General features: G+C 37.1%; 2 protein-coding genes across 15 annotated transcripts in view; both read right to left on the minus strand.

The window, feature by feature from the left end:
* Positions 1-6,292: 6,292 nt before the first annotated feature.
* On the minus strand, positions 6,293-43,919 carry MYRFL (myelin regulatory factor like). Of its 2 annotated transcripts, none has more exons than XM_023932029.2 (25): positions 43,781-43,919; positions 37,283-37,373; positions 34,292-34,359; positions 33,939-34,197; positions 33,078-33,169; positions 31,131-31,278; positions 27,801-27,996; positions 27,253-27,329; positions 25,892-26,002; positions 25,231-25,321; positions 22,204-22,404; positions 21,699-21,807; positions 21,129-21,238; positions 17,581-17,744; positions 16,934-16,997; positions 16,106-16,191; positions 15,248-15,319; positions 15,079-15,122; positions 14,809-14,973; positions 12,406-12,480; positions 10,175-10,262; positions 9,882-9,956; positions 8,826-8,934; positions 6,657-6,731; positions 6,293-6,562 (listed from the first exon to the last, which is right to left on the minus strand). In XM_023932029.2, the coding sequence occupies exons 1-25, from the start codon at positions 43,824-43,826 to the stop codon at positions 6,476-6,478; spliced, it is 2,703 nt and encodes a 900-aa protein (XP_023787797.2). In that variant the 5' UTR covers positions 43,827-43,919; the 3' UTR covers positions 6,293-6,475. The 2 variants fall into 2 exon arrangements, with proteins under 2 accessions (XP_023787797.2, XP_023787791.2); XM_023932023.2 differs by having other exon boundaries at positions 15,079-15,125.
* Positions 43,920-46,416: 2,497 nt separating this feature from the next.
* RAB3IP (RAB3A interacting protein) overlaps positions 46,417-72,089 on the minus strand; it is a 32,590-nt gene continuing 6,917 nt past the window's right edge. For 3 of the 13 annotated variants that reach the window (XR_015285522.1, XR_015285526.1, XR_015285524.1), the window contains exons 2-12: positions 70,625-70,897; positions 70,155-70,416; positions 63,358-63,453; positions 60,817-60,894; positions 60,245-60,448; positions 55,502-55,630; positions 53,173-53,285; positions 49,652-49,751; positions 49,475-49,544; positions 48,300-48,404; positions 46,417-46,779 (exon numbers count right to left, since the gene is read on the minus strand). Coding sequence is in view for 6 of the 13 variants with exons in the window: in XM_086884430.1 (XP_086740556.1) it covers positions 46,697-46,779; positions 49,475-49,544; positions 49,652-49,751; positions 53,173-53,285; positions 55,502-55,630; positions 60,245-60,448; positions 60,817-60,894; positions 63,358-63,453; positions 70,155-70,416; positions 70,625-70,872 (1,383 nt within the window). In the remaining 7 variants the exon portion in view is untranslated. Of the gene's footprint in view, positions 46,780-48,052; positions 48,210-48,299; positions 48,405-49,474; positions 49,545-49,651; positions 49,752-53,172; positions 53,286-55,501; positions 55,631-60,244; positions 60,449-60,816; positions 60,895-63,357; positions 63,454-70,154; positions 70,417-70,624; positions 70,898-72,089 lie in introns of all 13 variants that reach the window. The other 10 variants (XM_086884430.1, XM_086884429.1, XM_023932057.2 and 7 more) reach the window with 4 other exon arrangements.

The raw sequence follows: 72,089 nt of genomic DNA on the forward strand, positions 1-72,089 counted from the left end.
CCTTTAAAATAATGAGTTTCGTTTCAAATCCTGTTCAGAGAAGTCACTTTCCACCCGTTACTAAGAAGATGACCTATTTTAGATCTCATCCTTTAAAAGTAATGTGATAAGTTCATTTTCTGGAGGGAGTAAAGCAGGACATAGGATGGCTGGAAAAAAAATAGTGAGGGATGAGGAGAGGAAGCCTGCTTTAAACCCAGGAGCAGGAAGATGCAGGCTTATCCAATAGAGGGGCATGCAGCCAAAGGATGGGAAGGATGGGACTTCTGGTGTGCAGAGGAACAGCTTTGGGTGCCTGGGAGAAGGTGCCTCCTCCAGGACACAGATTCAGAGAGGCATCAGACACTGCAGTCTGACCAGCTCCTGACCAGCAGATGTAGGCTGCTGCCAGCTGCTGTGGGCTAGAGAGAGAAGAGGGGAAACAAGCTGGCTGGACCCTGGCCAAGGAGCAACAAAAGGCTTGTGTGCCATCCCCACATTGTCCTGCCCCGCCAGCCACCCAGCCCACAGAACACCATAGCAACTAGAGTTAAAATTGGGTCAGGATTGCCAGTGCAAAACCTGTTATTTTGAATATAGGGTTTGCACTGAAAATGCTGGTTCATGTGCTGTTTTGACAGAAAACATGCTGTTCAGTGAAGCTGAAGAGGGGACAGGAAACTATGCTTCTGAGGAAAGCAGTGCCCAAAGTGCTGTGAGTGCATGAATTTTAATTTTTTTACTGGCATTGTACCTGGACAAGACACACTAGGACTAACTAAAGTGCCATTACACATCTTGAATCTCCCTGAGGTAGCCACTGGACAAATACAGGACTGGGAAGCACTTATGCCTTGGCCTTTCCTGAGAAAGCACAGTTCTTTCAGCTAAATGCATGACTCATAGCCAACAACTGCCACTCAGGTATTATGTGATGGTTTGCAGATGTTAATTAAAATTACTCTGTCCATACTAGAAGAATTCAACAAATACTATGCATGCATAAGTGAGGGTGTGTGGAAGTGTAACAGTGAGAAGAGTTTCTTCCAATTACTCAATCCCCACTGTACAGAAAAAAAATTCATACTTTTTCTGGAGAAATATTTCTGTAGCTTGAGAAGGATATTGAGTTAACATGTCAGAATCAAAATCTATATCTAGACCTAGTATGCTCCTCACTGGGCCGGATTTTTCTAAAGTGCTGAGCACACTGTTTTACTAGAACAGGACCTGATTAGTCCCAGACATATATAATCCTGATACATCTGAGCATCTCAGTGTGTCTAATTCATTTACCCTTAAAACACTGACCCACTTCCAAATCCTCTTCCCCTCCACGAAGTAAAAACACAATTAGCAAAGTTTTATTAGTGAGCAATGGAGGCATGAAGGCTTCATCAGTGGTCCCAGGTCTACAGAGGAGCGGGACTGCATCCCAGCCTCCTTGTGTCACAGATGTTATCCAAAGATTTTAGTTACAAACTAAAACTTCCCAAATATCCTGTTTCAAAAAGAAGCATCTCCCTTAAGAAACCTGAGAAACATTACTCACTATTCTTTTGTCTGGAATGAACTAAAGTCCTGGCTTTTAACCCAACATCAAATCCACAAGCCAGCTTCACTGTTCTGCTTACAAATAATTTTAAGGTGTTGACCAATTACAATCAAATTCAATGGAGGTTCAACCAAATTATGTTTTTTCAACATGCAAGAAAATCTGAAGCCAGGAAGTTGAAAAATACGAAACTTTTGCCCACAGAAATAAACAGATAGGAACAATTTAATATTTCCAAAGGCAAGTAAGAAATCCCTGTGTGAGGGAGCAGCCAGTTATACCCCATCGATATGAGAAAAGCTCAGATCAAAGCCAGTCCAAGATGAAGGCAAGATCAGTAAATGATTCCTCCTCATAAGTTTCCATCAGTAGTTCAATGTTTCCAAGTGTACTATAATATCACATATAAAAGCCATGTCTTCATATAGAGCAACATGTCAAATAAAAGCCTTACAGCACTGCAATTAAAAAATTATGATTATTTTTCTGTCTATTTTGAAGGTAGTTTCTGTACCTAAAATGAACTGACTTATTTGAAAGACACTGTAGCACTCAGATCAATTGAAAGAGTAAACATGATATAAATCAGGTTTCCATTTTGCAGATGGATTGGCTCAGGTTCTATGCAACAGATTTGTAGTTTAAAAAGTCAGTGATTCCTGATTGAGGAACTCCTTGTACTGTGAACAGAATTTAACCCAATAGAAAATCTTAATGGAAGTATTTTCCTGACTTTATAAAGCAAGCAAAAATTCTAGAAAAATGTAGATAATCAGGATTTAATCTAAAGCTCACCCTCAGGTCTCCCTTCAGACCTGTGCTATGCAGGACTACAAACTCTGTTTTAGGATTGCTAACTTCTCAGGATAGGCTCACATCATGCCACCAAGACAGCCTCCTCACTATCTACCAAGCATCTTCTGAACTAGAGAGTCACTTGAACTGAGCTGTAGCAAGAGACCAAAATGCCTTTCTGCTCACAGCTGTCTAGAGCTGTGCCAAGGGCTATCAGCAATTCCAGCTGCAGACTCACACCTCAGAAACGCTCATTCTGCTCTTCTGCTTCATCCTTGGTTTCCATAAAGTGGCCATGCAAGATTTTCAGCCTTTACAGCCTCTTGGCTTAGTGCACTGGGCTTTGAAGTGATCACTGGCTCTTATTTCAAATGCTGCTGACACTGCTAGATCAGACTTAGTGAAAGCACAGTGAAGTAATTTGTGTTACAGTCAAGTAAAAACATGAATTTCCACGTCATGTTCTTGGTATGCACAGCATGGCTTGAAACCCAGATCAGATGGTACAAGATCACCCCATTCTAGCCCTTCATTTGCCTTCTGCAACTTTTAGCTGTGACTTTCACACAGCCTGGCAGTTTGCTTTGCCTCAGCTCCCTCTTAAATTAGGCAGAAATACTCCAGTGATGGATGTCTAAAGGTCTCTTACAACCACATTGTGGTAAAAATAGATAAGGGAAAGAGGATTTCCTGTTCCAAGTGGAATTTACGTAAACCATTAATAATTCATTATTCAGTATTCACAAAAATTCTTTCAGCTTAGAATGACCACTACTAAAAAATGTTGTAACTTCATTACTGAGGACACAGAAATGGAAAAAAAAAATAAAACCAAAAAAAAAACCACCACAACAACAAAAAAAACGGACATGCTTAAAATTTTTCTAACCTTTTCATTTGGAAAGGTCACTCCATACTTCCTTTGGCTGTACAGGATGGAAAATGCTGCTTGCCATGTTTTCCCTGTGGTATTCTTCTCTGGTAATTCTAATTCAATGCCATACAAGGGAGAAGGACAGCAGGAGGCCAAGAATGTCACCAGTCCAGTGCTGTCAAGATGAGTTCCACGTCCCCAGACATAGCAAAGTGAAGGCTTGGCTGTTAGGGAGAATAATTCCTAGAGCTGCAGTGTTTCCAGTCCAAAATGGATCAAAATCTGGTCATGTAGGTTAGTCACTCACTGGGTTTCTGATGGGGCTGGTTTCTGGTGTCACAGTTTACCTCAGAAAGCAGCTAAACATGACCCAGTGTTCTTCTAACATCAATATTTAATTTCTGCTAGGTCTTCCCTAGCTTTTGCCAAGACTGATATTTGTTATCTCAGACATGGTAGAACACAGCCTTCATACAGCCACATGTCACCTTAAACCTGGATGAAATCTTCAACAGTATCTTGCTTCAAACATATGACAGGACTAGAGAACCAGTTGAAAATTCTTAAATGGGAAAACTGATGTGTAATGAAATCAGCACAAGCATTTTAAGAAAGAAAATGGTTGCTATCCCATGTGCACCTCACCCTAGACTCTAATTACATAAAGCCTTTTGATGACAGGAAAGAGAGTTTATTCTTCTGCTGCAGTGCTCTGTGCTACTGGGAAGGGTGTTACAATCCAGAACAGCATGGTGAAAACCAGCTGGGGCGAAAAAGGTAGAATTTTTGTTCAAAATCAAAAGATGCGTTACCATCTGTGACTGGTTTACCCTCAAGTACAGACTACAGAAAATGAAAGGCACAAATTTCTGATTAATTTGTATCCAACTTTCTGACACCAGTAGTCTCTGGAATATTATAGAAAAGTGGTTTGTACCACAAATACCTCCCAGGAAAAAAAACTCCACACGACTAAAAAAAACACTTAAACACATAAGGTCAAACAAATGAGTCAAATGGAAAAAAGCCAGACATTGAAACTGACCCCAACAAAGCACATGCATCAAAAAAAAAAGAAAAATAAAAAAAATCAGTGAGAAGGAGATCCTTAAAGGAAATCCCAAAATAATGACAAAAGAAATGCCAAATCAAGGCACAGAAACAAATTAAACTCTCCCATCACACTGTCAGGCAATAAATATACAATTAAGGCACAGTGGTGTTTACAAAGACAGTGGCAAGGTCTTCTTAGACATTCATTTTTCTTCCTAATGTTTCCCTTCCACTGCTAAATAATTTCATTCAGTGGACAGTTGTTCAAATGTAGCCTTCACATCATAAATCTTTAAAGGCCTACAGTCTCTCTATTATATTTACTTTCTCCTCTCTACACAAAAAAAGGATTGATCTAGACATACCCTACAACACCATTTACACTTTAATTTACTATTATATTTGATTTCTTTCTGACCAATTAATGTAAAATTTCATTTGAATAGCTTTTCCTTAAAAATGTATTTCCTAAATATAAACAGAGAGAATTTTCCCATGCAGGTATGTATCCATATGCAACTTAGAAAGCCATAAAGGCAAGACCTTCTTCTTCTTGATATTTCTATTCTTTTATCATACTAACACAAATCACAAACACCAAGAAAAAATATAACCTGAATTTAGGAGTATATAGTTCATTCCTGGTGTACAGTTTCAGAGGGAAAAAAAAGGTAACTAAAATATAACTCGTTGAAATAGCAGTAGCGTTGTTAAATCATGCAGCTGTGGTGGTGGCAGTGATGGGACTGCTTTCTGAAAAGGAAAACATAGAGACAACTGAATTGACCTGTTGTTCCCTAATTTACACTTATTTTAGAGGGCATTTGCAGAGTGCTACATTTCTTTTAGAGTTTTGGTTGGTTTGGGTTCTGTTAGCAAAAAAAAAAATAGATGGGTTTATATCTAAAAAAGGGCAGCAGATACTAAAAGAAGGCATACGCCTGTAGTAAAGAAGCAGGTCTCCTTATTGCAAACAACATTTAATCATCTTCCCATTTTCTGAAAACTAAAGGGTATCCCAGCTCAGCAGTGCTCCTACCCGTTTGCTCTTGTCTGCTATACATACAATATCGTATAACTCGACAATGACCCATACCATCATCTTATTTACATATCTGTAGCAGGATGCTCTGTCTGGCATGCAGTAAAAACTTGAGCAATGCAAATTTTGCAAAGCTATCACTGGTGAACTGAGAGGAGGTGTCATGCTGCTTTTCTGGTGTTGAATTATGGAAAACCAAACCTGACTCTTCAACCCCAAAATTAAACATCCTGAGAGTGAGGTGAAGGTGTGGCAGATACTGTAAAGTATCCTCATCTAAAGATGCTGAGCTGATGCAGCTGACCTGGAGACATATGACTGACAGTGAACCACTTTATACCACAGAAGTACCACTTTATATATAAATATATATATACTATAAAAGTGCCACTTTCAAATGGCAGGGATTTCTAGTGTACTCCTTCTTGGAGCATGTGTGGAGATTCCTCCCTTGGGTGGGGACGCCTCTTAAGGTGAACTAAAGATGTTTGCTCACAACAATTGGTATGGGTGTGTAACACTGATCTTTACTCAATAATTGTTTCTTTTTGATATCTTTAATATCATTGCTTTGATATAGTACATTATCATATACTATACTAGCTGTGTTAGCTTCTATACCACGTAGTAAGTAATTCTGACTAAGATCTTTTTATCTAACCATTTATCATAATAAATCATTCATTTTCATGTATTTGGCTTGCCAGCCTTAATTCTGCATGATAAAATTGTACAAAGGTTCAGTCACACGTGTATAATTCCTTAGACTTAAACCATTGACCAAGTCTAGGGCTATCCCCTCGGCTTGTGGTAAATCCAACCACACCTAGACTCCTCTCTGAGGAGTTTAGAAAGCCAGAGGTCGTTCTGCACCTTGTGACTCAAAATAGGAAGGTTTCTCTAATAAACTTTGAGGCTCCCACTCCACCCATAACAACATCATATACTCCATTACCTCATGTCGTTTTAGAAACAGTTCCTGGAAATGCAGAGCTATGTTTTTTGTCAAACACTTTATTTTTCTACTTTTTTTTTAATTCAAAAGTGAAAAAAACCAAGAAAGTCCCATACAACCCAGAAAGAGGTTTAAAAAATATCCAGGGTTATTTGCAAGTCTCTTTTTCATATTAAGTGTTTTCTCATCTTTTCCGTAAAGAACAGAATATTTGGCAACACTTTAGTTACACTGCCGATAAAAGTAGAAGTAGTAATCAGTAAAGAATATTCCAGCAAAGTAACGGTCTGTTGAGCAGCTAGCAAAACCCTGCAAAAGAAGAATAAAAGGAGATTCATATAGGAACTTCTTTCAGTTCAAATGCTAACTGTCTTTTGCCATGCTGTCATTTGAAAAGGCTTACCGGCACAGCTACGCGGAACGAGTACGCGCTGTCATACAACTTAGCCACGGGGAGAGCCCAAATGTGCTGGCGTCCCTAGGTGATAAATGAGAGACAGGTTAGATAACCTCATTTCATGGGAAACTGGAGAGAAGGATAGACTCTGGAAATATTTAATTGACAAATGCAGTGCAAGGTAATTAGGATACCAAGCCTTGATAGCTACAGTCAAAGTATTTAAAGACCAAGTGCTGACTTTAAACCCTGCAAATGTGGGTTTACTCTGATCATCTCCACATGGGAACTGGCAGGCATCTGACTCCCAGTGACACTCAGCTGGTTCTGAATAACTGGATTCCCTCACTCCTTTTCTAAGCAAATCCCCCAATAAATAGGGATTGTTCCTGATGTGGCAGGTGGCCTGAGAGCTTTAATTTGTAATACTAGCAAATGGCAGCTCTGCTGAATTTGGGACAGCAAGTTTAGTTGTTCTCAGAAGACAGAAAATTTCCTCCATCTATTCTAAAAGTATGGGTAGTGTTTTCAATCAGTATTTCAAAAACAGATACCTGCAAGATTTCATGTTATTTTTTTATTATAGTGTTCCACCGTGCAAAAGTGAAACAACATATTTTGTACCTGAAATGTTTATGCTACAATGAATAAAACAAAATTCAATCCTCACCTCTCTTTTACCTAATGATCCACAGTAACTTTCATTTCTAGCATCTCAACTCCATCTTTCTCTCCTCACTTCACTTTCTAACACATCCTCTCTTCTGGAGACGATATGCTCACATGACAAAACCTAGGTGGGACTGGTGACTCCAAATGATTGCGGTTCTGCCTTTTGGTAGGAATAAACTTTTCCATCCCTAGAAAATTCCTCTTGAAAGAAATCTCTTCAGCTAGGCAGCATGTCTATTCTGAGTCACATCAAATCTGAAAGCTCACTGCTGCTGGAGGCTAGTTAGCTTTAGTCTTTTGATGTGGATTTCAGGTTGACACAGGAAATCTATTTGACCAGTTTTGTCAGTAAGCTTCAAGGACAATTCCGCATTGTGAAACTCCCTATGTCTGACTTAATTTCAATTCCGCTGAAATTACAGACAGGTCAAAACTTGGAAAATTTGGGCTTTCAGAGGACTTTACCACTGTTACAGTGAAGCCTGAAACTTTTGCAAAGACATTTGAAACGTTGAATAAAAAGTCAGCTTAAAGACTGAAGGTATCTCAAGTGCTGTAATTTGACTAAGAACAACAAAACCAAAAACAAAAAAACCAACCCCTCCCCCCCCCCCCCAAAAAAACCCCACCATGTTATGTATGGGAGTATAGATCAGAATTCTGAAGAAGACTCTGAAATTATTTCCAAATTCAGGGATGTTTCTCCTACAATGTGTTCAGAAATGCTATTATCATTACTTCTGCCTTTCCTACTGTTCTAGCCAGAACAAATATTTCCAATCAATCATTGACAAATGGGGGCCTCAAAGGAGTTCTGTATGCCCAGCAAACTTTAAGAGAGTTTAAAACCTTCATCAGTTTACTGGAGGTGTTTAAAGATTTGCAAGACTTGGTCACTAAATATTTTTTTATTGGGAAAAGCTAATGTGTTTTACCAGCTTTTATCCTGATTGAGGCAATCCAGAGAATGACACACATACAACTTTTGCTTTTAAAATGAAGAATTTTCCCTAAAGGGATTTATTAGTAAACTCCTGTTTACACAGAAATAAAGCAGAATACTACCATTGTTACCAGCAAACTCTAGACTTTGAAACTGGAATTCATTACTCATAAGATAATAATGGAAACCATAGAGTAGAGGAGAGTTTGGAGGACTCTCCTAAAGCTCTGAGTGATAAGTTATTCCCATTTCTTATCTCTGGGGTTATAATGAATTGTAATGGGGACTTCGGCTGAAGCAGAATCAAAACTGTCCTTGCAGAGAATCACTGAATAGATTTTTATAAAAGTCAGCAGAAAGCTGACTCCAACAAAAAGATTGCATCTCATTATGGTCATGCCAAAGCCAGCCATGACCAGCCATTGACAGACTCAAAGTACCAGCATCAGGATTTCTAGCACTTCAGGAAAGATCAGAATTTTGCGGCCATTAGTTTTATACAAACGATTCCCAAAAGCCAGGGTACTGCTACAAAAGTGCTACAGAAGTGCTAAACTTACCTGTGTAGTTTCTTGGAAATCCTTTCTACCATTTGGGCTTGAAGAATAATGAGGGCAATAATTTCCAAATGCAACTTTGCAGAGAAATATAATTAATGGTTCTGTGGTGCTTCAAGAAACAGAGAAAAATAAGGAGAAATGACTTTATTAAAAATAAAATCAGTTGCTCCCAAACCACAAACCAATATTCAAAATAAAGTCATACTCAGTGAAACTCTGAATATGACGTATTAATTCCTGCATGTGAGGGCTGTACTATTGGATTATAATGGCATACATTTAAAAGACAAATTTTCAGTGGCTGTAGAAAACAAGCAGACACTTCAGGAGTACTGTTGTATTTCATCTTATCTGAAAAAGGCAGATGTTTACAGGGATAACACTGAAGCTCAAAAGACTGGATGAGTCCTTTTTTGCAGAGACAGGAGTCATAAACTGTTGTCAAGAAGATCATTTGGCAGCTGTTCTGGTTATTGCTGGCCTTTCTCAGAATAAAACTCCAAAAGAAAAGGACATGGTAGAGGTGAGCTTTTGAGGAGAAAATACTTGCTGAAAGGAATAAGTCTGCTGCTTTTCCCTGCTGTAAGTCACAATTTTATGTAATACCAGTAGTTTCTGCACAAGAATCCCCCTTTTACAGGGCTTGGCACAACAGGCCCAAAGAAGGTACTCTCTGTAGTCACCCATGTTATGTTCCTAATTATGTTCCTCTACAACGAAAGAAAAATCAGATCCCTAGGCCAGAGACCACAATCCTGCCGACACACACATACATGTCTGCTCAAATGATTCTTAGGATAGAAGCTTAAGGCTTCTGGATTTCAATACCTGCAACATTGGGTGAAACTGTCCTTGAGCTGAGAATGGTATTGGGCCCACGCAACAGCAAAGAATCTACCCAAAAGGTTTACATTAACAATTTAGTTGTGCATAATTTTTTTCCCACTCCTCTGAATAGGACAAATTTGTGTAACAATAGACATCAGCCAAGAATTATCAAATAAAGAACCACGGCTGTCTTTTGTATGTATTTGTATTCATTTTAATTGTACTTACTTCATTTCCAGTGAGATTTCTACATCCGTGGGCATATATTTGTTAAGAGGAATAACGTAGCTGTAGTTTCCAGAGCTGAAAAAGGTTGCATTAATACACATGGCATTTTGAGACAGACAGTATCTTCACCAAAACATGGAAATTGCATTTAAATTTAAACAGAAGAAAATATAAAAAGGTATCAAAGACTACTGCATGCTAGAGGAAACAACTGTGAGCAGGAGCCAGTCAGGCAGCCAGGCCACATAAATGGTGTTTTATTCCACCATAGCATAATAAAACAATTCACCTACCTGCACTGCAGATTTTTACTACAATAGCGATTGTCAATCCTTTGCTGAGTTTCCAAAATCTGTATGGAATTGATTGTTGTATCGATCCCTAAGAATATTAAGAATAATGGTTTATTCTTGATTATTTCAGAAATTTTAGATACGAGCATAATAAAACTGCAGTTAGTCTACTGCCTTGATTGCCACTACAGGACTTGCTGCAGGTCTAAATCAGCACTCATTTAAAAGAAGCCTCTGGTTGATTACCTTCAGTCTGCCATTGGAGATAAGATCTTTGTTCAGTTTGCAAGAACAAATATCCTAGGAACCTAACATTGCACCATTTTCTTTTGCACAAACATTGAAGGCTACTTTGATGGCAGCTCAAGTAAAACTCAAATGTGTCAATACTCATTTTAATATATTAGAAGCCATTTTCATTCAAGTAACCACTAACTTGAAAAACCTTTCCTTTGTTGAAAGGAATAACACGGAATACAACAAAACTTGTTTCAAATTCTCTGTGGAAGAAAACTACCCAACTTAAATGAAAATTAAAATTTCTTCTTACAATGTTGCCTTGAACTTCCAAGAACTTTCGTTTTTGCAAGAGTTCGGTAATCTACAGATAGATGATGACTATAGCCATGATAACATCACTTTTCCCTTAGGCAGTACCACGTGTCTGAGAGCACTGTCCAAATCCTTCCTGAACTCTGGCAGCCTTGGTGTCATGACCGCTTCTCTGGGGAGCCTGTTCCAGTGCCTGACCAACCTCAGGATGCAGAATCTTTTCCTCATATCCAGCCTAAACCTCCCCTGACACAACTTCATGCTGTTCCCTTGGTCCTGTCATTGATCACCAGAGCAAAGAGTTCAGTGCTGCCCCTTTGCTCCCCTCACGAGGAAGCTGTGGGCCACCAGGAGGTCTCCCCTCAGCGTCCTCTTCTCTAGGCTGAACAAACCAAGAGATCTCAGCTGCTCCTCATACAGCTCCCTCTGCAGACCCTTCACCTGGTCTTACAACGTGGTGCAGAAAGCAAAAGGAGGACTTGGTTCAGCAAGCCCAAGCCCCTCACATCTGTGCACATTGGGTTTGTGTTTCTGTTCCTCTGGTCTACAGCAACCATTTCCTGCTCTGCGGTTGGTGAGCATAGGGTGACCCGTTCTCTGAGTATGAAATCTCTGTGTGGTAGCATATGCTTAATTTTCAGGACATAAATATCTACAAGAGACAGAAGGAAATTGAGCATGTTCCACTCAGAGAAGTAGCACAGGAGAACATTCCCCTATGACGCAGCAACTCATTGCAACATGTAACATAGTGATGCCTCACAGGATCTTGTCTGAGATGTGTGCACCCTTGCAAAAAAAGTCAGAAGGTGAATGATCTTTTTTCCCAGCTCATCCCACTGGGGCAGATCCAGGCAACCTGTGTTCTACTCCTCACCTGCTTTAAGTGCACAGTCTAGATGTCTAAGTCTAGATGTTCTATCATCCACATATTGTCTAGTCTTTAATCAAATATTTATTTTTAAAAAAACAAGCCTTAAAACAGAGGATCCACATAAACTGAAAACAAGGCATAATCCTGCTCATACTGAATGAATGCCAGAGCATGCTGCTATAACATATGTAGTCAGCAGATACTCATTTTTACATAAAAGAATCAATATTTGTAGCCCAGGCTGGCTCTGACAGCAGTGCACAGTCACTAAAAGGGGAACCCAAAATCAAGCAAAACTTCCTGTGTCAAGGAACTTCATTTCACCTCTGAAGGGTCAGGATCTAAAGGTAAAGATGGCCCCTTTGAGAAGCTGACATTTTAATCCCTTAGGTGAGATGAGGTAAACCCCAAACACATCCTTCACACTATATCATGAGTTTCCTGCACAGAAATATCACACTCATATCCTTAAGCACAAGATTTTAGCCCCTGTCAAGGAAAATACCACTTGTCATTTTATTGTATCTGAAGCCAAGGCTAAAGACTCTCTAGAGAGGGCAGTGAGAATGTCTATAAAAAGCTAATGAAGATGTAAGAATAAACTGAAAATTATAGTGAATCACAGGTTTCTTGTGGTCCACAGGAATTAGACTCACATGTGCTAATTCTCAATAGTGATGTATTATAAGTGAAACATCTCTAAATTCCAGAAGCAGAATTCCAAGCCTGAAAGTAGAACTTGAAAGCTATACAAGTAAAATTTTTTTTAATTTTTTTTTTTTTTTCATTTAAATATAGTACTTACAGTCATTTCCAAGATCAGGTCTTCCACCAGGTTTTTTGACTAGATCTCGTTTGGGTAACATGTCACTTTTGTTTCCTGTGAAAGGATGAATGCACAAACATCGCCTAAATTAGCCTTGCACAATTGTAACAGCAAAGTATGAATACAAAACAAGAAGATATTTTGTTAATTATCTCTTGAATAAAGACATGCATAACCATGAGAAATAGCTTTAAAATACAAAGCACCTCCATTCAGAAAAAGATATACATAGTTAAAATAAGTTTGCAGATAACAAGAAACAAGTGTTTGAAATCTACAGAATATCGAAAACATTCCCAAAACGTAGCCTAATAGAAAAGACTTCATCACACACAGAGAACATCACCAATTTCTATAACAGAGAGCCAAGCTGAAAGTAAATATGCAGCCAGGCACTTCAGCACAAACCTGAACATAAAGCCACATCTTTCTTATTAGTGAGAAAATGCAATGAGCAATAAAGCCATGGAAGCAGGGAGAAGAAAAGACCCAAATGCTGAAGGGTATTCACATTCCTCAATTCCACAGAAATCAGTGGAATTTCAAAAGCCTAAATCCTCTAGAGAAATCAGTTAAAAGGAAGTGTGAGGAAAAAAAGTCACATTAAGCTAGATGATAAAAAGATATGTTGAATCTTTGTTTAAAAAATTTTCTCTTGCTTATGAATGCTTGTGTTTCTACTTGAAGTTTCTGCACAGCCTTTTCATGAATAAATCTGGGATGCAAAGGATTAGGAGCTACAATGAATGCACTCTGTAGTAGTCTGCACCCACTGAATTCAGGTATCACATTATGGAGCAGAAAAAGGTCTGTAACAACTCCTAAATTAGTATTTAATTTAACTGCAATTTTAAACAGTTCTACCTCGCCATGAATCAGACTAACCAGCTGATTCTAATCCACTTTTTATCTTGATAATTCTTCATGTTTAAGCTTTTTGTTCTGAAAACATTTTCCTTTTCATTTATCTTGGCTACAGCTACAGTAAACAGCTTGTTGGTTTTTCTCCTGTTTGGATTTCATATTGACATTGTTACCTTCCATCTGGGTATTCATTATATTCAGGTTCATTAAACTTGTGCAGAACTGAAATCTATCAGTAGCTTGTGTACTGTGCTGATTTTTCACTCTTGGATCCACTCTTAATGCTATTTGGGGCATAAGACCTAGAGAAGGTAATGCTTTGTGTTTATTCTTATCTTCTTTTTCCACCTAATATCAGAAGCAGCCAGCTGAGGATAGAAGGTTTTCACGTTTCATTTTTACCCATCTACAATTCCTTCCTTTATAAATGAGATTCATGTCTTCTTAATTAATCAACACTCTTTCAGGCTTCAGAGCAGTACAAATTACTCAGGTATGACTTCTACTGAGCTCTATCTGCCACAGGGCTTACTGCAGCGCTGATCACAAGAATCACGAGGAACACTCACATACAGCTTGTCTGCAGGGTAAAGAATGGCCAGTGGGTGAGTCCCACTGAAACAGTTCGTGCTGAGAGTGTCACAGCAATTGGTAATGCCTGCCCTGGCAGACATTTGTACTTCAGAGGCTGAACTGGATCCATCCCCAGTTTCACTTCACTCTGTCAATTGTGCTGCGAGAATTGTTCCCAAGGCCAAGATAGGAAGAGTGTGAATGCTGGTTTAGTAACCTTAATATTTACTTCCAGACACTGCAAGTGTTAAGGACTGGCAAAGAGGAATACAGATTCCCACAACTTATGCATACCTTTAAGCATTAACCCTTTCTTACAAATATTATAAAATTTGTAAACAATGCATCTTCTCATACACTACACATATAACATCTGGCAGACAATGTCAGGAATTCATTCCAGTTAAAATATTTTATTTTATGTCTTCAAATAATACTACTCAAACCCCCTTGAAGAAAAAAAGTACTCTTAAATCAGAGATTTAAGTGTAAGTTTTATGTTTTCAGGCAGTTGCTATTCTGTCTCTGCCTATGGAGAAGATACAGTACCACCACATTGTGACACAATTCAGTTTTTTGGGGTTTTTTACATCTTTTAATTCATTCTCTACTACCCCTAATCAACTCCCATTCAACTGTAGCCAAAAGTTAATTAAAGTGATTAGTGACTTTCCAAATCCACATCAAATAATTTACCAATAATGGCCAGGAAGAAAAGTGACACCACACAAAACATCTTAGGGCCCTAAATTCTTAAGGGTAACCAGGCCGGATTTTTCAAAAACATATTGACTGTAGTGAGGATTAGTTATATCAAGATTTTTTAAATCCTCTGGACTAAGGCCTTTTGTAGAAAGCTAACTGCCTTTAAAGATTCTTGTCCCTTCCCCCACACTTTCCATACAATCTGTGCTCAAATTATAAATAATTTAATTTTCAACTTACGTTTTTCCTTTACATTGTTTCTTTCATAACTTAGAGATTTGACTTTTGGCTGATGAATTGGGCAACAATAGACCTTGTCACAAGGCAAAATGTCACAGAAATTCACTTCAGGGATCCTGCTGATGGGCTGTGTGCTCTGAGAAACTGTGCTTTCCCTCTGCAGTGCTAAAGAAAAAAAAAAAATTCTTAAAAATGCTATGTACTGGCATTTTATAATAGCCATATTATATACACATATAATGTGTATGCAGACCAGCAGAGACACAGTACCTGCTGTGGTGGTAGAGGGAGAGACTAGAACAGAACTTGTGGTACTGCTGATGAAGAAAAACAATTCATTAAGAAATGGACATTAGAGTTGAGGACCAAAACAAATTGATCCACAGTCTATTACTGATTCTACCAATTTGAATTCACTAATGGTACTTTAACTACTTGCCTGTAAACTGGATGTTTTTCAAAATGGCTCTCATGAATGTTAAGTAAATACAGGCTCCATATTGTCAAAGCACTGTAGAAAGAGAATTGTTCTGTATATTTACATCCATCTTTTGTGCAACACAATATGAATAATACCTTGACAGTGTTGTGTTGAAATGCAGTCATGCAAGTGTTAACTATCTGATCACTTTTCCCTTTAGTGGTAAAAATTTCAGTTGAATTTAATGGGGTTAAGATCAGATATATATATATATATATATATATATATATATATATACACATATATATATATACAGTGTTGTGTTCATATACTTGTATTCAACACAAAATACAGCCAGTTTCCAACCTAAATAGAATCACACCACCAGTTCAAAGTACTCAGGACACAAAGAGATTGTAAGCCACAGGTTTTTGGAGACAGAAAATGGCAATCTCAGAAGTCCAGAGCATACTTTCCACAAATCTAATGTCACAAGTTAAACTTTTAGTCACATAATTGCCCACCAAGTGGGAACAACTTCAGCTTCATTTCACACAACAGAATCACCCTGTACATTGGAAATTGTCTTAGACACAGAATGATTGGATAAAACATGCAGAATCTAGTTTTGCACCTGTAGTGCACTAAGGTGCACCCTATGTTGTGACATGGAGAGAGATCAGCTGTGTGTCCATCACAAGAGTACCTTACTTTTATACAATGGTTTCAACTTTACAACATTGCCAGGAATATTAATTGTTCATTTTAATACATTGGGTTCTTCATGTAGGAAGGGAAAAGAAGAAGAAAAAGTGCTATATTCTTTCAGATAAGTAGAAAGGGGAAGGGAGAAGTCAAATTGTTGTTAATTGTTACCATAGTGCCATAATAGCAATCAAAGCTATTATAGTCACCCAGAAAATCTTCACAGAGCAAGAGTCTTTGGTCTTTGACAAACACACCTAGGGTAAAAAAAAAGTTTGTTAGTTAGTTCAAGGTTGGTTCAAGTGTCACATATCTAAGCAACTACTAGTAGATTAAGAAATACTACAGTAGGTTGACTTTACCTCACCTTTGTTTCGTTCATAGTCACCCTTATATAGGGGCCAACATCTACACATTAAAACTTCAGTAATTAAAAGGTCCCTAAGACTGTGAGTGCACTGTGCATTGTTGATAGCGTGGGGGCACCAACATTACAGAAGAAGAAAGGATAGATAAAAATAACAGTTCCTTGTCCTTTCTTCCTGCTGTTTTTTCATACTTTTGAAGTATTTCAAAATCAAATTAAAAACTCAGTAAGTGTCCAGAACTAAATGCTCAGCAGCTTTCAGTATGTGCACAGACCATGTTAAAGCAGGACTGCTATAAATACAGAAGAAAGGCACTTTCCAAACAAGTAAGATAATCTTAGATGATGGAGCAATTTGACTGTCATTATGGTACAAAGTACATTTGACCTATTATTTTCTCTTGCTCTTTGGCACTGGCAAAAGCAAGGTAGGCAAATGAGCATTGGTTCATCTTAAAGAACAGAGCTTGGCAGCCTAGGAAGACAGTCTTGAAAAAGGTCAATATATGCATTTCCTCACTCATATGATCCCCTTTGAAAAGGGGTATCCACTTCCTAAACCACAATACAGGCCAGAGAAAGTGAAAGCAAATCACAGTGAAGGACTCAGACAAGGATTTAATTTCACTCACCTTCCTGGATTTTTGTGAGACTGATTTTATTGATGGCAAGAGACTATTAGCTTGACTATACCTGCTGTAAGAGACAAGGTTTCTTTAGCATTCAAATGCTTCAGCAACTAATTAATGAAGAAAAGACATTTTTAATGCCACTTGCTTTAGCAATTTTAACATTTACAAAAGGAAAGGCAGAAGTGTCAGATTCATTTCAAGGACAAAGGTCTCCAGTAAACTCATTCAGGAGAATGTTCTTAAATGCTACATTTTATTTTGAAGAAAACTTGGGGAAATTGCTTAGAAACGGGAAACGCTCATCACTTCACTGAAGCACTAGTAAAGATTCTTTCTTGCAGAAGAAGCTCTGCAGATTTGCCTTAGAAGCAATTTCCAAGTCCCAGAGCTGTAACAGAACATAATCTACCATTTACTTTATGCCATAGAAGCAATTACAAAAATCACTATAATTTATCAGCCATTTCAAACATTAATTTTGTCAGTGACTAAAAAAAAATATGAGAAATTTGGGGTCTTTTGCACAACTTAAATACTGGAAAATAGGTTGTCAATATTGTCAAGCAAAATCAATTTTCACTTCTATCACAGAGGTCACTTTAACAATTTGTGGGGCAACTATTAGAGAACATCCCAGCCAGAGGTACCTGACTTTGCTCTCTTCACTGACTGTTGACTTTAAACTGTTCATCCGTTTCAGCCTGGCCAGTTTCCTATTCCACTGTTCCAATTCTTCTATTCTGACTTCAAGATTGTTAGTTAGTTTACAAAGCTGCTTTACAGCACCAACATTCTCCATAAAGATCTGATCCTGAGAAGAAAACAATGACAAAATTATACACACAGTACATCGATCAAGCAGATGTAACAAGCAGAAGTAAGTGCAGAATTCACCTATATAAACACAAGTTATCTCACTGTAGATATATGTCATTCATGTATGACCATAAAACCCTTTTGCTAGACATTAATTTTCAGTAAATTGAAAATGAGGACTTGCAGAAAAATTTGAAGAAGCTAAAAGGCTTTTTGCACCAAGAATTTAAACTGTATTTTACCTTCATACTGTTTTGAAACCTTAACACTGTTTCAACAGGCCTCTACTACTTGATTTTTAATGCTGCAGCTGAACATTTTAGAATCCCTTAGCAAAATGTACATCCAACCATCTCCCTAGAGGCATTAGATAGGCTCAGACAAACCAGAGATTCTATCCCTGTTGTACACAAAGTTAATCACACAGAGATAAGTGAGACAGATTAAAAACCAAACCAGATATCAAGCTGTGATTGCATAATATTTTGCTCTCCTCTTCAGCCTCTCCAGTCTCTTACAGGATTCTTGTAGGTTCTAATAATATGATCACCTCTGCATCTAAAATAGTTCAGACACCCTCCATTTACTCCTTCTGGATATTTTACCCAGGAAAAGCCTCCTATTCTCCTACCCCTGCTTATCATCTATGTATCAGTCTGCTGCTGGAAAAGCCCTCAGTATAACCATCCAGGCAGTATTTTATCCATTTCTGAGTAAAAAATAGTTACTGATCCACTGGAGGAACACAGTGGAAGAGTACTTTGTTTGCTATGTTTGAAAGAATGGCTTTCTCATACTAATGTACAGACTGATGTCATTGGATGAAGCTATTACTGCAGTTAATGTTGCTAAGTGTTCCAGTCTAGTCAAGTTACCAGAAGTAAGGTAAAAGCAGTTTTGTCTTTCATCATGTAAAAGCCATGCATACCTTTCTTTTAAAGGCGACTGCATTCCACAAAACCAGACAGCATTTAATGGAATCAGAATCAGAGCACAGTTTCAGTGGCAAGTCACAAGCTTCCCTACTGCCAGAATACCAACAGCCCATTTAAATAAAAAGTGACTTCAAAATGCTCTCTCGTACCTAGAACTGTGAAATCACTTACATGGACACTTGTCACATGAATGACATGTAGCAGCTTCCCTTTCCATTGTCTTAAAATCAAGCATGAATTGCTTCTAGGTGGCTTCAACTAGCTGACAAAATTGCTCTTCTCACAAAATGAAGGAATACTCTATTTGAGGGGAAGAAAATTGATCAGAGTTTTACTGCCCCTCTAGTGACAAAGTACTGAACACAGTGTGACTGAGAAGAAGATTCTAACTCAAACAAATTGCACATAGCTGAGACATTTCTCTAGAAAGTATCAGAGCCAAGTTCAAACGTGTAATGCAATCAATTAATTCAACAGCTCCAAACTGACAGAGACACAGCACCAGCCAACACCCTGCTTATCTGGAAATAAACTTGGAATATGAGGTAACAAAGTTCAAGGTCTCGTCACTTGCTAAACTGAATGAAAAAAATTTACTGGCCTTTTACTATTCAAGCTGCTGAGCTATTCTGGAGCTGGGAGCTCCAGAAACTTAAAGCAGATGTTCCACCTGAATAAGACATGTTCCAAATCTCTGAATTCAACATACATCTTAAACTGTTAGACACAGATCTCTCCTGATCCTGTCACCCCAAAGGTCGTGGAATTGACATTCGTATGCTCTGTCACAAGCGTTAGGAGAAAGAGGACAAAGCACAGATTTATCTGACTATATTAAAACACCAAAGTGCCTGTGAAGTAATCCCAGATCCAGGTCTAGACAAGTAGTCAAGAAAACGCTAAGCAGCAAAAAAGCCATTGCTGTGACAGCCCATTCCTGCTTGGGCCACATACACAGCAGAATCACACCCTGCAGGGATGAGTAGAAGGAAGGCATTCTCCATTTGTATGTTACATCCCTGGAAGACATCCTGGCAAGCACCCTCCAGGGACCCAAGGTACAGAGAAGAAAGGGAACATGATGGGCCCAAACAGCAGTGCTGTGAGGCACTGTCAGAGATGGCATTTTGTGTGATATTTCAGCAAGGAAAACATATGAATAAAAAGCTCAATTCTCCAACCTAAACTTCTGCCAGACAAAAAACTGAACTATGCCAAAGAAATTTTGGAGGCATTCAGAAATGCAAATGATGCTACAGCTGTCGTACTATATAATAGGAAGGCCCAAAGGGCAAAACTAACCTGGAGTCACCTACCACTACTGCTCTTCTACTAGCATCTAGAAATCAGCTACAGGCTGGAACACTGACCAAATACAGCAAATTTTCTAAAAGTCACCTTTTCAACAGTATCTCCAGAAGTGCTCCTTCCATAGCTTTATTTGAGGTATTTAATTCATACTTCTTTTATATAGAATACAACCTAGAAGATTTAACCTATGAATTATAAATTATTTATAGCCTATCAAAAGATGACAAGTGAAATAAAATATTTTTATAGACATTTTCTCCAAGTTTGGTGCTGTAACCTTGTGTTTTCTATAGAATAATGAAAGAATGCATTATGATAATGAATGCAGGATTGTGTTCATGACATCACCCAGACAAGATAAGGTCCCCTTTCTCTAAAACCTCCCTCTTTTCATTATCAGCTGCAAGTGGGAAAAAGCTGGGAAGTGGTCTTTGGCATGCAGTGAACCAGCACTCAGCAGAGGGGCTGCTTTGAGACAAGTGATGTGTGCAGCCTTGTGTGACTGGACTCTGTGACTGACAGTCCCTGGCACCTGTATTTCTACAGGAAAAGGAGGAGAAGAGAACACAGGGTAATATCTCAGGAGTGTTCCCAACCTCTGTGTGCCATTTCAGAGCAGATGATTTTGAACCTATAAAATGCATTTTGGATTGCCAAAAACAAAACTCCATACACACAGAGCTAGCACTTGGATTTGGTATGTAGAGGTAATACCAGGATTAAAGTAAGGAAGTTTTTATTTAACAAATTGAAGGCCATCACCGCTCAATTCACTTGTGGAATCACTTAGTTAACTGAAACACTTAAACACAAAAGAATGCTTTAAAGTACGACTTGTTGAACCAATGCTATGAAATCACTATCCACTTTTATTCAGAAAAGATAGGGTTTTTTCTTATTAACTGTACGTTTATATAGTACTGTAATCAGTTTTAATATAGCCACCTCTTGTTGTTAAAAGATTCAGCCCTTTACTAACAGCTGGCAGTTCAGTTTTTCTCAATTTGCTGAACACCATTTCTGTAACACACGTGGGGGCTACAGCTTTTTATGGGGCACAGCATGTGCTCATAGCTCCCCACATGAAAGAACAGTCTAAACACACATCCCCGCTTTCTCCCTCAAGACCATACCTTGTCAACCATGAGGAAGTTTTCTATCTTTTCTCCATCATTACAAGCAACATCTCCAACTTCTCTAACCGCTTCAGGTAAAAGCCTCTTCACTTCCTGAGCTATTATTCCTGTTCAGGAAGTAACAAAAATGTCAGGAAACACACTGGCATACCTGCTGACCATTCTAAAAACTACAGGCAAAGCAAAAAAAATTATCTAGAATTTCTCAGTGGTAGGAAAATACAGAATTTCAGTGGGTTTTTTTTTCTCCATTACACAAAAAAAACCCAGAAACCTTTAGAATTCTCATTTCTCTGCAGAAAGAACAAAGTTGTTTGTAAGCACATACTTCATTCTCATTAAACTTCTGGAAAATAAATTTTCCATCTTTAAAAATTGAAACAGAGGCTGTAAAATTACAAGCAATACCTAATTTTTGCATTCTTATACCGCAAGAGGTACACAGCAAAGTGTGCGATTACGGTAATCTAAAAAATGAGGATGAAATAGCAGGATATTAAAAGACACTATGGCACAATAAATATCAGTAGATGTTAATGAAAAATGGGAACAGAACTGACTTTATACCTGTTTCATGGGTATCTTTTATTCCCATAACAGATGCAAATTCAGGCTTGTAGTCATATTCCACCAGCCTCATTTGTGTTATTCTTCTTAACTGCTCATTTGTATCGACCTAGTTGGAAAAACACCAAGATTTACATGTTGAAGCACTAAGCAATCTATGACTACGGCATCTAGGGCACCACTGAGAGAGCAACTAGCCTGACACAGTTATTTGGCCAATCATCACATTGAAAAATACAGACAACCTTCCCATTCCCCACCACCAGAATGCTATTTGTAATTTTAGTGCCAGCTCCCCTTCTGTTTGACAACTCCCAGCTTCTGCAGAGAGCCTTCTCCAAAGTCTAGCTGATGGTTCTACAGGGCACAATGGTATATGCCCATGGTTTCTTTAAGCCAGCATTTCAGCACAGCCAAGATATAGGAGCTGCTTCCCGTGCCAGAACAATGATCCACACGTGCTGTGGTGCAAACAGAAGTGCCCCAAACACTGCAAGGCCCTCACCTCCCGGATATTCTGTTTTGCTCGGCTGTCAGATGGGTGCATGACTCTGCCCATAACTTTGGCGTTTCCGCAGACAACCAGCGCTTCATCTGGTGCATCTGTGTTAATTCCTACTCGACCATGATAGGCTATTGTCTCTGGAATGTGTCCTCGCTGCCACAGTACATCACTGTCATTCTCAAACTGCCCTGGGTTAGATGCCTGGAACAAAATTTTTTGCTTAAAGATACAGTATAGCATAGATACACTGTTGTTTATTCTATTAGAAATGTGGAGATAATGAAAAGCCAAATCTTAAATATTGAAATTGTATTCAAGAGTATTTTAACACACTAACAGAAAAAAACAGAGTGGAGTTACTTCTAAGTGTTTCTGCTCACAGAGCACTGGCTTCATGCTTTTTTCCCTTGAATTCTACTTTATTAGCACCTTAAGCTAAATTGACAATGTCCAAAGCTTTCCAAATTTTGACATTATACCACATAACCATTCTTTACCTACCACTAAATTTTAGCTGAGACTGGAAATCAGAAAAGAGAAAGCAAGGCAGAGATTAAACACACGTGATTCATAAAATCCTCTGTTATGTTTTAAATTAACTCATACTAAAAATTTCATGTCAAGGAAACAGGGTCTTTTAAAGAACACCAATAAAACAACAGAATGTGTAAAACAAGAAAAGACATTTGATTTCAATAGATAATTTTGGGTTGTTTATTGTTTTGGGGTGTTTTTTGTTTTTTGTTTTAACTTTGAATTCAGGCCAAAGCAGAATCACGATAAAAAGAAGCCAGGCTTTCACAAGGCTTTGCCAGCTACAAGGCCTGGCACTGTGTACTCACCACTGTTTGTCACAATTGGAGCATGATCTGATATGTCTGACAAGCACAGCTCAGCTGGTAGCTTTGTTGTGTTGGAGTGTATAAAGGGCCCGAAGATGAGCTGCTTTTTCTCGCAGTGCATTTGCATGGCTTTGCCACTTTAAGGTAGCCAGAGGCTGACTCTCTCTGCCACTGAAGCCCTGTTAGACAGCTAGAAAATGACTTTTTTTTTCCCCTTCTATCTCTCCTGTTGATATTTTCACCACTTCAGAGCCTCTTGATCTTTCTGCCTTACTGCCTTCTTTTTCCTTTGTCTGAAACAGTTGCTAGGCTTGAAAAATCTCATTCCGTGAATTCCTGTTCAAAAACTGTCTCACATACTTTGAAGGAGCCCTCTTCCCTTGAAATTTCAAAAGAATCTAATATTAAAAATAGTGGGGAAATGTAAATTTTTAAATCTTTCATAAAAATATATGTATCCTGTAAAGTAACAAGTATGAGACAAATGTGAAAATTCAACAGATTCCCCAAAATGTAATATCTGTAACACTGTCAGATCCAGAAAGAGAAATTCAGATGAAGACAAGATTATGGAAATTAATGGACAAATAAAGGAAAATAACTATAAAATGTATGTAGGAATGATGCAAACACTGCTTCAGCATTCTGAAGCAAAAAAAAACACAGCAGCAGCCAGGATGATAAAACTTCTCAGCAGGGCAGAAAACTGCTGAACTCCACACATTTCTTTCAAAGCCTTTTCACAGCTCCACCCAGAAATGAGCTCTGGGCCAAAATGCCCCCCAGAAACCTATCTTTAAGTACAGAAAGAGGGTTTATGGCACAAGAGGATGCTCAGATGAAAAAGGAGGCAGGACTGAAACCATCTGAAAGCCCCCATCTTCCTTTGGAAACCCCTGAGCAACACCCCACAGGCTGGAGATTTGCTCTTTTGCTCTCTCCAAACCCAAATGCCAAACCAGACCATAGCTGTAAAGCCTAGGCAAATGATGGGCTGCCAAAAAGGATGCAAGAAACAGCCTGCAAAAAAACAATGCCAGGACTAAAAGCTTTGACAGTCCTCAACTTTTTTGAGTAGCCTCCTCCCAGCTCCACTTAATGCACCAGAACTTTTGGTCTTGCTTGACTCCAAGCCAAAATGCTAAGCCTATTCCTCTCCATAAACCAAGGGCTAGAAAGAGTCCATGCAAACACAAAGCAGCTCTTCAACTGATCCACATGAAAAAGTTCAGTGGACTGCAGTCTACCAGACACCCTCTCCATCTTTTGCAGCCCTGCCACATATTTCCCACCTTACATACTCCTATCTTTCTAAGCCCTATACATAGTATTCACCCTAGAAATAACTGTAACTCCAGACTATGCCCAGTTCAAACATCAGCAACCACCCACCCACCACAAGAAAAAGGGCCCAGGACTGAAAACTTTCAGCAGCCCTCACCTTCCTTTGGCAGTCTCCTTGCAATCCCACTCATTCTGGGGCTCTGTGTTTTCTCTCTCTCCTAACCCTAATTCTGCATAGCTCTGGTTACACTACAGATCTGGGTTTTTCCTCTTTTCTGAGTCTAACTGCAGGCTAAAGCTGAGTACTAAAAGAAAAACATTCTGTGAACCAGGCAACTGAAAAATAACAGTTAAGAGGAAAAGAGATTATTCTTCCTTTTGTTAATTTGAAACCTGTATTACTTATATAATCTCATCAGAGATTATCTCATGAGCTAATCTCATCAAATTGAGAGGTGGGGCACTCTGGAAACACACAGGAAAAGCAAAGCTATGGGTCTTAAACTTCCTTGAGCTACTTGACCTTCTCTCCTTACTTTTTTTTCCTTCTCATCCTCCTTGGAAAACACAGACTCTAGCTAATGAAAGATTTTACAAAATTCCTGGCCAGTGAAGTAAATTGTTTCACCACAAATAAAAAAATAGTCTGGAAAGATAAGTATATTTTTGTATTGGAACTCATAACAAGCTTTCTTTTAAAGCTCTTCCATAGCTTTACTTATTTTTTAATTTCTGGTAATTAAAAGATAACATACTCATATAATGTGCAACTGTAGGTTTTTTCCTCAATCTTTTTGACTCAGTGGTAATTTTTATCCCCAAGAATCATGACCCCTCAATCTCCTGTGAATATCAAAACAGTAAATACTTTTACATGAAAGTAATACAAATTTATACCTACCCTCACAATGATCTTTTCAGAGACATTTGCAGATAGTAAGTAGAACTGGTCCTGAGAGACAGCATACAGTCCAACTACCAGCATGAAGTATCTAATTTGAAATTGATTTAATCAAGACAATAATTAAAGTAATTCTTTCTCACAGAAACAAAGAGTTTTAAATACAGCTGTTATTATTGATACATAAAACAATAGACAATGTTTGTTAAATGTATTTCTTACAATACGAAAGAAAAAGTATTTCCTTAACTCTTAAGAAATATGCTTTTACAAACCCCATAATCACTGCAAATTAGAAAACAATACAGTATTTTTTGTTAATTTAAATAATGAAGCCTCAAAGATGAAAACCTTTCCTGCTTCAGAAGAAAATTATCATTTTTTGGTTTTTTTTAGCTTCCCAATTTTGTCAGCCATTATTCTGGCTATGACTTCCTGAAACTATCTCTAACTATGAGGATGAAGTTTGAGTTTTATTCTCATATCATGCTGTGACTGCAGCAAAAGAAGCTTTTAAGCACACACCAAGTGCTTAAAAGCATGACAGAATTTGAAAAAAAACCCACAGATTTGGTAGCAGTGATTTTTAACAAACATTGGCTCCATTCTAAAGTAGACACTCTCTTTTCTGCTTCTACAGGCCAGCTAGCTGTAGCAATACCTCTGATCAGGATTAGGTTTCCCCTTTTTTCTCATATTATTTGCTGTTGTTTCACTGAAATGCAGCCGTGCCAGCGTTACTTTAGTTATCTGGTCCCCTGGCAGATCAACTCTAAAACAGAAAAGGAAACAAGATCAGGGAAGTAAGTATTTGGAGAGCTATCTGCTCAAACCAGGTCTCTGCAAACTCATTAAAACAGTTCTGAGAAAAACTGACAAATGGATAAAACAGAGGAACCCCAGTAAAAATGCAGTAACCCTGGTTTCTAAAAATGTATTAACAACAGTGACTGCATCAAGGAGATAAACAGGATAAAACACCAGCAGTAGGAAACTGTTCTTAGTAATAAGAGTCTTATGTTTCTTGGTCTGTTTGTACTCAGTCCTGAATATAATAAAACTGTATGTGTTCAATCGGATGGCTATTTGCTTCTTGACAGGATTAATAACTGCTTGCTTATTATTGGGCCTGAATTTCCACAGTAAAACTAAGAGATCTTACTGCTTGTCCTTTTCATCTGCACCTAATTGACATGTCTGGAAGCACACAGTAGACACCTATGTCTCAAATACATAGTGGTAGTCATCTAGTAAGGGATAAATAATACAAATGAAGGGTCTGTATAGATAAAATTACGGTTCACCAAACAGTCACACAAAAAATAATTTACATATACAGAAAATCTATTTGTTAGTACACAAAAGGAAGAAAAATGTCATGAGAGAGGTAATTTAATGAAAATCAAGCTCTTCTTCCAAGCTCAAAGTTCAGTTTCGGTGATAATATAGTGCAGCCATTATCCCAGCACTGCCCTAACTTGACACTGTCTTCTCTCTTTGTATTATAAAGTTCATTTAATTATTTATAGAGAACAGAGCAGCTCCAACATAAGAAACTTATGCCAGAAGAATAAACATTGATTCTGCCAGTGAGTTAAATGCTCAGGAATGGCAGAGCTCCAGATAGATGCTGCACCTGTGTTTCTAGCAGAGTCACTCCCCCTTAAAAAGCACTGTAAATGTATCTCATGCCTACATAGGACAGGAACATTCTGACATTTTTTAAGATTGGAAATGCATCTGCCATACAGCTCTAAGAAGTGTAAAAGAGTGTTTCTAGTTGAATCTAAATATTTTGAACATACATACTTAACACATCTGAAAAGCTGTTGAAAATTTTCCTTATTGAAGTGTGATCAGGTATTTATTACTACTGTGATTCTATCTGTGCAACCTCAATGAAATCTGGATAAAAATCAGAAAACTGGTTCAGAGCTACTGTGAGGTTCCAACAACTGCTTCATATTTCAAACAAATCATACATATTGGAACAAGATGGAATAATTTTCTCAGAAATCTTACTTAACAGGATGAAAAGGTTTTTTGCTTCGATCTGATTGAGATTGTTCAATAAGAATTGTTTGATTTGGAGCTTCCACCTATAAAACAAAAATAATCTTCAAAAATTACAAGAATATTAAATTTTAGAACTCATAAAAATTGAAATAGACATTAATAGGCAAATTGTTCCTAATACAGTGAAAATGCACTCATTTATAGTGGAATGACATAGAAATTAATAGAGGAACTGACTCCTGATCAATTGATAATTGACATCTAATCTGAAGACCCAAGTCCTTCTGCAGATGTAATTTGAGAGAGAAAAAAAACAAAACAAAGTGCATTAATTTACAAAAGAAAAAAATGCTTTTTGAATCCAGACTGTTATTGACTCATTCCGTGCCCAAGCATAAATGCAGATGAGAACAGAATTCAACATGAGAACAGAACCTACATAAGATAGCTACATGTTCTTGGTCAAAAATTACTAAGAAAAGAGTTCACTTCAATTATTTACCTCATTACATGGACAATTAAAAGTAATAATCTCAAAGAGAAGACACACTTGCCTTAATTCCATAAGCTTTCAAGTAAAACGTTTCTATTGGTTTCCTCCCCTGCTGACTTTTGACATATTTTGGATGTCCAATGATTCTAATATGAACTGTGATTTGGAAATGATTCTTCTTTTGGCACACAAAGGCATCATCTGCTGTTGAAAAGTTAAATCCTTTGTCTGTGACAATGTGATATCCTACAGCAGGTCTACAAAAACAAGGAGAAGGAATAGCAACTTTAAGTACCAACATACTTGAGTGACATCTTGAGCTCCTTTTTTTTTAATGTGGTCCAAAATCCATCTGATTTTTAGTGACAAAACTGGACTAAAAGACATTGTTATAATCACCAGTTCTACCAGGATTTTCTTCTTAGACTGTCAAAGCTGTAAAAATAAAAACACATATAAAATGTCCTCTAATTTTAGTCTGAACACAAAATATTTGGAAACCAGAGGCTGAGAGGCTTACATAACCATCACTTACAAATCAGATATAAAGGAACTGTGTGCACCTAGGACCACAAATCAACCTTTTAATGTATTCAGTCATTCATTATAACACTGCTACAAACAGCAGTCTGCAGACAACGAGCTAATGAGCCAACAAGACTCCCCACTTTGTTCACAAGTTCCCACAGCAAGTGCTTCTGCAGAAGCTGCTGGGATTCCAATAGGGCTTTACTTAAGCTAAAAGAAAAGCTATCGGTATCAACCCTCTGGCCTGAGTATAAGTTGTCCATCCTATTCTGGCTAAAGCAGCTGTATTTTATTTCTTCAAAGGGCAATTCGTCACCCAAAGAGCAAGAGTATTCTGTCTCTGTAATTCACAGTAAACAAGGGAAGGTACCAAAAGATCTTTCTATTAGAGACAGTGAATTCACCATCCCAACAATGTTTCCAGTCCCCTGATTTAAGCAGTGGATAATTCTGAAATAACAGAACTACGTAGCAAGGTTCTCTTATATAGACATTGACTTTTCTTGTTAATGGAAGTTTGATAATGATAATCTTGTATGATGCTACTGAGAACCTCTCATTAACACAATTACTGAATATGGATTTCATTACTCTTCCAGTAATAGTTGGAAAAATCAAAATGTACAGATTTCATAAGAAATATACAGACTTTATTATTATTTTATGAATTATGAACAGAAGCCCCCTTTCAAACAACTATTGATTACCTGGGATGGGGAATAAAGAGAAAATTACTTTGTAACTACTTCAAAATTACTAAATCGTGTGTTACTTCATATTCAAAATTATAATGAAGGTTCTACCATCTCAAACCCTCATTATAAAAGAAGTAAAACTTCCTCATTTTTTTTCTAAAATGGGTAATTCTTTTTTATTTATATATGAAATGAATATATTTCATAGTAGGGAATGAAGTAGTTTTTCATATTTAGGTGTCAGCAAGTTCATTAGCTGATATTCTTAATGCAATTTCAGACTATTTGCCTACACACAGGCAAGCAGCTTGAGAAGCAAAATTACAAATGTCCAGATCTCCAAGCTGCAGTGTTTGGAACAATGGCTCTCAAAGAGCAATTTCATATTATAATTTTCTGAGTATGTAATTTATAGTAAATAGGAGTAAACATATATTTCGTTCTCAGTGCAAAAAGAATGATGAGTCTTACCAAGCAGTACAGCCAAATTTGGAATATCTTTTAGGCAGCAACAGATATCCCTGTCACACAAGCATCCCTAGTAGAAATATGCTTCAAATTCCTCTTTCTATTCAAAATTTAAGTCTTCAGACATCTTTGGGACAGAGTCCCACCACAAGGGCCAAGAATGTGCTGAGCAGACACAATGAAGGGCAGAATTAAAGGTAACCTTTTCTAATGAATCTACCTCAGCTAACAGCATTTTTGTTGTGAAAATGAAATAACTAAGACATTCAAGTACTGTATGAAAAAAATGGAAAATAATAATTAACCTGAGAAATACCCCTCAAATGGGGCAGTGATTTGAAGGCATGGGATCAATCCATCTACACTAAGCAATGAGAAGCATGTGAGTGTTTTGAGGCCGACAGAATACAGGATCACTCCTCAGAAAATCTGTGCAATGTGCTGTAATTACAGTGCATCCTGGAACAACAGCACTGCCATTGACCTCACTTAAAAGCAATACTGACTTCCTCTGTAAATAACACCTCAATCCCCTCCCACAGTAATGGCAACAGAGCGTGTATTGGGATGCTTTATTGTTCAGCATCACATAGACTCTGTTCACAAAGAAATGCATCTGGAACCTCAATTTTAGGTGTATGGGAAGCAACAAGTAGCTGGGTAGTGGCAGGAGAGCCATCTCCTGCCATCAGCACACAGCCTTCATGTAGTCATTGACTAAAAGTGCAACAGGAACTGGAAGCCACTTCCATTTAGAGTGAATAATCATATCACAAACTCAGCTGGAGGTTTCTGGGCCCATCCAGCTCCCAAGGAGTGTAAAGGTCTGCTCTCTTGCTGTGTCAATCAATACCTGAGGAGAAGGGTTGTGTGGGACATAGTAAGATGTGTAATGCCCCTACCCCCCGGGTGCAAACAGGGAACATCAGTGTCCAGGGATGACACTGGGATGTACCCAGCTCCCATGAGATATTTTGGCAGGTTGGGCGAGAGGAGCATTAAAATTTACTGTGCTGTGTTAGTCCTGTATAGGCAGTGACAAATTTTTTGCACCAATCCTGAAAAACTAGGCAGATGTTTTAGAAAAGGGTGAATTTGTTAAAAGGGTTCATATGCTAAATATTAGAATGGAGAAAATCAGGGATGTAAAGTGAACTTGGAATGATCTTTTCCAGATCATGTGGCCAAAAAAAATTATTTACAGTTTGATTAACACAGGAAAACTCTAAATCTTTGACTAAACAGTTGCACATCACACACACATCTATAATTATTAAGAATTAAGTTGCATGAGCCCAGAAGTAATACTGGTAACTTCTAATGTTCTCCTGTAATGCTTTATACCACTAAAGGTAAAGGTGCCATATGCTTAGTAATTACTTGCCCCAATGCATTTGACAAAATAAACAAAAGTTACCAGGTATCTTGCTTTTCTTTTGCCCCTAAATCCCTGAAGGGAAATCAGAAAACCTGACATTAATTTTAACCAGCGTTTCTAGTTCAGCTTATCTGATACACCTGCAAGTTCATATTTCATCATACTTTTTATACTTCCTTGTCTGTTCTTATTTCCAAGAAGGACAAGGGACGCCAAATGTATCATTTATTCCTACAAAACTACAACAACAGATAAAAAAGGGGGGGGGAAAAAAAACCCAGAAGAAAACAATCTTTTTTCAAGTGCAAACATCAGTTCTTACAGTTTTTCGTAATTAGAGTCAAATAAGCTGTTCCACTGAGAAATTTGATACGGCTGCCATGTAAGAGCTTGACAGCATTTTTCCAAAGCTGCATTTTGTCCATCACTGTCATATTCTTGCACATCAGCAGCACAGTCCTTTAGTGTTGCTGTAGAGAGATAGTGATAATTCAGTTATTTCTTTTGGGACTAGCCAAAAATCCTGCATAGACATTTTTATAAATATATTTACATAAATGCACATACATGTAAATCACAAATGCACTGCATATATATTTAGATTATCCTTTGCAGTTATTCCACAAGACTGTGTTATATTCTCTTGCTCTAGAAAATAAAATTTTCAGCTTTCTTGATTTGCAAAATAGTACACAAGTAGCACTTCCTATTTTTTATTCTCTCCAAAAGGATGAATAGTTTCCTTTTGTGGGGGTGGAGGGGGAGAAGAAGGAAAGCTAAGAATTGAACTGTACATCTGCAATACTGCAAGAAGCAATTGAGCAAAATAATTACATTTGTTTCCCATTCCCTCTACTACAGATTTGAATTGAAGGATATACTACAGGGGGCACAGTTTTCCAATAGCAAGCACATTCACCACTACGTCTGGCTGATCTCCTTGCTGCTTTCTGCCTATACATTAGAGAATTCTTTGACAGACAGGGCCAACCCCAGCTCTCTGAGATATTATACATTTTATGAAGACAGAGGAGAATGTGATAAGAGAGACAGAGTGCAGGAAGGACAGGAGAAAATATGTCATTGAGCATGTAACTAAGATCAATCCACAGCCAGTGGCAGCACAGTAAGGCAGAGCCTTCAGAATCACTTCAGGCCCAAGCTTCATTTGCAAGACCCCTCAGTTCTTACCTACAGCAGAGTAAAGATAGATAGATTAGATAGATATAAAAACACCACAGTAAAGAAATTCACACCTCACTTCTAAATTACCCCCATGCCATTTTCACCCATGTCTCTGTTCTTTTTCCAATGCAGGAGCCAGTGAGATTTTATTAAGAATGACACCCAAAGAGAGCTTGTTTCAAAGCTGTATCTTTCAGTACTAAAAACAGCAATAGCAATTTTAGATACGGAAGTGTCTGCTTGTCTTGTCTTTTCAGCAGTGGTTGACTCAGAGGACTAGCCACAATCAATAAAACACTGATTAAACAAAAGATATCAAAGGAAAAGCAACCTACTAAATTGAGTTGCTACTCATTAAAAGTGTTCTAAAAAGATTGATTTGATGCTGACAAATAACTTACTCCGAAGAAATAACAAGCAACTTGGATTTTTCACTAACAGACATGGGTAAAATTCCTCAAGTAAATTGGTTGTTACAAACTGTTCATTCAGAGAAAGCCTCACACTTCACAGATGCTGATTCATTTCTGTACATGCCTGATAAGGTTTTTGTGTTAATTGATATAAGCTTATTTTCTTTTCTTGATAAATAATGAACCAAACCAATATGGGGAAGGGGCGAGAAAAAACATACCGTTTTTACCAAGCTTGCTTATGCATACACTTTGTAGAAAAAAAACAGAGTGGAGGAGATAATGGAAATTGGCAATCTCTTTGTTCATCCACACCATTAATTCCCTGTTCAGCTGACCCAAAATGGTTTCTTTGCCCAGTCAAGTTAGTGCCAAGCAAAGTAAGCAAAACATTATCATCTCTATAGCAGAGGTTCACATATGAAAAAGGGCAGAATATTCTATCCAGAAAAGCCTTCGGAAACATGAACCTCTAAGAAGAGCTCTTCTCTCTTTGCCAAAGATAAATAAATCCTGGTATTCAAAAAAGGTGAATTCCTCCAAACCAGGTAGTGGAGAACAGATATTAATAAATACAATTACCTTTTCTGAGCCAGAAGGAGCTGTGCTCCTCAAGTATTCACTTGTTTATGGTGTAAAATATTAAATTTCCTCTTCACACATTTGCTCACCTTGTCTGGAATCCTGAGACTGCACTGGAGAATCAATCCCATCTCCTAGTAATTGGGAGAGCTTCCTTTTTTTGCTTGATGCTGCAGAAATACTTTTATAAAAACACATGTTGCATTAGTCATTTATAAGTTTAAATCTAGATACTACAGAATCATAACAAAAGAACACACAGGTACCTCTCATCTAATTTTAACTGCACTGTCATCCAAATTATGATTTGCTGAGGAAGGAGACTGCTGGTGGGTATTTAAAACTGAATTATCCAATTTTTTTCTTCCAAAACTTTTTTTTTCTTTTTAATTTCATGAATAAAGAAGTTGATGTCATTAAAAAATTTCCACAGTGCATAAGTGGCAGGTGTTTAGTTTCCTGACATTGGCATTAAAATCACAGCTTTTATCTTGAATAATTTTACTTTTTCCCAGTTAATATTAAAATACCACAACATTTTAAATAATAGAGCATCCAGAACACTTGGTGGGTTAATATGTCAGATAGTATATGATTACTGCTTCACTTGCTTACATAGATATGACAACTTATTTTCTCTTGTGTCATTTGCTAGAACACTTACAAGATCCTCATGCACAAATTTCTACAACAGGTATTGCAAAACACCTCAATATTTTTATAATCGAGTTATGAAAAATCTGTTGATTTCTTCTGTTGATTTTAAAATTGAAATGCATTCCTACTTCAAATCTAAACCCTAATCAAGATGTTTCAAAGAAACCTCAAAAATGTCTAAACACTGCCATCCTGTGGAAAATTCGACACCCACAGGGATTTACAACCAGTCTTAAATCAGTTCTACCGTTTTTGGCATGTCCCACCCTTTGCATAAAAGCTTTATCATTTACCCAGAAATCTGAGTTGCATTAGGCTGGAAGTATGAATAATTAAAACCCAAACAGCTGGGGGATGTAGAATGATTCCATGGAGTCACAGCATTTTCTGTCTTCAGGCAGCAGCCTTGGGAGAAGCTGCAAGGATAGCCCATGGCACTGTGGTCAGAGTAAGTCTCCATGAACCTGCAGGGAAGCTTGCTGGGTGCCCCAACAGATGGGCAGGGGAGCGGAGGCTGAAGCCCACTGGGCCACACGGCACCATACCGTGGGGCTGGAGGAAATAAACAGATAAGAAAGTAAGAACAAGGAAGAGGAGCTGAAGATCTTCCTACAAGCTTGGGAGAGGCCAAATTCATGTCACCTACTTTGTAGCTGTGGTGGGGAACATGGTTCTGATCCAGAGTCTGGCGGGGAGTCTGGCAATTGGCTTTGCCTAGGGATGAAAAAGAGATTTTAATTTCTACTGCAACAAGACATGGAGGACAACAACAACTAATGCTGAAAGCAAGTGAAGGGGGGACCACCAGGCTACTGACAAGGGTCTTCAGGAAGCATTGCTCAACATGTTTGCTGCCCTTCTCACAGGAGCAATGTCATCTACACTTCATCAGCCCATCTCTTGTGGTCCTGTGCTTTCTGCCAGGCAGGAAAGCCTGATCCCCCATCCCTTGTCACCCAAATTCTCCCTTCACAACCTGCTGACTTTCATACTCCTTCTCATGACTGGTTCTTCAGTTACCTCCAGTCACACCAGTGACTCTCAACATATAGTGCTCACAAAGGATTTAAGCCCCATTCTCTCTAGACTAAAGGTTAAAAATTTTTGGCATCTTCATGTCTCTTAAGGAAGAGAAAATCCTATGCCATCTTGCTGCCATTTATGGCAGCTACAGAGGGTTCTTCTGTTACATTTGGAATAGGTGGAGGTTCAAGAAATAGGTATATCAGTCCTTTCAGGTATTTCTATGAATTGTCAGCTCAAACACTGCTCTGAAGCCTAATCTGAAGCACAAGTCTCAAGATGCATGTTATGCTAAAAATGCTGCAGCAGAGGAAGGATGACAGAAATCTAATGAGACACACCTCCTTTACCAAAGCTGAGTTTTCTAACAGAAGCCTAATAAAATAAAATTCCTTAAAGAGACACATAATCATAATAAAGACACGTTCACACACACAGTGCAAATATTTTCAAGCATCAATGGTAAAATTTTCTCTATTGTTTCCCCTTCAGATTTTGTACTTCTGAGTTTGGATAGTGTAAAGACAGCAGTTTCATTTTTGGTTACAGACTATTACTTTTGACATGTGCTTCTGCATTTCTTAATTGTATTGCTTCTTGGTCTTCTAACATCCACAACCCTGCATTTTGGGTTAGCTTCAACCACACAGCTCCTCTTTAAAAATTAATTTAAAAACTCCACATTAGAATATTCTTTAATTTCCTTCAAAATAGATGCTTTCCTTCTCTGATGCTTTTAAATACCATGACTACACTCTAAGCCTTGTTTTCAACTTTGAATAGTTAGGAAATATTTATTTTTTTTTCCCAGTGGGATACATGATCCATATATACTGAATTCCAATTGAGCTTTGTAAAATTTGAAAAGATACATACATAAAAGTCTAAACCTTCCCTTCAGCACAATCAGTTCATATTCTGGCTTCAAATGTTGCCTTGGGTACTTGATTTCTGCTTTAACATAGATTATTTCAGTAAAATAGAGACACACTTTCTAGGAGAAAGTATTTATGAAGAGGTAGTAGGGGTATATTCCATATATATCTCTTTACTGAAACTGATACTGTGCTTTTTGAAGGAAAATAATCTGTAGTTTAAATTATTCTACACTACAAACATAGTATATCAATGAAATGCCTACTTAGCAAAGGACATGGCAACCCCTTTTCTCCTTTCACTAATAACATGGAAGATATTATTGTGAGAAAAGATGAGGCAATCACATGGTGCTTCACTTGTGATGTAAGAGAAGAATAAATGCAATGCTGATGGCCTTTCTGATGCAATGATGATGATCTTTAATGGAAATTTCAAGGTACACCCAAGACCTTGGTGGCAGCAGCACCCTTCTCATTGCAGATGACATTATGGGATTCTGCATTTTTTATGTATATATGGAGGCTTTTAATAGTTTTCTCCTTTGACATATTTTGACATGTTCTTTTATGAGATTTTATTCTATTTATGCACACATTTTCTGCACTACAGACAAATGGTTAATAATGTGACCTGTATAGATCTAATGATTCTTAAATATTCTTAATTCTATAAATAATGAAATAGGACTGTAGTATTAGTGCAAAATCCTGTTCAGCCTCCAAATCCATAACAGTTTTACAGATGGTTTTCTTGCATGTAAGTACTTTGTAGCACTGTAACTATAATATCTAACATACTTAAGCTAAATAATAGCATATATATTCACATTTACATTTTTGCTATATTTTGTGTATAAAAGCAAAGTAATAACATTTTAAAGTTGTCATACGGGAGTTCAATAATGTTAACCTAAAACACATTTAATCACTCTAAAAATAAAGGATATTTATATACAACCTCTTCTTCATTCTTCTTTATTTTTATAGTGTGGGCAAAGAGAATCAATTCATTATTCATGATTTAGAGCAGGAAGGAGCCTGTTTGGCCCACTTTAAGTAAACATGTGCTGTTGAGTCTGTCTAGAATGAAAACTTCCATGTTTAATTATTTTTAAAACATCCCTTCTTGCCATGCTTCTTGGCAAGTGCCTATTAATAGTATTTTGCCTTGAAGCAATCATCTGACAGTTGTCTAGATGAAAGATTTGGGGGTTAGGTCTTCAATAGATCGATACTACATAATTTTCCACCCTTGACCATAAGCCTTTGCACTATCTATCCTTTGATAGTTTTAAAGCTAATCTCAAAAGAGACTGATGGACAGTTTCTGCTCTGAACCAAGTATTAGCTCTACTACCTTCAAATGGAAAACTTCCATTGTCTTCTCAATTTATTATACAGCAGTCTCAGTTTTATCACTTACTCTGTATACAAACAGTAAATTAGCACTTACAGGAACGTTAAAGTAACAGCTCTGCATTTAATGTCACAATTAGCTCAACAGCAGTGAATCAACACAGACTTCATTATCATTCATTCTGTAGAGCAAGAAGACAACCGTGTTTCCATTACTGAAATCACTTAGTCCATTTTTTCTAAGTCTTCCTGTGCAGCTTCAAGAAACAATGCCAAGTGAGCCACAATCCTCTTGAAACTCAGATTTTATCACGGCACTAATTAAAACAATTGAAGAGCTGTGGCTAAGGACAGGAAGTACATGTTGCTATAATACTTACAAAGTTCCAAACTCTATGTCACTACCAATGAATTCTTCCAACAGGCTTGTATCCACCATGGGGTTTTCCAAGGCTCCATGGACATCTTGCCCTAAGGTTAAAAGTAAAAAAAGACAGAAATTCAGAGGGAATTGTCAGTGTTTCTGAATAAGTGATGCTGCCAATGGTCCTGCACAAAGGAAAACCAAATCTGTCCTGTCTCATGTGAAACAAAAGCATTATGCTTCTGGTTTAGTCAGTCTGGGAAAAAGGATGATGAGGAATGCAGAGTACTTAACAACGTGCAGGGGCATTGCAGATGACAGTGCAGCACTGGACAAACACCACTGAATGCATGGCATTAAGGCTTCAGGGAATTACTCCAGCAGGAGGAACAAGTACCCTAGTCTACAACTGAGAAAAAGGGTTCTGAAGATAATTTCCAACTCTTTTACACTGAGGTCTAAACAGTTTGTTGAGTTGAAGCTCAGACATTGTGTTACATAGATCCACTTGGTGCATTACTACTCACAAGTACTGCAAGTGAGTTTCTGATTTAAAACTCCATTTAAAAATCCACTGTCTGAGTTTAAATAAAGCCCAAATAAAGCTTTAAAAATGTTTGATTTGTGCCTTCCTTTTATTCTGCCTAAAAAACCAGCCCACTAATATGTTAAATGTACTTTGTCCTTTGTTGCTTAGTAACTGAAGGCTACAAACAGATTTTATGATGATAAAGTTTCCGGAATTCATGACAACTTTTGCAGACTGTCAACGGGCACTCATTAAAAAACCCAGCCAAGCAGCCCTGCTCTGCAGGCTCCCCACCTCTGCAGCAAGCCTTCCATAAATACAGGTGTGGCCAGTCAGAATGCAAACAAGATAAGGACCTTGACATTCATGCTCAAGCTGCAAGTGCCTCTGTCCCACTTGACACATGATAAAATAGACAAGCCTACACATCAAGAGCTGTGAGGCTCAGTCCTAGAGTCTGACACCAACCATGTCCCCTCAGTTTGACAGCAGCACGTGAGAACACAAAAGGTTAATTGCTTCCGCTGAACCGAGGAGCAGTCACTGCCTTTGGTGCATTTGCTGTCTTCTCACTGTACTACCGTGCATAGGACACTTACCCTAATACAGCTTCAGTTCCTTTTCTGATGCCTTTGTATGATACTGTTCCCTCTTGATCCAGTGTTTAGAAAGGACATTCATGCAAGCAGAATCTAAAAATCCACCACCTTGCACAGGATTTGCTCATTTGTCTGTCTTAATCCACATAAATCCATATTGCTAATAAACATTTGCCAAATTGCTTTGTCATCATAGATTAATCTAGGTATTGTTTACTTGTTGGTGCTGCAGGTTTAATTTTGACTGCCTTTCACTGGGGGATAGCAATTTGGAGGTGTGCTACTGATAGATCCTCGCACCTCAACGTATTGATGTTGTATCCAAACCTGTCCCATGCACACCAGAGAACAGATTCAATAGGTGCAGCCCACTAGCTTATCTCAGCAGAATTGGAACACACAAATTGTGGAAGCAGAACAGATTACTTTGCAAAACCAGCTAGAGACTGTAAAAGGGCCTGGCTTTCCTTAGCAACCTTCCTCAAACGTGTCGGATTCTCATATTTTCATTCTTCATGTCTGAATGTAGGGTCCCCCTACCTTGAATTACAAACCCTTCTCCTTTTACTAATTTAGTCCACAGGAAAATTATTCAATCACCTTCTTTTACCCCACCTGTTCTTCCTGTTCAAACCACCAAACCCTCATGTAGATTGATATAATTTCATTGCTAACTTGAGGCCAGAAGTCAAATTCAAAATGTTTGTCCTGTACCACACAAGCAAAAATTCTTTATTTTGACCAAGATCAGAGACAGGCTCTTTTGAATCAAAGAATACAGCTCTAAATCAAACATGGACAAGGCCTTTCAAATGGACATCCCACAGTCCAGAGATCAGCTCTGTTGCTAAGTAATGATAACAGAAATAGCTATCATTTCTTCTTAATGTCTCAACTTTGCATGAACAGCTAAATGGAGAGGAGGAGAATGAAAGAATAAGCAGAGCTGGGAGAGGAAGGAAGCACACCAGGAAGACAGGGCACCACTAATGAGTGTCTGTGACGCAGGTACATGGAACAGTGGGTACATTTTGCTGCCCTGTAGAGCTTTCTTAATGTACTTGCCAAGCCAGTGGTATCAATCACATGCTTGCACTGGCACCTGTTTCAGCAGAGGAGGACTTGTTGGATCATACATAAATTTTTTTTAAATGGTGGCATCCATTTCACAGGCATTTGATCACAGTAAGTACTTAACAGATATGGGCAGTATGCATGACAGTCCCTCACCTGGATGTAACGTGCTTTTCCTGAGGCTATGTGGCAGGACAAGCCCTGCGGTGTGGCCTCTGTGGACACAGCTTCCTGCACAGAACCATGTGCCTGGCCAAGAGCTGCTGGAGGGTATGTGGAGTCAGCAGCCTCAGTCATCAGCTTGCACTCAGCTTGCAGTTCACGCTGCAGTGTGCCCAGACATCTCTGGGAGAGTCTGCACTGAGTGACACATTCAACTTCGGTGTCACTGTGCAGTGGACTACTCAACAAATGCAAAGAAGGTGAAAGAACAAGGCAGTGCCATGGCAGGGGGCTCACACACAGATGTTTGCAGAACACACACTGTAGGCACAGGCTGCAAATAACTATGTATTTTTCTCATTTCTTTGTCAGCTTGATACTTCTGTTGCTTGATCTCCAAGTCTAAAACCTGTCAGTTCTTCCACTGTCTTCTGTTTCCCCTGTCAGTTCTCGCCTAGCCTGTCCCTAATACCCAGACGCAGGCCCCCAAGGAGAAGTATGAACTCCAGCCTCTTAGTTTGGCATGTACTCTTTGGCAGAAATCCCCTTCTTTCCTCCAGACATGAGGCTCTCGTCACCTGGCTCCTCAGCTTGACTCTATGGTGTTGTGACCACATCTCAATCCCTGAAAAACCTACCTTGATCAATTCTCCCAACATTTTCATGTAGCCTTATGTATATCTGCATTTAAATTGGCTGCCTCGTTTTCAGTGATATCTAAATGGAGAGTGAAGAATGGGGGACAGTGAAATAGTATTGACTAAAAATAAATACTAAACTAATAATTTCCTGACATTAGAAGAGGATGCCAGGAAGCTTCCAGCAAAGTCCAGCCATCTGTAGTAAGATCAGTGTTAAAATATGTTACTTTACACAGGAAACAATCCTTCTATACAGCTCAAGACGTAAAAACAGCACAGAGAACAGGGTCAGGGTTCAGTAACGCTTGCTGAACACACAAATACATGTTTGCTACAAAGCCTTGCAACTTGAGGGATATGTTTCTGCTTCAGAACTAATAACTGGTTTCCATCTACAGACACTTCAGCACTTTATGAGCTCCACCATATACGCTCAATGGGAAGTCCAGCTGCACCTCATTGACTGACACTGATGTAAGTTATTACTTACAGGCCCTTATTTCATGATAAAGGACTCCAAGAACTGGTTGCCATTTAAATTGTGCACAAAAGTCCAACTCATTTCGACTGGAACAGACCTGTTGTCATTGACACAAGCTGCAGAGTTACAGGGTTCTAAGTATAAATGAGCTGCAGCCAGCCAGGAGGTATTGCAGCCTAGGTTACTCAACTTCAGGAAGATCTGTTACTCCAAATTGTAAGGAGCGAGTTTGTGTTAAAATATACTTTTTTTTTCCCCCCAAAGTAACATTTTCTATAGAAACAAATCTTACCATCAATATTTTATATTTTTCACTTCATTTTTTATTCCTGTTTCAAACTCTCATCCTTAAAATGGTATGTAGCACCTCTGGGGTTTAAGTGTTATATTTTTAAGGGTATTATTTTAATGTTTCTTCAGTGGCTTCATTATTTACCACAAATTCTAATCAATATTCCATGTCACCCATGCAGAAGCTTGAGTATATAGAGATGACTGCAGTAAGGAAGAGATTTCTTTAGGTGACAGCCAGCACAGTCAAAGCACATGCATTTCAGACATGTCAAAGTACCTTACAACAGGAAAGACCAAGTTCAATAGCATAACTAGGCTGGCCTTCTACCAGGTCTCTCAAACTATTGATAACATCAGCAAGAACAGGTTGTTCTGCCACACACAGACGAAAGAGCTAGCCAGGAGCTTTGACCTTCCCTTTCCCTTGACAAATAGGAACTTACTGACTCTAAAATGCAAAATGTTTTAATTATAAATACTATTTTATTAATTATAAATACTCAATAAATGCTATTTCTTCAAAATAGGCCAAAAAATCTGCATTGAAGATGTTCTCTCTAATGTGCAAGTGAAATGAAACAGAAAAAAATGAGAACTTCCCAGCCACACAAGACAAAAGCCATTTACTTCAATGAGAAAAAGCCAAGGTCAAATCCCAGAGTAATATCTCATCTAAAAGGTCTAACTAATATCTAACTATCTAACTATTCAAAGAAGTGATTGCCAGGAAAACAAACATTATCTCAACTTCCTTGAAAAAAAAAAAATCCTGCTTCAGACTGTCCCCTTTCAATACTGCAGATGCAACTCTGTCTTACTAGTGAGTGTCACAACAAATACACACTAAGGAACTAAAGCACAGGGCAGAGGGGACTCTTTGCTCATGAATTTCAAATCATCTTACAAAGCAGATCTATAGATTCATTAACTGCCAGCTCATGCATTTATAAGCCAAACCTGAACCACTGAGGAACCACTCAATAGCACCATTCTCCACTTGATATTGCAAGATCCAGTTTTTTCACAGCCTCGAAAAACAATGTTCTAATACTGCTATGACTAATCAGAGACCATCAAATCAACACTAGCAATTTATGACTCTTCATGAGGTTTTGCCTCATTGAAGTGTTACAAAGCCAGCCCACAAGCTGAAGTGCCAAGTTGTAGAGATGCCACTACTTAAAACTGCTTTTGTGTTCAGTAAACACAACCCCTGCTTGAAAAGAGGGCTAACCATCTCTGAACTTCAGCTTGCTCCCTTCTCAGACTTACCCATGGTTTATAGCAGCAAGAGAGCTGACTCCATGCTGAATGATTAGCTCTTGCAGCCTTGACACATATCTGTGTCCAGATAATGAAATTCAGCCATCTAACAGCATCACAGCACACTGTATGGCCTTAGCAGACCTTTGTCACATTCTAAGGGAACACAGCAGAGCCACACATTACAGAAGGGACATGACATCCCAAGATGTTTCACTTTTCCTGTAATTAAAAGGAATCAACAGGACTTCTCCCCCTCACACTGGCAAAAGACTTTCCAAAAAGAGCTGAAGTAAAAATTATAAAAATTTTTTTTTAAATCCTGATAAAAACAAGAATTATGCTGCTAAAAGCAAAGCCAAAAAAAGTTTGTTAGCCTTTCAGTTCCATGACATAAACTAAATTTAAGGAACATTGTATGAACTTCCTACCATCTATAAAAAACACATTTGCTGGCTAGCAGCTCTAGATTGTAGCTCACCAAATTAAATTTCTTGGCTTAAATGTATTTCCTTGGTCAAATTTTTAATTGTCCTAGCTTGAAATTAAAATTCAAAAGTTTCAGTTGCCACCTCTCACTCAGGCCAACAGAGGGGAAGGGGAAAAAAACACAGAAAGAAAATCACAACAGAAAAAGTAGTTTCTCAGGTTACTTTGAGATCAGTGAATATCTGCATAGGTAATAGATGGAAAACAAATACAACAAAGGCAGCTTAGACTAGAACAGGTAACATATTAAAAACAAAAAGCAAAGTGCAAAGTGGAGGAAGGGAAAAAAATACTTAGCAAAAAAAATATAAAAGTAAAAAGCCTTTGAACACATTATCAGAGAGTCTAAAAAATGCAGTTTTATTACGGAATCTATTGGGAACTGAATTGTGAAATAAGAGAAAGTTATTAAACTAATTGGACCAGCTTGAATAGAAAATGTCTTGGAGAAAAGGGAGAACAGGTTATTCCAGAGAAAAGACAAAAAAAATCCAAGTCTAACTCCTCCAAAGGGTCCTGAGGATACCAACACAATTACCATTTTAACAATTACAATCAGGCTATTTCACAAGAACATTAGTGGAAAGAAAACTTCTTTACCTAACATGCTAAAACTGACAAGGAAGTGAGATCTCTAACCACAAGAAAATCACTAAGATTTCAGAAATGTTACACTGCAATGAGTCTTCAGTCACTTCCCAGTTTTTCTTCAAGGCAATTACCTCACCTGTACTGCTGTCTTTGCTGGGTCTGCCTTCCCTTTGGTATTCTGGCCAGAGCACAAAGAAAAAGGCACTGCAGCACATCTGTACCATTTGTAATAATTCATTCTGGTACTGTCTTCCACAATAACTTACTGTAAATACAGCTTTGGGTTTCAGAGCATTTTTTTCTTTCTCCTTTCTTCCTCAATTACCTCCAAACAATTTCTGGTTTTGCTGCCATCAAAAATTGTTAAGGATTCTCTTGAAATTAGTCCTACCTTCAAAGAACTTCTGCAAGGCCTCATTTTCTCCCACGACATCCATGAAAAGCCAGTAGAAGTGTTTTGCTTTGGTACTACTTGAAGAGCTCCCACTGGGACAAATGCACTCTCTTCCAGATGATTATGAACATGCCAAGGAACATATCATGTTTTTATCAGAGGTTTCAACGACTTGGTTGCAGCTGATTTCATTCCTCCATAACTAGAGTCAGGGTTATAATTAGGCTTTATGTAAAGGTACACATAAAGGAGACTCTAACAAGGCTTTTGGGGCAAGATGATGTGGGTTCTAGCCAGTCAGTAAGTCTAATGTTCTTGTTTTAAGGACCTTTGTTCCCAGTACTAATTACACATGCGCAAAAAATGCAGCAATAAAAATTACTTATCTTGTCTTTGTACTTTCACACAGGTCATGTAATTAGTACTACCAATGAAAGCAGTAATAATCAAAAATGCAAGAGCAAAGCCATCACTGGCAGGGAAGTAGAACTTCTATGTTGTTACTATTATTAAAACTAAATCACACATTAGCCTTTTTGTCTAAGGTAACACTGGAAAACATATGAGAAAGCAGAATATGGGAACAAAGCTCTTTTAAGGCTAGCAGCAAACTCTACTTTCTCTTAGTTCATCTTTAAACACTGAAAACTGCCCATTCTGTCACCACTAAGCAAACAGGAGAAAAATATTCAAATGTTTTGAATAGGTATCTAAAAAAGGCATTTGTTGCATAGTTATGAACTAAAGCTCTGATGGAGTCTGGAATTAGGACATTTTTGGAAGTAATTATACCCACCAGAAAAGTAGTTGTCCAGTTTTTACAAGCCCCAGGTACTCACAGTGACACAGGTTTCTCATGATAAAAAGCTCATATGAAAAACAGAAAAGAATTTTGGAGTAGGAACATGAAGACAGAGGTCTTCACAACATTTACAACATGTTGATGTAATTGAGCCAAACAGTCATTACTATTGAGATGCACTACATGGGGTACACCTTTGTACAAGAAAATCACCTCAGCATAATACATTTTGGATACTACCATGTACAGAAAGGACCCTTCTCTCTGCTTGAAGGCACGACAGGATTTTGCAGTTGTAAAGGATATTAAGCCAAAATCGCACCAACTACTGGCAACCATTTGCCTACTGTCATGGGCAAATGCTATGACATGAGCCATAGCTAATCATGGAAACAGTTCTAGCTCATTATCTAAACTAAGGATTAACAAGCATTTAGGAAGCATTTATGAGCTTAACATAACATATTAATACCAATAAACACAGCTTGTTTTCTAAGAGTGAGTAAAGCCAGACTTCCTTGGCATTATTGAATGGATAAACAATCCTTTAACAACTGCTGACAGAATTATTCCAGGTTTCCACAACAGCAAGTAGTACCCAGTAAGGGGAGATTAAGAAAAATATTCCCTCAGTACTAAAACAGCCCAGGTTGGACATACATACACCATTACTAATAATATCTAGGTTCAGTTGTTTGTTTTTACTTTAACATTGAAATATCCAGTCAAAGCCAAGATTTGCAAAGTGTTTTCACGTATATACAAGCAACATAAAGATGATACTAGATTTCACAGCTCATTCTATATTGACTTCTATGAAAACAGAGAACATTGCAGCAAGACAGTGATTATGAATAGTGTTGGTTTTGCTCAGCATCAAAGAGGTCTGCATCCACTGAGATGCCTCTAGTGAAAGTAAGTTCACCTTCTAGTCAGTTTACCTGTCAAAGTTTTAATCCTGTGTGTAGCTGATTAACAGTTGTCAGGACTGAGATCCCATGTTCTTCCAAAAAGGCAAGTCTAGTACATACCCACAACCATGTTCCTTGTAACATCATCAATTCTCCACCTTCAGCTGAGACAACACCCGAGAAAAAAATGACTGCTTGAACTTCAAGTGCCAAAGAAACACTTCCAACACAAAAAGCACCTCTTAAGAGGCCAGGATCCTTTCTCGGGGTTCTCTGACACCATTTTTTTCATACACACAAATTTTCACATACAAAAATTGTAGCATTATATGGAAATTATCATCAGCATGTTAAAGAAATCACACAATGGAAATTTCCATGTTTCAAGAACAAACACAGGGAAAATTATGTATAAGACATTGAAAACTGGAAATTCCAGAAGAGTGGAAGAAAAAAAACTAATTTAAATGAATGAAAAAATTTTAGTGAAAGAATAAGGAAAGAGAAAGTTTTTAGCAGTCATATAGGGGTCAGCATAGATTTCTAACCAAAGTGCAAACAAGATAATTTTATCCATCCTTCATATTTGACAAGCACCCTTCCTTAAAGAGAAGATAAATAAACTCAGGTTTATTGTGCTGTGACACTTCACTATATGTGTTTCTCTTCCTACATACATATTGTTTAAAATTACAAGTATAAGAAAACAGCACTTGAAACAATTCCAAGCTCCCCCAAATGTATGTTAACTGTTCTGGCATACATCCATAGAGAGCTGCATAAGTGTACCTAAACGCTACAATAAAGAAAATACCAGGCATTTATTTATTCGCTCTTCATAAAATCAGTTCTACATTTTGGAGTGTCCTGCTGGGGAGGTTCACATCATTCTGCATCACAAAGAACAGAAGACAGACTGCTTCAGATTAACACTTTAATCAGAAGTTTTGTTTTTAAATGTAAATTACAATCACTGATACACCTGCAAGTGCTTACCACATTTGTTCAACTAAGTATTATATGTACGCATATACAGCATAGGTCAGTTTAAAACAATCACAGTACTTCTTAGTGCCATCTGCAAATGGAGAAAGATCTTGGACCCACTTTGTGGAAATAAATATCAAGTGACAAAAAAGGTTCAGTAACTTTAGTTATGTATATTCAATGAAGTTCATGCACGCGCAAGAGTAAAAAGTTTTAGAGCTCTTCTTTGTAATAGCCAAGTTTTGCTAGTGACATCTCTCGTCTCAGCTGCATAACTTCCCAGAACATCTGATCCACTAAAAAAGACAGAAATAACATTAAATATATCAAATTCACATTTTATTTCAACTGATGTATTCAGGCTGCCTTATTCTACATAAGTTTTGGGGAACTTTATAACAAACATCTGGTAAAATCAGCATGAGTAAGAGCTAATCGTACTTGGTTATGACAAAATTTGTTCAAGTACATTCTGAATATTCTAAATGAGAGTCCTATAAAAAATTCATCAGATTTTAGATTTCTTTAAAAAAGGAGAACTGTATCAGTGCTCCTTGTCAGCTTCAATTAATTACAATTTCTTATTTAAGTTTCCCTGCCCCTAGACTCATTCTGTGAAACTAAATGACTACAAAAAGAAAAAAGTAGAGCTTGTTGAATAAGAATTGTTTCACCAAAGAATCTGTAATTTTGTTAAATTTTGCCATTTATAATCTTTCTTGCTCCTTTTTTTTCTACAGTAATCTGCTAGCAACAATAACCTGGGTAAGACAGACCCTTTTTTCTAATTTCATCTATATCTTCCTAAACATGATAAACCTAACGCATTGGCTTAAGCTTCTAGACATCACAGCAATACCAATCAAAATCATGGTGCATATAATTATTCCAGACAAAATTTCCATGTAGTCAAGATCCTGATGTAGAATGTCTACAAGTATCATTAACCTGAACAAATACAAGGTTTTCCCTACCATAGTTCAAAAAGCACTTTTGTAAAAGTGACCTCTGTCTGAAAAATTCTATGGCATGCTAGTAGAAATGCATGCAGAACATTATACAGACAATTACGATGAGTGCCTACATTCCTGTGAATGTACTGTTGAAATCCTTATATAAAACAAGGAATGCAAATTCTATGTTCTAATAGTAAAGATGACAACTGAGCTAAAACACCAAACTCTTTTTTTTTTCTTTTTTTTTTTTTTTTACAAACTTCTTGGGAGGAATAAATCAATCTGATAATGCTGAAAATATTTCATAACATGATGTAAAAAAACCATTAATTGAGTGTTTTTTTAATCTCAATAGCAAAGTAAACAATTTTTAGTTGAAACTTCACAGGTCCTTTTGGTGAAAGTAAAAGCCTTATAACTACAAACCATATTAAAACTTAACATATTTTCAAGATCTTCAGTGATTCTAGTCAGTCAGTAAAAATTACCAATATCTGAAGGTTTTATTAAACATAATTAAGTATAGGAAATAGCTGAATTTCCAGCAAATTCCGTGACCCTTTAACATTGAAAATTAACAGCATTATTTTTTGTAAGTAAGTCTATCTATCACCTCAGGAGTACTTCAGGTTTGAAATATTTGGGTGTAGCTAAAATCCTGAGCTCTCGAAATTTGGAAACATCAGGAAGAGATGACTATAGGTGAGGTAGCAAAGCAGGGCTAATTCTAGCCAAATTCTTGATGAAGCAAATCCACAGAGACTTGAAAACTGGAATAATGAAATGCACAGACATCCATAAATATTACAATGTTTAACTGTTTTACTTTCAAAGATGCAACTGAACTAAAAAAAACTTACATTTTCACAGTGAAAACAAATATTCTAATTTACTATTGGCACAGGGCTAATGACACTTTTTCCACTATCTGTGCTCAGTATTTCTGGGAGCCTGAGTGATACGACCTGTTTCAAAAAAAAAATTTGGACTGAAAGCTGTTTGGCAATATTCTTTGACAGTTAAATCAACTGTGTGCAATTTAAACGCAGTAAAACCACCTTCTTTCCCTTTTATAGTGATAAACAGGTAAAGTGGTCTTGAAAATGAAGACAAAACTATGCCTCCAACACGTGATATATTTTTAAATTCCAGAATTAAGTAACTAGGTGTACCGTGAATATGTTTTCACAAGCATATTTTATATGGACATACTGGAACCACATAGCACAGGTAAGCAAATTCCTGAAATACTGTGCATACACAGCTCAAATAGGCACTTGTTGGATATGATATTCTGACATGACCAAACCAACTGGGTAACAAAAGTAGGGAACCCCTCCCAAGTCACAGCCTGAAGCAATGGCAGTAAAAAACACTTTTCTCTTTTGGGGTGGAGGGTAATCAAGCTTTACATTTATAACCCGAGCCCCAGTCAAGATTTGGTGATGCCACTGCAATGATCTCATTTCTCACCTGCACTCAGATGAATGATTACAGGTTTTCTGTATACATAAAAGGTTACTTGTTTACATTTTGCAATTTTACCCAAAATATTGTCTTTCTTGCCAGTTCCCCCTGAAAAAACAGTCTGACAAGAACAGTTATCTCAATTGCCATTGCACAAAATGAGATGTGCCAAAATACCAAGCTAAAGAAAAAATGGCCCAGATGAAACCAAACTGAAGTTTTTTGTATCCAAAATGCCTCCACATTCTGTGACAGATATTTTATTTTTGATTGCTGTGTGGAAAAACTGTGACTAACTCCCCTAGTTAGATTTTGCTTTAACATTTCTTACTGTATAATGGGTTTTAAAATGGACTAAAGAATCAATGCATTATAATTTTTTGTTTTAAAAAATAACTTTATTGGAGAGTGAAATACCACAATATTCTGAAGATTACAACTATGACAATAACCTGATAACCTGTAATGTCAGGTCACAGCTAGAAACTTTGTTGCACAGAGAGCAACTTTTAGGAGGCAATATGTAAATGTCTCTTTATGTAGGTCAAATACAATTTTTTATACTTACCATCTTGCTGCTTCAACAGTCCTTGCTGGATGTATCGAATATATGTAAAGAAGTTACACACCGAAGTGATCTAAACTCATATAAAAATAATGGAGGTTAATGTAATTTTGTATACAAGTGTGGAAAAAATAGCTAAATAGCTATTACACAAAATTAAGTCATAGTAAATCTACTTACCCTGTAACGACAGAAAGGAGAAATGTAGTAGTAACTGCTTGAATCTCCTAATTTGATTCTATGCTTGCATGACTTACTTTGTCCACTGAGAGCACATTTCCTACAAATATAAAGGTCACATGATTCAATAAACAAATCTGACATTAACGTCTAAACACATGCATTTATGGTGTGAATGTAACTGATTCATATTGGCAAAGACTGATGAGTCTCTACGTTCCATTTTGCCAGCTGCAATTATTACATTATGTTGTCAACTATTTGAGTTCCACAAGGCCTAATTTAATTTCAATACTGGTGCATTATGATGCTTTTTTTGAATTTTAAAACTTTCTTCAGGTCTGGGAATGCACTTCCATATTCACTAATTTAAATTGGCTTGACAACTCTGGCACAGTGGGATTTCTTTAATTAACTCTTAATATGTCAAATAAACATTTTAAAATTTGATGTTGATTAAATCTTGATGCCAACATTTAAACAGATTTTTTTCAAGTTCCACTTGATATTATTCATATTATTGATATTATACCTCATCCTAAAAAAAAATCAGCCCCACAGAAGAGCAGTCAATTCTCTGAGATGCATTTTAAATCCAGTTTTGCATTTATGCCCAAATTGAAATCACATTTTACATTCAGAGTATAAAATCTTTTGGGACAAAGGAAAATGGCCTGTCTGGCAGTAATTCTTTCTGTTACGATTCCAAAAAGTGAGAGTAAAATAATCAAATTTACTTCTGGTGTATTGCAACTATGCAATATTCAGGAAAGGTCATTATCACCACAAACTGTTCCCAAAAAAAGAACAATTTAGGAAAACAATGGATTTTTAAAGATAAGAACAATTTGATTTATTCGGAATGTCTGTATTAGAGCATCTCAGATGAACTGGGTTGGTATGGCAACCACTGTTTCATTAATTTTAAAAGCTGCTGGTTCTTCTTTCTCCCATTTCTACCTCATGAAATTAGGGAGTCTAAGAACAAGCAGCCTTTCAAAAGTGAAACAAAAACGACTAAGCTCCTGTGAGTCTGAACAGTGGCTCACAGGCCCTTTTAAATTGCCTGCAGCTGGTCCACAGAACCATGTAAAACAGGAGAAAATTGATGTGTGTATTTTATGGTTTTCCATAGCAATTTATGAGGACTGACAGCAGTTCATTAAAACAAGAAATCCTAAAGTAGCTGAAGCAAGCTGGATCACAATTTTGTCACAAGACAAACTTTCAACCCTAGGAAAATAAAACCCTTGTATTCCTCTGGTTACATAATTGCCTCCTCTATGTTGTCCTCCATCACACCAGTTAAATCCTGAGGGCTCCTGCTGGTGACTCAGTTTCGTGCTGTGCAGCACACTCAGCTCAGTGCTTTGTTCCCCATGGGGACAATTATGTGAATCTTCTGGGGAAACCCAGCTGTCATCTGTTAAGGCAGCACTCACTACACACCATCACAGTTACCATTCAGTAACTTCTGTATATTCAGAACCTTTATGTACTACTATCATAGCTCTCTGTCCTCCACCCCTCATTATGCTAGGCTCTTACCCAGTATTTTATGCATCCATTCCCCTACATGAATGTACAACAAAATGCAAATGTACAACAAAATTACTTCCTTAAAAGCATTACTCTAGCTTTTGTTATTGTTTATTATCCATTTGTCTATATTAAGGTACCCACTTAAGAAGACAGTTTCAATGAAAAAAAGCATTTTGCACTGTATGAAAATAAAAACCTGAAACTGCTATGCTGATCCAGTGAAAACCGCAACACCTGTTTCCCATCCAGTGCAAATAATAATATATAAGGCAAAGCACAACTGCTGTCAAATTACACTTAAATACTGCAGATTCCTTACCTATTACTTATCTACAAGCAGCTCCACAAAAGTTTGTTTTTACAGAAGAGTTGGAAAATGAGAAAGTAATTTCCCTGACCTTTTGGTATAGCTAAAATAACTAAATTACAACTTGTGCATTGTCATCTCAAAACATCAATTTCTATCTTGCCAAATATTTAAGGATTTTCTAAATTCTGATTTAAAAGTTATCCTATACTGAATAAAAAGGGTTAAAAATATCCAGAAATATCTGAATGATGCAGTTGAGTCTCCTGTCTGGCTACGTATTTCATCACATCAAGATGTAGCAAAGATACTTGAACCACAATGACTTTAAATACATTTGCTAGTTGTTCTTTAATGACACGTGGCTTGTTTCATTGGTTTCTGACTGTCCAGATCCTCTGCTGTTTTCATGGAACACAGTTTACAGTGGCAGATTTTGGACAGGGATTCACTATCCCTTGAGTAGCTCCACTACTGGTGTGGGCCCCTCTTGATGAGAGGCTGCTGCAGCTCAAAAAGTGTGTTCTAGTGACAGGAGGAAGTTGAAAAGTATTTGAATGCTTGAACTTCACAGGCTAGAAGGGAGCAAAGACTAAGTCATAAAACACAGAAAACAAGTTTTCACTTTATACAGTTTCTTTAAAGAGAAAATAAAGAATTTTGAGATGTGTCAGTTGTAGTTTCTCTTCCACACAACAGAGGAAAAACAAGGATTTAAAAACAATGGCAATGAGAAAGAAAAAACATCTTGGGAGTCAGATGAAAACATCAAAGAAAACTTTGATGGAAGTTTTCTGTTGTAAAATTGAGCTCTCTCAAATCAAATATTATAGAGTAAATTGTTAACTTGTCCAAAATACCTCCAAGAGAAAGGTCAAGTCTTTCTCAAGATTTGGAAGGATTCAGATTAATATCCAGACTGACTTTGCTTTCTTACTCAGACATCCACTAAGGCATCCTACAATCCCTTTCCTTCTCCACATCATCAAAGCCCCAGTGCCTCAGGCAAGTCACTCCCACCCAATTTCAATGTTTGTATCAGTACCTGATAACAAATCTTCCTTCACACTTCTCTAGGACCATTCCAGAATTTATAAAATAACCTTCCCTCCTGTCTTTTAAACATACTTCTTACTTTAGGTGCAAACTGTCATTTGTCTTCATTCCCACTTGCATTCCTCCTGCTCAAATTCAGAGGATTAACTATATTTCTTAAATACTCTGTCAGCATCCTACATATGTCCTTTTATGCCACAAGTACTCCAGATGTCATAAATCCAGCCTGTACTATTTCAATACCTATTTCTTTCATTATGCTTTCCACCTGAGAGCCTCCAGTTCAAAAACCATCTGGTTAAAGTATCAGAATGGTCTTCTCCAAAGAGGTGAATGTTACTTTCAGGGTCAATGCATCAAGACAAGCAAAAGTCAAGCTCTCCCCAAATTATAAGGTTTGTTCTATATTAGGGGTTATTTTGAAGTTTCATTTATTAGATGTTTACTTTCCCATAAAATTTGTAACAACAATCTTGAAGTCTTAGATTTTAGGAAATTAAAGACACACAAATCTGATTGAGGTAAACAGTTTTCTCTGTCTGAGGATAGCAGTTTTCTCAAGCCAAGAGATCTCAAATGAGTCAAGATTATCCCCCTATGTGTTAGCTCAACATACTTTGGTCCCCCACATTCAACTGCAGAAGCTTTCACAAATCGAACAGGTTGCAAGCCAACAGGTTCAATGCTCAGAGTGTTGTTTTCAACAGCTTCCAGAACAGCTGAGGCCAACTGCAAGAGAAATTTAGAAAGCAGTTAAAAACAGCTCTACTTCATCCATTGCCTCAAAGCAGTGACATATTTCTTCTGGAAAGTTAAGAACACAGGGGGGGAAAGAAAAAAAACATCAACCCACCAAACAAAAATTATATTACAAATAAGATTTCACTTTTATCACAAGCAAGAGGTCCCATTTCCAAGCCCTTGTGCAAATTCTGCCCTACAAATAACCCTGCTTTCCCTGAGGCAACCTAACTTCCTTTCCTGTTCCTACAGCCAGGAATGTAGTTAAGCATGTTTAAAACACTATTTTCAGCCTTTCCTCATACACCCAAATAGCACATGTATTTGTACATGCTGTGCTCTTGTCAGAGACAATATGGCACAAACTTTATTTTAAAAAATTGTATTGTGTTTTATGAAAAATACATAATTATGCTGCATACATTTTTATCTTGAATACAACAAGTAAATAGTATGTCACTGTTTGTCAGCTAAACATTGCTCTAGCAAGCTGTTCAAACAAGACTGAACTATATATAGAAAAGCCAGCTGCAACTTTCAAACACTGGTCCACTTAAAGTTTAACTTTTAAACTTTTTAAAGTTTTTCATGCTCACTCCTTATAAACAATCATAAGACACTGGAAATGTGACTTTGCTTGATTGGAGTGAACATTTGCCCAAGACCCCTGTTTCAAATAGAAGCCATTACCTGGTTTTAAAAAAGGTGCAACTTATATTACTAATGAAATAATTTTGTTCCAAAGTTCCTTCTACTAAGTAATAAAAATATTTTTTTCTATTGTGCTTTAATTATTTTAAGACCAGGACATTACTATTAAAGTAGTTCATATGAAATACTCTCTCTGCCATCTCCCAAAAGCAGAACCCTACCCATATACACCAAAGGCTATGGAAAGTTAATGTAATACTTCAACCATTCACATAATTGCACTTTCAATTACTCAAAAACACAATAGATGTGTAATTTATTGTTTGGTTTAACTGCACACTAGCCTATCAATAGACAAGTAAAACAGAAGCTGGTCACTACACATAGCATCTGGAAACAATAAATGGTGTAACTGACAAGTGCTAGAAGCCTCATTCTTCCCTTAAAAGGCAATATAAATCTACAGTAATTATATTACCAATGAAGAACAAAATCCAAAATTAAGTTGCTGCAAAAGACAACAGGATGGCCTACTTACTGCAGAAGCAATTTAATTCCCATAGTAACCAAGTAAACTCTTTAGTGGGAGAGGTTCATATGATGCTGTACACCAGCCATAAAAAACCGGTACACAATTAACTAAAAGAATGCATGCGCTTGTGGCCACCAAGTAACAGCAGATGAAAAGCATGGAAAAAGAACATAACACCTCCTGAAAACAACAGATAAAAATTATGAACAAAATGTAGGATTTTCTGTGTGACCTGTTTAATTTTACTGGGAAAGAATATCAGTACTTAGGCCTTTAAAATTTCTTGTTCTTATTTTAATAAAGATCTAAGAGTATACTCCCTTTTACCTACTGACCAATACTGTAAGTACAGCCTGTAAATTGTGCTTAAGAACAAAAACTAAGCAAAGCAGCTGGATCTGTGATCAGTTCCATGTTATTCCCAGGACAGGTAAAACTCCAGTCTTTCCTGTGTATGGGAGAATGTGTGGAAATAACACAAGGAACAAAGTCTCGTAACTTGATTCCTCTCAAACCGTATTTACCAGCTGCCCCTGTTGAATCTTAAATCCTAAAGTCTAATTCTCATAACTCAAACTTCTCTTCAAGAAAAGGCCCAGACTATGCTTGCAGTCTGCTTTGACTAATAGAGAAAATCAGTCCACAAAATTAAATACATTGGTCTCTACTGCCCCCTATATAAACAAGAGACAGAACACAACTTTTACACTGTATCTGAAGTATCAGGAAGAAAACTTCCATCCATTCCTACAAAGATCAGATTCTAACAGACAGGAGTAACATATGAAGAAGTAGACATAAAAAAGCCATATCTAGAAGAGCATGAATTGAATGGAATAGTGAATAAAAAAATGGTCATTTCAATACTCCAGACCAAACTTTAGAATTTCACTGTAAATTCTCACACACTGAAACAAAAATGGCAAAACTTCATATTGAAAACAATATAATAGTCTTTTGGCTCCATGTAACATATTTAAGGGGAAGACATCAGTGAGTGCATTTAGACCATTTCCATTACCTCACTTTTGGAGAATGTTAAACATGGAAAAATATCTTCCCGATAAATTTTGTCCAAGAAAGGACATGTTCTGTCCATAGTAGGCTCATCCTTCCAAGATCTGAAGTCATTGTACAGAGACAGGTCAGCCTAAAACACACAAAAATTCACATATTTTAGTAATGTAATTATCATACTAGTGTCTATCATTTGCAAATATCCACAGGTAGATAATCAGCATTGAAATGCTTTCTACTGTAATGTAAAAATTGAAAGAATGTAGTGTGCAAATTGAAAGAAAGCTATCATGGTTCAGCTACGAATCTCTTCTTAAATCCACTTTTCTAAGCCTGATAATTCAAGCAAATCAAAACATATGATTTTCAATACACAGAGATAATGCATCTACTGGTTACCACTACACCAGGGACTAGCTAATTACCCTTCCCCCATTTCCCAAGCTTACAGATAGCTTTGAAAAACTTAGGAAGAGCCAGAAAACAGTTTCCATCTTCAGGCATCTTCATTACATTATGGAGCTCACCTCCATTTATGTGAGTTAAGAAAAGCAGAGAAATTCAAAGAAAACAACTGCAATCCTAGACAATTCACATGTTCATGCTGCATCTGATTCCCAACATCCAAACACAAAAAGAAAACAGACTAACACACTGAACATACTAAGAAAACAAAGCAGGAATTCAATGTACAACTCAGTTAAAAGTACCCCGTTATTCTTCATTTTTTGTATTTATGCCAAAACTCTCTCCTACATCTCCCTACAACAGAAAGGCAAGGTTGTTCACTAGGAATGATTTGTGAGCCTGCTCCCACCACAGCTCCACTAGTCAAAGAAGAAATGCTAAAATTATCTATTAAATCATGCTCAGATGAACTGTGTTCTGTGTTAGGAAAAGACAATTGTACCTGTTTTGAAAACACTTTGTTTTGTCATCTCCAAACCGAGACCAGTTAGCAGTAGGATGCCACCTACCCAGTGTGGTGGTCCAGAGATGGGTACTAGGTGGTTATTAAAAATCTATTTGTGTTATGGGGCAGTCTGTCCCACAGGCTTGCTACCTACCAACAGCTAGAGCACACTGAGGTGCTCCCAGAGCACATCATCTGCTTTAGGGTTACTTGAGAAGGACCTTTCACAGGCTCCAACACTGCTGCAGGACACAAGCCAAGCAGAGTGGAGGCGAGTGCTTCTGACACATGCTCCTAATCCAACATATAAAACTAACTCCAGTCCTAAAGGGATATACAACACCATCCTGCTCCCCAGGTGCAACACTATCATCAGACTGGTTTTGACTTTCTGCTTCAGCACCTTTTGTCCTGTTTAAATCCGTTCCTGGAACTAGAGCAGACCTGTACTCCTAAAACTATATGCAGGAGAAAGATAGGCCAGGATGTGAATTTAAAATTTTGTATAATTAAAATAATAATATAGATAAGATAATGAAATGAGGAAATAGTATATATTAAAAATTTATTCTTAATCCTATTTAAAAGATCAGTAATGCTGCTTTGAACCAACCTCTTTTTTACTCCCTATGCATCACCCCTTCCGAGTTCTCAGCCATTCTTTTACATAAATGCTTTGGGGAGTTCTTTCACCATTTTCAGGGATTTTTGGTTAAACTTAATTCTTTGTATCTTCTTTTTTTTTTTCCTTGCAAAGTAACCTACAAAAATTAGACTGCAAATTTTGTTTTTCATTAGAGCCACTTGCATTACACTCAGGTACAATCAGGAACAACTATCTTAATTAAGCTAATCCATAAGTGTTCTGGTTGCTAAGCCACCAACTTCATTGTACAAGTGGAATTCAATAGGTGTAACTGGCTCTCTACAGGAACATTTCCCATAACTTAACCCATCTTGGGTCTGGCTTTAAAATTAATACAGTCAAGAGATACCAGAAGAAAAATATCCATTTTTATTTGTACTCTAGAATTCTAAAAATTAAGACACATTTTTTATTAACTTTGTTATTTACTAGATTTACCCAATTTTACCCAAACCTACAGTTTATAAAGAAGCTAACTTGAAAAAAATTGTTCAGTGACCATAGCTTGACAATCTTCATTTTCAATCTAAAATGTGTGATACATGTGTATCTCCTCCCTGTCTTCACTTATGCTTTCATTAGATCCCAGTTCTGATTACCTGAAATTAAATATACTATATAAATGTAGCAATAATTCCAGTTAAATTTTAAATGCTTTCATTACAGTAAATATGACATCAGCTCTTTGAATAACACTAATGCACTTATCAACATTTCTGGTGAGGGAATGCTACCTGTCTGCTTAAGATCTGGGCAGCTATTCAGCTTATCTCAATCTATTTAATATCTAAATTCATCAGACATGTCTATTTATCCTAGAGGTTACTACCACACGCTAGGAAGTATTTCTCTGGGATGTTGGCAGCTTTTTAGCTCCACTGCAATTTAGGGTGGACAGCCAGACACTTGTGACTCTGTCTACATTCCACAAAGAAATCTGAGAGCCAACCTGTATTTGCACCCAGCTCCATCCCACAACACAAAGCCCTAGGTGGGTAGACTCTGCAAAAGGGTCCAAAACTATTGGCTCAGGGCCAATACACACCCCTGAGCAAGGGTACTCCTGACCCTCTTTAGAAGTCAAGTCACTCAAAATTAGAAGAAAAAGATCCACTGAATAACAACTCACTGGCAGGAATAACCAGCAAGAAGGGGACTGAACCAGGGTTTCAGACCCAAGCTCCCAGAAATGCAAAAGATGTACCTTAGAGCAGCTATAAATAAAACCAGTAAACAAAATGACACAGCACTGGAGAACAGGAGCAGCTGGGAAGGTACGTATCCCCTGCTTAAAACAATGTCCTAGCTACCATGCCAAAAGCACTCTTGCTTTTTTCACCCCATTCTACATTCCATTAAATACTCAGAAGTGTAATAGAGAGAAGAGAAATAAAGAAGAGAAATAAAAATACTCAAGTCCCAGTGGGTGGAAAACCTATGTGTTTCTAGGTGATTCCCTAGGCCATGACTGGAAGAAAAAGTCACCAGTTTGAGCAGCCTTGAAGTGTCTCCTTATGCAGCCAACAAAAAGATGAATTAACTAAAGAAAAGTGCCAGGCAGACTGGTTCTTCTTCAGTATGATCTCCATGAACACCACCTTCTCTCCACGAGAAACTGAGGCAAAACAGATTTCTCTGGTCTCTCACTTTTGCCCAACACGCAAAAACATCTTTTTTTTTTTTCCCCTGTATGAAACACAAACTGGAAGATGCTGTAATTTTCTATGTTTATTGTAAAATGATGTCTAGTACAAATGCAGTTAATGGTGACAGGCAAAAGAAAGTATAAAGATCTAGTCAGCATATTACCCCTCTGACAATAGCCAGCAGCCATAGAGCTGGCTGAAGAGACATCTGAAGGAAAGGGCAGTGATGCGTACTCTTTTACAGCCTCAAAACTCCTAGCAGTCTATAGCTAAAGAAGCTTTCTAAGCCAAATGTCATATCTATCTTCTATATATCTTGAGAGGCTTTTCTTTTGTCACTTTGCATGACTTTATTTTGAACATATTTTTAATCTTGCTTCCTTGTGACAATGTTTCATTACATACTGACTAAAAATTCTCCTTTTAACTTGCAGAATTTTCATTAATTCATTAATAATTGTTCCTCATTGATCTTCCCATGTCAACTGAGATTGCAGCAATTTTTCTTCTACCTCAGCTATCTCTACTAAGAAGTCCTTCCATTAGGTTTGACCATTTTTGTCACACTTCCTGCTATTTCCAGTGTCCTTTCTGAGATGAATACATCACAGCTGCATGTACAGAAACACTCTTACTACATGTTGATACAGCAGTATAATACTACTTCTTTTGTTATTTATTCCTTTCCTAAGAACTCCTAAATCTCTGTAGGTCTTTGACCATCACTGAACACTGAGATGGGGTTTTCAGACAGTGATCAACAAGGACACTAGATTTTTTTCCCAGTACAACACACCTCTTTCCAAGTCCACAACTTCAAGCGTGCTACCTGCATTTTTTTCCCTAAATGCCCTGTGTCTCATTTATTGATTTTTGGATTTCATCTCCTGTTCTACTAAACATCCAGTAAAGTAAGCTCCTTCTCAACACTTCGGTCAATTTTTGCTACTACCATTCCAAGGACTCAAGTACCAACACCTTGCTCCTTATTTCCCCATTTTCAGTGACTCGAGCAGATTTAACAAACAAGCAAACCAGTAAAAAACCCAAACAAACAAAAAAAGCCCAACCCACATAAAAGACCCACACATACAACCCCGAGGATTCCAGGGACTCATCACCTGTTCTCTAATTACTGATTTCATCTTTCCCTGACATCTTTCACCCACTACTGATCTAAACAATGACTCTTCCTCATTTTTATGACAGCTTATACAATGTTTATGAAAGTTTATGAACTTTCAGTGATGGACTTCATAAAAAAGCCACCAGGATTTACCATTCAGTTATACTGTTTGGGATTTTTTAATCACCACTTGCAATTCCAATATTTGAAATCTTATCTTATCTTCCCTTAATGACTTAAAGGTAAATAAGACTTGGAAAAATCACTACTTGTTGGTATGTAAGGAAAGCTCTTTCATTAATGAAAACTATCTCTAAGTCAGCATTAAATGAAGATTTAAGATATGCTCTATTTATTGTAAAACAAAACAATAACGCCAGTTTATCAGCAAAAAGAGAATGATCCTTGTAAATTACCTCTTTACAGTCTTTTACAATTGGCTGCATCATGGTAAGGTCCTGATGACTGCCACCCATAGCACTGCTTGTACTCTTGTTTCTTGCATGGCCTTTCTTAAAAGGAGTTCTTCCACCAGATTGGAACTCCTTAGTTGGAGATGTTGGTGAAGTAGACAGTACTAGTGTTTTCAATGCTGCTACTTCAGCCTGGAGGACATCAATCTTCAGGTGCCAGGGGGAATAAAGTCATTAAGAAACAAAAAAAATATTTGTTTATAAATATATTAAATCATTTAACATCTCCAGCTATCTTGATGCAAATCAAAACTTCAACTTCTAACAGTACTAACACACAGCTACCTAAGCAATTGCACATAGTAGTAGCATTGGCTTCATATGCAGCTTGCTGGATGACATGATGCTGAAACACCATGTCCACGGGTGTTCACTAAGAATATGTCACACAACACAAAACAACTGAGTATATATCCTAAAAATGTATACTGGTAATGCTCTACATCTTTATGATTCACACTTCAGATTTAAAACCATGTGAAAATACAAAGCAAACAAGTTGGGAAAAAACTGACCTTGCCTTGTGCTTCTTTTAACTGTTTCTCTGCAGCAGCTTGTTTGACATTTGCTTCTTTAACCATTTTGTGCGCTTCCTACAAAAGATGTTTAGCTAGTGTAAATGCTTCACACAAATTTATGAAAAATCCAACAACTAATGACATTCTTTTGCTTCATGAAGACTACGTGTGACAATTAAGATGTGCAATAGTCTGAAATTAAATAGCTACATTTAAAAAAAAAAATCCCTACAAATCTATGACTTTGATTCATCACTGGCCAACTAAGGCTCTCCTTGGTTCTGAGCCCAGATTCAGAAATTCAGCAACTCCACCCACCCCACTCCAGCAGGAACAATACCTGTCATGAACACCAGCCTCCAGTCACGCTTCAGTGTCTGACAAGTTCCTTGACCCCCAAGAGAAAGACTGAACCAGTAGCAACAAAAGCAACATAGGCACAGTAGCACATTCAAAAGAACTTCTCCCTTCTTGTAGCCAGAATAACCAGTTTTAGATAACTGTAAATTTCGGCATGAAGGAACCAGTCAAACTACGAAGTCTAAATTCTTGCCATCAATAAAACAGACAAAACAACAGCTTAAAAACACTTGATCATTTAATAAACATTTTTCAAGTAGAATGGAAAAAACACTAATAAAACAACCCAAGTAAAGAAACAAGGCTAAGCCAATAAAGAAGGAAGCATAAAAGGACTGAGGGTTTTTCCAACATCCTTTTACCTCATCCTTTTACCTAAGCCTTTTGTCTGTATAATGTATTTGTTTAGGCTCTGATCCAGCAATTTGTGCCTATGATCAAATTATTCTTCTCACATGGTACTTAGTGAAGGCAATAAAAATCAGAATATCAGAGCCACCAACCAAACTACTTGGGATAGGATCCTTTTCATATCTGTAAAGCGCCTAGCACATCTGGACACTATATAAATAGAACAAAAAAGTTCATACATTGTCATACCGAAAGATCTGGTTCCCACTAGCATACAACACAGCTGTATAGTATGGGTTTGTAAAATTCTGGTAAGTAACAAGACGCATGCAGGAATGAGAACATACACATTTATACAATGTGTACAAATACATTTAACATTGACCATGCAGTTTCTGCTTTGTGATGCATATTTAAAAGCAAAGCATGTTACTGTGCTATTACAGAGTAATAATGTAATATATGCACCCAGCTGTGCAAAACAAGTCTCAATCTTCCTCTGGGATGCAATAACAGAAGCCCTAGCATATCCCTTTATATGGCTGCTGAAATTAGTTGGATTCAAAATTAAACACGAATTCAAGGGCTGCAGATCTCAGTGCAAAAAATCAATAAACCTCACCACTGTGTCTTGTTAGAGCCTCTAAGAGAAATCAAACTACAAAAGAAAACTTAGGGTAATATGCCTATAACAGTCTGGACAACTCAAACTATTATTACTAATAAACTGTATTTCAAATATATTTTTAATAAACTGACACACTGTTCTAAGTAATGCAATGTCATAAATAAAAAAAATTCACTGATAATTTTCCTTTTATTCCTCCACAGTTAAAATACCTGCCTGAAATTTTTCTCCCCCCAGCACACGCAAATAATTATAATATAAAACACCCTTCCACTCTTACGTTTTTACACAAAGGAACTGCTTAATATTTTAAGTAACCTTGCTCTGTCGGGATGTAGTTTGTAATTTGATTTTTGAATGTCAGTATTTTCAAGTGTTTTAATAGCACTTTTATACAATATCATAGATTTAAAACACTGCTTCTAAAACATACCTAATGTTGTATCTTTATGCATATGCTGAAAATCTATACTTACAATTTAGTAAATGTATAAGGCATCCATGGATTATGAAATTTATTTTGACAGTTAAAGATACTACAATTTAGGCTCAAAGCATTCCTATATATATTCCTAAGAAAAAATGAGGTTATGGATTTAGCATTTTATTTCTGTGTAATACATCTCACAATCTTTGCTGGTACTACTGCCTCTTCTTCAAATACAAAGGTTCCACTGAAAGTTCAGGCTTCTCACTTGGTAATCAGGTTTCACCCTGGTGCATCACTCAGCATTAATGTTTCTTTTGAAGTCTGTGGGTGTAGCATGCTACCAGAGCCAAAATTCAGAAGCTGAAAGTATGGTTAAGTTATGTACTTGCTACCTCCATTCATCTGGAACTACGTTATTTTTTTATTTAGTCACCATGGCAACACCAAATTTAGCTCTTATCTAGATAGCCTTGTTGTCAGACAGAGAAGCTGTCTCAAAAATAGTTATGCCAAAAAATAAGCTGATATATTTCCCTTATTTTCTTCATTTTGTGTCTAGGCAGATTGACAAGCTCAATAAGGTGTCTCGCATCTAAGAAAAAAGCCTGCTGCATTCTCTTAAGCTTTTACTTCAACACACCCAAGCCTCCAGGACACAAATCCCTTTATGCGCTTATTGAAGAAAAATTCAGCATACAATATACTGGTTCTACATAAAACATCTGGCTCAGCTTCTCTTAAGTATATCACATCGAAGACTCCAACAAACCTCAAACAGACTAGCTGTAAGTTCTTCCAATTCCTGTCCAAGTTGATCTCGCACTTTAGAAAGCCTTTCACATTCTTCATCTTTTAACTTCAGCTCCTATGGAAAATTGAAAGTTATTTATTCTGACTTAGAGTAGTAATTTGGCCTTTTAAAGCTAATACCACATGAGAGGGGGGGCAAAAAAAAAGCAAATAATCAGAGGAGCATAAAACCTTTGCTAAACAAAGCCTTTCAAAACAGTCATCTCAACACTAAAAACAATTAAATTAATGCTATGCATATACAGCTGTTTCTTCCTGCTGTGCAGAATTATACCAGGCCAATCTAATGCATACCTAAGCTAAAGACCAACATTTCCAAAATACGCTGAAGTAAAAAAACCTTTTTTGCCCCTGGAAGTATAAAAGGCTGTATTCGCATAAAATATAGATCAAATTAATCATTGGGGCAGACAGAACACCAGTTCATCTACCCAATCCTTTAAACATGCTTAAAGTAATCCTTTTTTAAAAAATTTAAAAATTTATTAAAAAAATCAAAAAGCACTGACTCGGGACAATCTGCAGTTCTAAACGAATCTTAAAACATATCTTACTATAAATACTGTCTTCCAAATATCTCCTTACAGTGTTTCTGAAATCATATGTTAATTATATCCTTGCCCTTGTTTATGCAGATTTATAAATAAAAGTAAAGCAACTTAATGAAATTCAAAATGTTAGTGTCCACCTCACCAAAATTTGAGTGAAAGTCTGACCATAACCAGTTTTGCAGTAAGATTTTAACACAGATTTGGCAGTATAAGGGTTACGTATGCCCAATCTCATCCGTACTAAGGATAAAGTGGGGTACTTTGCAGAGAAGTAGAAAAAGGCTGACAAGAAATTTGAAAGAAAGTTCTTGTCCCCTTCCACATCCATTAAACCCTGGAATCCCTTGCACAAAGAGAAGGATGTAGAAATAAAGTAGAAGAAAGAAAAGTAGCCAATTCTGACCTTTCAAACTTTTTTTGGCCCTAGCTCCCTTCTCATCCCCATCCATCTCCTCTTTTTCCTCTTCCCCCTGCCAAGAAAGCTATTACACTACCATCATTCCTGAAATACAAGGCCAAAGACTGTCACTAGTAGGTTAAAGACTTCAAATACAATCTAGCAACGATTTGTTCTGAAAACCTCCACAAGCCAGTAAAAAATAACTGCCTTCACAAAACTGCAGGAGGCCAGTCACAAGAGAATCATAAAAAAAGGTCCAAATGGCAGCTTCACTTGAGTTTTTGGAAGGTGGTTAGTACTTCTTCCAAAGACTTCGTGACTGAAGTAATGTTGCATACAACTATGTGGGAAACTGCATCTTGCCTTATAACATGCTGGGTACTAGGTCTTGCTCTCAATTTCAGCAGTGAAATTGGCAATAGATTTTTCTGCAAGGTGAAGGGTCCTGTTTGACTTCAGCTTGGAGACTGGACAAGAGTTTAGGGACCCTTCTAGAATCGTTTAGTATCTAAGGCATTATTCTATCCTTTCATTTGGTTTTAACTTTGAACATTTTGATTGATTTTTCATTTAGTTTATTTGTCATTTGGATTTTTTTGCTTTCTATATGCAACTAGTTCGTGAGGTACCACTTAAATGATGGTGATTTTTCCAAACACAGTATTTCTCAAATTCAATTCAAATCTTACTTGCTAGCTACTATTCTGCACACAGTAACCTCTTTCTCAAAAAAAAAAATCCAAAAAGGCAGCAGAAAAACAGCTACAGATGGAGACATAAAAAGGATAAAGAAAAAGAAAGGGGAAAATATATAATTATTCTGTGTTGGTTTAAAGTATTTCCCATATAAAGTATGGTTCTTAATCAGGAAATATAAGATTCTGATGCAAAATTCTTAAATCTCAAAAATGAGTTGAAACTTTTCCTGTAAATGCAGAGGAAACGTCAACATTTCCTTTGGCTTATTTCCCTGATTTGTAAGCACAATGCTACATATACATCGATAAATCTTAAAAGCAGGTTGTATCAATACTCAGGTCAAGAGCTGTCAAACTAACAATGCAAGTAAAACTACCCCAGGTTCACCTACCACTACCAATACACTACTTACATAAAGCACTTACATTTTGCCTGCAACTGGAAAGATTAGGAGAGATTAAAATTTAGGCGAATGAGTAAAGTTTCTTAATGAAAACAAAAAGACAACACCAGGCAGTCTACTACGCATGGCTGCTTAGCTGGATTTGTCAAACACTAGGCAAGTTTCCATGACATGATTCAGGAGAAGCATAATGTAAGACATTATTTTTGTCAAGTAAATTTAAGCTCAGTTTTTTTAGGCAGGGAAGAAATGAAAAATGCCCAAAGCAAAAAGCTTAGAAGTTATTAGAAGCATTACTAGTGCCTGTGGCTTAAAGGCATTACTAAAGACTTCCCAGCCATAGCCAATAAAGAAGCAGAAAAGACAACTGTGTGTGCTAACCATTCATGCTGCAGTCCTTTACACATTACTGTTCTGAAAAAGTAACTACAGGAAGATGAGGAACCATTATAAAGCACACTACGAACATACTTACAGAAGGCAAGAAAAAAAATTAACATGCTTGGAAGAAAAAAAAAACTTACAGTTAAAAAAAAGTCTGTATCAAAAGCTCATATTGTTGTTTATTTCTCTTTGATCTTCTCAGACAACAGGGTGGGTATTTTAAAAGAACCATGAGATAAGAATTGCAAATTACTGCTTCAAAACCATTCACACTTTACATTCTAGGAAGAAAATCATCCTACATCTAGCTCAGCAATTTAAAGTCAGAACTAGATGCATAATACCAAGGAAAGAACATTTGCTACAGATATCACCTAAATTCTGAACTGTGGGATACTGCTGAATTCTGATGTTGTCAAAGTAATTATGTTAAATGCAGTCCTATTTGACTGGTCTTCACCCAGCACACAAGTTGAACAAGCTACATAAAAATCAGTCTTTTGCATTCAGATCCACACGGAAGTGATCTGAAGATCCAGAATCTCCTTCCAAAGTTAGCAGCATTTCACAAACTATTGAATTATGGTGTGGGTGAAGATGTTTCTATTTTGCTTTCATGTAGCCTTCTCTCTGCTTGCTGGAGAAAATTCCTCTGCCTACAATGCACTGTAACAGTGTAAGTGGTGTGGAAACTTTGATGAAAGACAGCCAGGAACTGCTAAAACACCTTCAGAGAACCAATGCATCTTTAACCATCACAATCCTGTGGCCTTACAGTTCAACTGCAATTTGATTTTAGGAAAGACTGAAAGCATACGCTTCAGTACAGTTCTAACGCACCTCATTTTATTGTTAACTTATAAGAAATAACAGAAATTTAAAAATGTTGTAAAGTACTGTATAGTACCACTGGAAATCCTGGGTAGTTATTGTGAACCCATTCATTGATTAATCCATGCGAAGTTTTAAAATATCATGTTTGACAGCAGATCTGAAGACATGAGATCAAATTGTAACATTCAGTTTGTTTCTGAAATGAAAAACGTATACAGAAATTGAAGCCTTTGAAAGAAAATTCTAAATCTGAGAATCAGGCTCTCAAATTATGTTAAAATTGACAGTACATTCTATACTATCACCTCTTTCACAAGAGTATTGGGGGGAAACAAACCAATTTTACTAGGAAAATATAATTCATTCACATTTTACTACAGAAAGGCAAACAAGGCTTTACTTGTTACTAACAACTGTACAGGTCTTACTCTAAAAGACCATAGGAATCATGGAAACCAAACATGTTACAATCTCTGGCAGACTGCTCTTTCTTCATCAAAGATGGCTAAAATATCCGTTTGTTTGAGAAGGAAACAACTTTGGGTCAAATCACACAAAAATTCAAGAAAAACGTGACTATCAAATGCTAAAGCTCAGAAACAACAGGTAAGCTATCCAAAACATATGCAGGATGCTGATTAACTCAGATGAAAAGCAAAAGGTACTCCCTCAGGAGGACGCCGCGAAATTTGTATATCAAGAAATACTATGTATCAAACTACCATCACTGTTCTCTGGGAGAGCTATCTACATGTGGTTGACCTATGGTCAATAACCACAGTGACAGAGCTCAATCCAAACATGGCAGAGAAAATACAAATGCATAGAGACATGAGGACATAAGGTTCCAGGCATTACCATCACTAAGTCTTTTAACACCACCTCACTTCCCCTGATGCTGCTTTAGAAGATCAGTGAAACAAGAAGGGTTCAGATGGTCTAAAGCAAACACTACCCATCTCCACTTTTAGAATATAGCCAGAAATTACTACTTTATGAAAAAATCAGCAAAAAAATTATCTGAATGGTCTCAGAGATTGAAAAAAAACTGTAATTTTAATTCAGGGAGCATTTTAAGGCAAAAGTATGTAAAACTGTATATGCACCATTAGTACAGAGTTCAGCACTGCTTTTAACCTCTGACTAAACCTTCCTCCCTATCTTATGATATGATTTGATCCTGCAACTGATTTAGATTGAAGTAGAAAGTGTATTTTTCTCTTGTCAAGACACGAATTTTTGAAAGACTTTTTTAACAATCTTGCCAGCAATGCCATTCATTTTAGGAAGTCTGTAGTCTTAAGAAATCCAAGGCACACACAAAGCAGGAAAAAAAATACTTATTCTATTACTGAATAATTTATTCAGAAACAATATTGAAATGTCTAACAATTACATGGCATACATACATTATCTAATATAAAAAAAAAACAAACGTGACAGCACTTTAAGAAAAGAGTTGCACTCCAAGCAAAGCGAAAAAAAAATCAGTGGATCCCTAAACTTTAAAATTTCCTTTTTCTTTCTAGTTCCCTTTGTGATCACAACTGCAACAAATTCAAATCAATCTTTAATGTACAGTACAATAGCACACAGTTTGAGCAGGAAATTTGGAACAAATGAAAAATGCAAAATAGCAAATTTGCATTTAATTTGTTCATTCTCCATAGCTTGTAAAGTTTCCAGGCTCAATAAGCTCACCAAATTCAAGTGCAAATTATAAATCTCTTTTTTCTCACTAGTAAACAGCACAGAGAATTACAGAGAACTTAAAGCCATTACACAAAAGACAACCAGTTACACAAAGATACCCCCTATTCATTACATCCCTACAGGGTTTGAACTGAATACTCGTCAACAGAAGTGTATATGCTTGGAAACAGAAGTTTAAAGATTGCATGACATATGAATATCGCAGACAGGATACAGCACTATGTCAACAGCCATGAGTTTTGGAAGAAAGATACTAGAAATGAGTTAGGGATAGGAAAAAAATAGTCCTCATGCAGGAAGAAAGTGGGTATAATGGAAGGAATAGGGTTTAATGTTGCACAGTACAGACCCCTCTGATGTGACTAAGCAACCCTGAAACAGTGCAAGTTTAGAAAGACAAGCAAAGCAAGTTACCTCTGCAGTATAACACTGGTAAGAATCACATGAAGAGTTGAGAATTAGCAAGAATGCTGACATCTGTCTCAAGTTAGTGCTGAATTGCTTTTGTTAAGACCACACAAAGAGTTTGAGTACACATAACATGCAGTTAAGTATGTCCTAGCAGCCTTCATGGCATTTCCTTAAGAACAGCCCTAAAAAAATTTCAGAGTGAAACAGGAAATATTTCAATCTTTAAGAGACAAAGTGGTATACATTGCAATAAGATTTTTAGATCATTCCAAGCTATAGTACCAGATCCAAATTGTAATTTTCAAGTACATGAGCTATAATTTGGTATACTGTAAAAAAGAGCTTTTCTAAAGTTTGGATGTTAATTAGCCCTTACTTTCTAGGGTTCCAAGTTTAACTGCTTGGATTATATATCCACATGCAAGGTCCTCAAGTTTAGCTCGTGTTAATGTTTCCTTTCAGTGGTCAAAAGCTAAGCAAACACACACATTAGCCACCACTCAGCAGTAAATCAACAGAAAAAGCAATGTATGAATCCATAGTTAAGGTTTACTGGGACAGTAATGATGACTGCATCCAACAAGAAAAGATAACAAAACAGAGGGCAGGAAGTTCAAACACAAGATGAGCTTAAACCTGAACAAGAATGGAATCACCTAGAGGAGAAGAAAGGGCACAGATACAAATAGCACAAAATATACTCAAAAACTTAGGCACAGAGAAATGTTAAAATGATAAATAATGGCTTTGCATTTATATAGCACCATCCATCCAAACAAGACAAAGCGCTTTACAAATATTAATGACTTGAGACACAGTGTCTTCAAAGGTATCCATATTCAATTTGAAGTGTGTTGTAACAGAACTCTAAAGAACACTAGAGACATTTTTACAGGTTGTTTCCTATGCAGGCATTCCCCTATGAAACACTCCTGTTTCTAAAGCATTTATAAATTCCATGACACATGCTACACTTCTAAGCTCTAGAGGAAAGACTCGAAAGGTAGTGTCTATAAATACTTATTCAGTAACAACAGAAAGACAGAAAATTACTCCTATTCTCAAATTTCAGAATGAAGGAAAGCCTACATTTCAAAAAGAGAATGTTTAACCAGATATTGCAGCAAAAGTTTCCACAGCTAAGTAGCAGCAGCAGCACTAGAAAAAAAAACATTATCAAAGAATAATTCTAAGACATCAGCACTGCACTTAGAAAATTTTACATTACATAATTACATCGTAATAAATCCATAAGAAATAAGCAGACTCCAAATGCACCTTCTGGCCCATCTATCATTCTGCAGTATTAGAAACACTTCAAAGAGAGAAAAAGAGGGAGAAAACAAGACAATGAACCTTACCCTCTGAGCTTTTGCAAGTTCTTCCTTCAATCGTTCATAGCCCTTTTCTCTTACTTCCAGTACAGATGGGCTCCGTAAGTGAGATAAACTGTCTGTACTCAACCCAAAAATATCTTCATTTCCTTCAGCAACATCTGCTACTGTAGTACCCTGCAAAAGCTCTCTCTCTACGTTATTGCTCTCCTTCCTGGCATTACTGTGATTGAGTGACCCACTCTGGGGTCCAGAGGTAGAACAAAGTACTGCGTCGGTAACATTGATGCTGTAAAGAAAACAATATAATTTTTATTTATATAATGCATTAAGAGTAAGTCTTTTAGAAAGGAAAGCAGTGAAGTTGAATATAGAATTAAGGACACAATTTAATATTACAACACTGTAAATACTATTAAAATTGTATCTTATATGAAGCAAATAGTTTATATGCAACAAACATCAACAATTTAAGTAAAAAGACACATGGCATTTACCTGACACCTGATACTTCTCCACAATTCAGTTGTCTGGGAGATGAATAAACAGGTTGTGTAGGAAGGTCAGAAACATTTAATGCGTTGGGTTGGATTGGTGTGGACACAACAGAAGGATGTGGTCGGTAGATTACACTGGGTGAGGTAGTTTGTTCCTGAGTCCCTGGCTCATTTACTCCAAGAAGATCTGGTGTAGTAGGCGAAGCGAGGTTCACTTCATGAAAGCCTTCCAAGGGGTCACTGGCCATAATAAAAGCCTCATTATATGAATCCCTAAATGAAATAATCACATTATCAGAAAGAAAACAGGAAATAAAAATATCTGACAGCTTCCTGAATTTAAAAAGCACTCAAATATGTTCAAAGTACTTTGTGATAGAATGCAAACTGCGGACTACTCCTGCAAAAGTACAAACTTCAACCACCAAAAATGTTTTTTACACCCATTGGACTGTTGAGTCCAGAAGATCTAACAGCAGACTCTGCATCTAAATGGGATGATAAAATCAGTAACATACTCAACATCACAAAACAATGTAATTTTTAATATAATCTAAAGCTGTTTCATATCAAAACAAATATATTTCATTCATGAAAGAGGGGTAGACCAGGGAATCAGCTAAGAAAAAAAACTCTAAACCTAAAACTTCCACTTTTTATCTCAATGAAGCAAATAATCTAGGACAGAAATCAGTGAATGTGACAATTGCAAATAAGTGAATTGTGAACAGAAATATATTATAGGTAGAAAGTACTATGAATTGGCAATTTAACTGACAATATTTCAGTCTGTTTTTTAATTACATATGCTTTTCGTAAGATCAACAGAAAACACAGACAACACATGATTTTTACAAGTCCAACTTTCTAGCAGTATATCAGAGATGACAAAAATCTCTGCATAATTCAAAACTGTGTGTTGCAAGTATTATGAAGAAATTTGTGAAGGAATTACTTAGCACTGATTATTCACTGCAAAAAAATTCCCACCTATTCCATGTTACATAAATACAGAAGAGAGAAAAGGCTCAAAAAGATACTTAATGCTCAAAAAAAAATCTAAACAAAACAGTACATTGTATTTTACAGAGAAAGTTGCTTGCATCCTACACTTGAAAAGACAAGGCAGGGAGAAGATCTATAAAGATGACAGTCACAACCATGACTAGAGGATGCCATCAACTTCATTAGCTACTTCACAAAACACACAGGAAGACATCAAGAACGGAATCCCAAAATTACATATGAAGTGATGTTTTAGTTAATTTAAGACTTTCTGGTCACTTTAATCTCAAAGAACACTATTCAAAACTCTTCTGCATCTCAAGGATTGCAGCGTGTATACATACCAGTGTGAAACAAGGAGCTTTGCCAAATCAGCAGGTACGCGTGAGAGAAATTCAACCATTCAGACAGCAAGAATATGTTAATTGCTAAAAAAACCAAACCAACAAACAAAAAAAAA

The sequence above is a fragment of the Cyanistes caeruleus genome, chromosome 4 (genome assembly GCF_971803275.1).
Source record: "Cyanistes caeruleus chromosome 4, bCyaCae1.hap1.1, whole genome shotgun sequence".
Taxonomy (NCBI): domain Eukaryota; kingdom Metazoa; phylum Chordata; class Aves; order Passeriformes; family Paridae; genus Cyanistes; species Cyanistes caeruleus.

What these genes read in the sequence shown, in the direction of transcription:
- MYRFL (XM_023932023.2), bottom strand. Translation starts at nt 43,826, where the DNA reads ATGGATGTCGTGGGAGAAAATGAGGCCTTGCAGAAGTTCTTTGAAG. An exon ending in ATTGCTATTATGGCACTATG is followed by an intron (nt 15,320 to 16,105) that starts GTAACAATTAAC and finishes CTCTTTCTACAG; the next exon opens with TGCTTTGACAATATGGAGCC. An exon ending in AAACAATGTAAAGGAAAAAC is followed by an intron (nt 12,481 to 14,808) that starts GTAAGTTGAAAA and finishes ATCCTTTCACAG; the next exon opens with GAAACAAAAGTGACATGTTA.